The sequence below is a fragment of the Rhinoderma darwinii genome, chromosome 10, assembly GCF_050947455.1.
Source record: "Rhinoderma darwinii isolate aRhiDar2 chromosome 10, aRhiDar2.hap1, whole genome shotgun sequence".
NCBI lineage: Eukaryota > Metazoa > Chordata > Amphibia > Anura > Rhinodermatidae > Rhinoderma > Rhinoderma darwinii.
Window position 1 is genome coordinate 35,226,124 of NC_134696.1, and position 72,089 is coordinate 35,298,212.

The following is a 72,089-nucleotide window of genomic DNA, read 5'->3' on the forward strand; positions in this document are numbered from 1 at the left end:
GAAAGCCATTTTCCTTTTTGAGACGTTTTCTTAAGTTTTGGAAAAAGTGACTAGTGTGTTTAATAAATATGGCACTTATAGTGATTACCAGTCTTTGCAAAGCAATTACACCTGAAAGCTGGCGTGATTACACTGACACATGTACCCCAATATACTTAGAAAACATTGACCTCTCCCAGGAAATGGGGTCCTCCCATTTTTAAAATATATGAAAGGTACAATTAATTGTATGCAAATTGATAAAACAATGGGCTAGGTGCACTGATAAGGCCCCTGTAATCCACAGTTTGGCTTTTGAAACACAAACTATCTTTACAATGTTTTCTTTCCTGAGGGTTCCTGACTGTCATCTCTTATATAACTAAATGAGGGTAAGAGATAGAGGGAATGCTCCAGATGAACACCATTCGTAATGCAAGTTCCCAAATCTAGTGACAGTAATTTCATTTACAGATGGTCATCAGTTGGTTGAGTTTTATTTGGCTTACAGAACCACGTGGGAACAATGGAGCCCCTTCATCAGATTCAGCAAAGATATATGCATACAAGTGACACCATCACTGTATAGGAGTATAAAACACAGCAACGAGGTTGACCTAGCCTGGAGCCAGGGTCACTACCTGTCATATAGCTATGACTAAGAACCACTACTAGGTTTAAAACGTGTAAGTGGAGCTATTTTTGGACGTGCTCTCCATCTTTTCTTTTAAGATGTTGAAATACATTTCTTTGCTTCATAATTAGAATATGCCTCTTTTGCAGCAAGAGTGCAATGGTGCAGGAAATACTATATTTCCATGCCATTGCCAGACAAATTTGTCAGTGGGGTTATAATTAGTGTTGACCGGTTTTCCCGAAATTCCTTTCAGGTCCAATTTGATGGAATCGGCCGCCTGATTCAGTCTGAATAAATTTGGCACGAATCGCAAGTGCCCTGAAATCTCGTGTCTGACTCTCTGATGTCTTCTAGAACTGTATCCAAAGCCTACCAAGCTATTTAACGCCAAGCCAGTATTAATAATGTCATCCACCTCTACCCCTCATTATTGGCTGCTCTAAAAGTGCGTTTTGAGAAGGCTCTGTTCAAGGCATTATATGGAAGCCCACCCAAGGTCATGGGATCCTTTTTCTAATCTGTAAAATGGCAGCCGGTGCTCGATGGTAGCCACCATTTCGCCACGATTTGTGTGCCCCAAAACCCAAAAGTTTGGGATTTCGATAAAATCCTAAACTCTAGGGAGATTTAGAACTAATTTGATTTGTGTAGAATCAATTTGCTCATCTCTAGTGGTATTAACAAGGATTTGATATGTTCAGTCCTTTTTTTTTTATAGCAGACTTCAGGGATTATGTTCAGTTTGTAAACAAGAAAAAGTCAATTTATATAAACTAATATGAAATGCAGCTTGGCTTCTTTTTATAAAATGGCACAATCAAAATATTGTATTTGGGAGTCAGACGGATGGTGCAATTATTACGGTGGACTAATTTTAACTAACAAAGACTCTTAAATTGAAAGTATATTGTGGTGGACAGGATGAGCTTTGTAAGTGGCCAAAGTTAAAGAGGTTATCTCAGAACGTGAAACCCCATCAATATTTCGCATTAGGACATATGGACATCATAGAGAGGGATTCTCAGCTTGGTACTCCCTCCAAATTCTGAATTAAAAGATGGTGGTTCCCTGTTCAGGATCCTTATCTCTTGGTCTGAGAGCAGTTACAAATACAGTCTCTCACTCTGGAGGACCTGTGCTGTATTACACAGGCAACACGTTGATTTAAATGTGCACTGTAATGCTTTGATTCCCCTGTGGTGGCGCTGCAGGGAAATTTAACATTTACTACCAGTTGATCACTGGGCAGACACTCTGTGATCTTATTGTGTAGGGACTTTTCCAGAAAATAGGGATTGTCCATAGCGGAAAACCTCTTATAAGCCCGTTGAAACTTTAGTATTAATTCTTAACATTTGAGTTTTGTGTGTGTTCTATTAATACATCTTGCAATGTTAAATCACAGAATAAGGTGCATGTTGTTACTGATGAACAACAATTTTTTTCTTGTCTAATATTTTCTCATGTTTCTGTAGGTGACATTAACCTCTTTCCCTTGCAGCCCCCACAGACTACCCTTACATCCAGGCTAATGAGATGTAATCTGAGTAATAATCCATGGCCCACCCCAGGTTCCAGAAGCATTATCTAATCCATTTCACTTAGACATATTGTTCTAGCTGTAAAATGTCACTGTAATAGTCTTAAATCTTCGTGGCTGCTAAAAGCTGTATGTTTATGGATGCTGTTTTGTGAACAGGTACGGAAATGGGGAAGTGATTTGCCATTAGTTGGCTGCTTTGAAGTTGATATATATGTGACACTAGAATTGATTGGATAGGTGGCTGTGATTTATTATAGAGATCCAAACACAGAGGTCAACTCCAGACTGAGTAAGCTTGTTGCAGAGAATTTATGAGATACTCTAAAAGAGGTTAATCAAGAAGAGATCCTGTTTTTTTTTAATGAGATATGTACGATTACATCACCCTCTTTTCACCTTCCCTGTGGGTCACCTTTTCAACAGCACTAATAGAAATGAAAACTCAAGACATACTGCCGGCAACCGAGCTACATATGAGAACACTAAAATACAACAATTTGGAAGTAGTCAGGACAAAAATAGTGAAAACTTACATACATAAATTTCTGACACGTAACATACAAACTTGGTAGAACTATGCACATATAAGTGAATAGTGAAAATATTAGAATTACCTCTTTAAAAGAGTGAGAGATCCATTAATTTATTTATTTCCTGTTTATATGGCGCCAACCTATTTTGAAGCGCATAGATTGTCATCACTCATATTAGTTCCTGTCCCAATGGGGCTCACAATCTAAGTTTCCTACCTCAGACACACACTAGGGCCAATTAACCTATCAGTGTGGGAGAAAACCAAAGTCCATGGAGAAAACACCCAAAACATGGGGAGAACATACAAACTCCATACAGGTGTTGTCCTTAGTTGGATATGAACTCAGGACCCCTGTGCTGCAAAAGAACAGTGCTAACCATATAGTAGATGTGACAAGCCTCTCCACCTGTTAGAAGGAACTGTTCTATGGCAAACCAGCTCTAAAGTGAGAATATTGGGGCAGATTTATTAATACTGTATTTTATTTAGACAGCTTAGAACTAGACTAGATGCCCCAAATGTATAACAGTAGCTCATTCTATATGATGTGGCTCACTTTTAGACACTTTTGTCTAACTTTATTCCACCTCTTGGTTGGCTTACTTTTTACCAACTGTTTTCCACCAAAATTCTGCTAGGACATACCCCTTTTTATCTAAGCCATGCCCCCTTGTCGAGCGAGATACAAAAAGTGTCTGAAACAGTTATTAAATGTGGTGCACGGCATGTGAGACAAAATTCTGGCACATTTTCAATAATTAATCTGCCTTATCTTCTTTCACTTTCCTATTGAAGAATATTGCCCGCTCCTCTTTTGAGAATTTAGGTTTTTGTGCATGAATTGTACCGTAAGAAATTTGGTTGAGAAGGCTAAGGCTCATTATCATCTTGCTTAGGTTTTCATAATTTGGATCTGTTGTACTTTCGGAGCCTGGCAATGCCCAAGTCTCACTGCAGAGGTCGATGTAAAGCACCTTGCGCATTGCTTCTCCCAACGCATGTGGCCTGCTGCTCTGCTGCCAGATGATACGGGAACTTAAAATGTTGTTTCTTTTCTTATGATCCAGTGTGCGCTATTTGGATTGTCTTCCATTAGTACTTCTAATTTAGGAAATTATCATTTTCACCAATGTGCAAGGACTTCTCTGACCTTCACCTTCCACCGCAGTGAGGTTGACACCAGTCGTTGTATCTTCACTGCAACAGACCCAAGGACATAATCAATTTATTATATTATAAATACATAAATGCTTAGACAGATTAACTTGGCTGCTCTATGGGTGTATAAATAGTTTCGGCCACATAAAAAAAAATACTTAGAAAGTAATCTCTGGCCACTTATGTGCAAAATTGCTCTACAAGGAACAAAACCACAGTCTAAATCTGCAAGAAAAATGCACATATGGTTGCTTGAAGATTTACAATCATAATCTTGCCCTGCAGTGAATAATGGGCATATAGAGAGATGGGTCACAGCTCAAACTGACCCTAGTGCCTTTAGGCAAGGACAAGGTTAACCTGTTCTGTGCCTCTCCTCTGTAATATTTGCAATTCAAGTAGGAACCTGTCCAGGGGTCATACCACCATTTATTCTAAAAAGACTAGAACGTTTTGGGAAAAAAGGGTCAAGCCTTCCTGTCCCAGGATATGGTGGTGGTGGGATGTCCTAGAATAAATCAACACCACGGAGGGCTATGATTTTTGGAATGGGGCTCCTTTCCATTTACGACTCTTTTTTTCATTGTATTGAGTCTTGTTTAGTCAAATGTATTAACAGGCTTCCCATAATAATAATAATAATAATAATAATAAGGTTAATTATACCTCATCTTTTCCATATAGGATATCTTTAAGTACTTGAGTATATGGCTACTTTCAGGGTTTGCAGTGACTGTATTTTCTTGGCGCGGCTGTTGTCCGCAATGCTGAAAGAGATGTTAGCAATGATTCGCATGTTTTATTGCCTATGTGAAGTAGAGTGAGTTGAAAACAGGTGTAAGGTCACTGCGCTGGCATGGATTCAGGCTGTAAATTAGTGAGTACATCTCATCCAAAGTGGTCTGTGGTTTGTGTTGTAGTTCTCTCCACTGAAGGGAATCTGGAAAGGCGTGTCAAATTCTAATAAGGTAAATGAAGCATTATGTGTATGCAGAAAGGTACTTTCCATCTGTTTTATATACAAGTCCTTGTGAATTCTACCCTTGAAAATAAGTGTCTGGCTTCAAATTAGCCCACAAAAAGAATCTACTAGTAATAAGGATGATGCATGAATAAGAGAATGGATGGAATGATATGAGGAATTTTGGAATCATTAAACAGTAGGGTCTTTATTGTTATTGGTCGAAGTTCATCAACCTATAAACACATTGGCGGCCATGGTTTCATGCTACCATTTGTAAAATACATGAATATTAGTTTCTAGTCAAAATGAATTGAGATCTTTGTCTAAAAATTGTGTCTATCTAGTCGATTCTCTGTTAAACTGGGGCGGAAAAAATAAATAAAAATTAATTGGTAAATATGGGTTTTCAACATTCTCCTGAACATTTGGCTATCATTAAATATGCCCCATTGTTTGTGGAATTCCTCTTAGATTGCAGGTTCTTTTGAATATCTTGCAGTGAATTACAATGAGATGTAATACTAGACATGGCCACAGATAAAAGTGGGACTGTTTCTGGAGAAAACATGATGCCTGATTGGATGAATGGATAGATTGAAAAATGTGCGGAAAAGGAGTTTGTCAACCTCTAAAAAACACTGAGGGTCATGTAATTTGTACGACTTTTAATTTATTGTTCAAAATAAAGTCACATCTATGTCACAAATAAACACTACTGTACCTACTCAAGAAATACATTGGCAAAGGAAATATTAATTTTAAATACCATACTTTCCAACACACTCTTAACATTTTACTATTATTATATCAGCCTCATGGAACAATATTTTCCATGCTACATAACACAACACATAACAGCAATAGAAATATAGGCACACACAGTATTGGGACGAGAAATGGCGACCCACAGCAATTATTTCTGTTACATGGACAATTATTTAATAAACCATCTTAATAAAATTCCAATATCTAAGACTAAGAAACCATAAATACAAAAAAATCAACTACTTAAGCATACAGTTGTAATGTCCGTGGCTGCGGGCTGTCAGCTCCAATCCCCTCCTGACAGCCGCAGCCACGAGTCGGCAAGCGCTGGCCCCAGCCTCCTCCTCAGGAGACGCCAGCGCCTGCTTCCACTCATCTCAGCCGGATCCCGGCTCTTAAAGGGGCGAAGCGCGCGTAACGGACTTTTGATGAACTTTGACCCGTGAGTACCCTGGACTATAAGAGGGGTCCAGCCCCCTGCTTCTATGCCTGAGCGTTGTTTATGTTTCCTAGTTTGTCTATGTGATGGCCTCCTAGTGTGTTTCATGTTTCCTGTTCCTGTACCTGTTCCAGTTCCTGTTCCTGTTCCTTGCATGCTCCATGCATACCATCCTGGTCGAGCACTGTGCTGTGCCAAAGTCGTGTCATGCTGTATTCCACGTCCGACCTGCTTCACCTCGCCTGACGTCTACCTGCTGCCAAGTCCTAGCCGAGCCTGCTCTGCTGCTGTCTGAGCTGCCACAGGTACCTATACGAACTATAGACATTCACCTGTGCCCTGTTGGCCGGCTGCCTTACCGCCAAGGCGGTATGGCCCAGTGGGTCCACAGACCCTTCGTGACAGTACGCTCAGGCCATGGACCCCGCTGGTCGATTCAAGACTATGACGATGTCTCAAGAGATACGAGCGTATATGCTAGACCTCCGGCCTCGACAGGACCAACTCCTCCAGGCCTTGAACATTCTTGCACGTCGGCAGGAGGCACAAGCTGCTGTTCCTCCTACTACACCTCCTGGCAATGTTAATCCTCAGACTACACCTCTTGGCAGTGTTGACCTGCATGTTTCTTTGCCACTTCCTGACCGCTTTAATGGAAAAGCAAGTACCTGTCGTGGATTTCTGAATCAGTGCCAGATCCACTTCAGCCTGTATGCTAGGACATGTTCGTCTGATGGCGCAAGGGTCACTTTTATCATCTCTCTCGTCACTGGCAAGGCTCTTGCATGGGCGAACCCTATCTGGGAGAGACAAGGACCAGAGACCCGTGACTTCCCAGCCTTCCTCCAGACTTTTCACATGGTGTTTGAGGAGCCTGGACAGGTCTCATCTGCAGCGGCCTCTTTGATTAACCTACGCCAAGGAGACACCTCCGTGAGCGAGTACGCCATCCACTTCCGCACCCTGGCGGGAGAGCTGTCATTGAACACTGAGGTTCTGGTGGTTGCATTCTGGCATAGACTGGCTTCTAGAACTAAGGACGAACTTGCCGCTCGGGATCTGCCGTCTACCCTGGATGACCTTATCCTTCTGTCTGCCTGGATTTATATACGGATCCGAGAACGCCTCCAAGAGGTTCGATGGGAGGGAGTCCTTCCCAGTCTGGCTCCTACTTTGCAGAAACCCCTGCTGTCCTCAGATGTCGATCCTCCCAAGAAGTCGGTAATAATGGACCAGTGTAAGTTATCCACCCAGGAGAGACAACGCAGACGCACGTCTGGACTCTGTCTTTATTGCGACCTCGGTGGCCATCTTGTGCGCCTGTGTCCCCAAAGATCCCAAAACCTCGGGTTGCTAGGAGTGCCAACCTTGGGTAAAAATGGACTTCCATCAAGGTTGTCCATACCTGTGACCATAGTGTCCGGTGAGAGAACGCATCAGGTCTCTGCATATCTGGACTCTGGATCCGCTGCTAATTTCATCCGTAGAGACCTGGTGGACCTTCTGCAATTACCCACCACCCCTCTGGAGAGCCTGTTGACAGTTGCTTCAGTAAATGGACCCAGTTATAGCTGTGACCAAGCCACTGAGGCTCCAAGTGGGAGCCCTTCACTCCAAACTTCTGTCTTTCTATGTGCTATCCAAAGCTGTTAACCCTGTGTTGCTGGGCCTGCCTTGGCTCCGACTGCATGCCCAGTCCTGGACTGGAATTCTGGAGAGGTTCTTCAGTGGGGCCCTGAGTGTCAAGGCCATTGCCTGGTGCAGATTCGTTCAGCTTAGCCTTCGCTGCCTTTGTCATTGGCAGGATTGCCGAGTCATTATGCTGCATTTTCGTACGTCTTCAGCAAGAGGGAGGCGGAGACATTGCCTCCACATCGGGTGTATGACTGCCGTTTCGAGCTGATCCTGGTGCATCCCTTCCCCGTGGTAGGCTATATCCTCTTTCCTTGCCAGAGACTATGTCCATGTCCGCCTATGTGAAAGAGAACTTGGAGAGGGTCTTTATATGAAAGTCTTCCTCCCCAGCAGGAGCCAGGTTCATCTTTGTCAAAAAGAAAGATGGCTCTCTTCGTCCTTGTATCGACTACCGAGGTCTCAACCATATCACGGTGAAGAATAAATATCCGTTGCCAGTGATCTCTGAACTGTTTGATCGTATACATGGTGCCAATATTTTTTCTAAACTTGGCCATGTGTGGGGCTTACAACCTAGTCCAGATTCGCCAGGGTGATGAATGAAAGACTGCATTTAACACCTGTGATGGACACTATGAGTATCTAGTAGCCTGTGTGACGCTCCCGCGGTCTTCCAGGAGTTTGTGAATGGCATTTTCCATGACCTCCTCTATGTTTGTGTAGTAGTCTACCTTGATGACATGATTTTTTCTCCAGATCCTATGACGCACCAGCGACATGTCCGTCAAGTTCTGCTACGGTTAAGGGAGAATCGTCTGAACGCCAAGTTGGAGAAGTGCGTGTTTGACAGAGATGCTCTACCCTTCCTGGGCTACATCGCCTCGAATCGAGGTCTCGAGATGGATCTTGAGAAGGTAAAGTCTGTTCTGGAATGGCCACGTGCTCAAGGCTTGAGGGCCATACAGCTCTTTTTGCGATTCGCTAATTTTTACAGGCAGTTTAATCCAAACTTCTCCTTACTGACTTCTCCCATCTCTAACCTCACTAAGAAGGGTATGAACGCCAAGGAGTCCGCATTCAATAGCCTATATCCTTCATCATCCGGATGTCTCTCTGCAGTTCTCGTTGGAGGTGGACGCATCCTCTGTCGGTGCTGTTCCAGAGAGGTCCCAAGGGCAAGTCAAGGGTATGTGGATATTTTTCTAAGCTCTTCTCTTTCGCAGAACGCAATTAGGGATCGGGTGTTACTGGCCATCAAATTGGCCCTGGAAGAGTGGAGACATCTACTAGAGGGCACAGCTCATCTGATCCTCATTTTTACAGACCACAAGAATCTGACCTACCTCCAGACGGCCCAACAGCTGAACCCTCGTCAGGCCAGGTGGTCACTGTTCTTTACAAGGTTCCAGTTTGAGCTCCATTATCGCCCGGCTGACAAGAATGTGAGGGCTGATGCCTTATCCAGGTCTTTCGAGACGGAAGACACCTTGGAGAGTCCACAGAATATTATTGATCCATCTTGCATTATCTCTGTCAATCCCCTGCAAGTTGGGGACATTCCTCCAGGGATTACTTTTTTGCGCCTGGAAGAATCCTCCACTGGGGACACTCCTCTAGACTGGCAGGTCACGCGGTGGTCCGTAAGACCCGGGATCTGATTGCTCATCATTTCTGGTGGCCCACGCTGCTCAAGGACATTATGGACTTAGTTTCATCCTGTTCTGTAAGTGCAGCCAACAAGGCCGCTCACTCCAGACCAGCTGGTCTGCTCCAGCCATTGCCTCTGCCCAATGCTCCCTGGCAGCATATAGCTATGGACTTTATTACGGACCAGCTTCACTCTGCTGGATGCAGTGCTGTCTGGGTGGTGGTGGATCGATTTTCGAAGATGGCCCACTTCGTTCCTCTGACCGGTCTTCCTTCTGCTCCTCAGCTGGCCAAGCTGTTTATCCAACACATCTTTCGTCTGCACGGCTTGCGCAGCATATTGTGTCTGATCGGGGGGTTCAGTTTACCTCAAAGTTCTGGAGATCCTTCTGCGGACTCCTCGGTGGGAAGTTGGACTTTTCATCAGCCTACCATCCTCAGTCCAATGGTCAGGTCGAGAGGATCAACTACCTACGCCACTTCATTTCCAAGCAGCATGATGACTAGGTGCAGTTGCTCCCATGGGCTGAATTCTCCTACAATAATCACACCAGCGAGTCCACAAGGAATACACCGTTCTTCATTGTTTACGGCCAGCACCCACGAATTCCACTCCCGGTGCCTGATAATTCCGAGGTTCCAGCGGCTGAGTCCGCTTTTAGAGACTTCCTACAGATCTGGCAGCAGACTCGATCCTCCATCCTAATGACAGTCGACCGAATGAAACGGAAGGCTGACACAAGGAGAAGAGAACCTCCTCAGTTTCTTCCTGGCACAAGGGTCTGGCTGTCTTCCAGGAATATCCGACTAAGGGTGCCATCATGCAAATTTGCTCCCAGGTTCCTCGGACCCTTCGAGATCCTACAGCAGATAAACCCTGTCGCCTATAAGCGTCGGCTGCCTCCTACCCTCAAGATTCCCAACTCCTTCCATGTTTACCTTCTTAAGCCAGTGGTTCAGAACCGCTACACCAAGTCTCCTAGCCCTGTGGTTGCCTCCAGCTTCAGACACCTTTAAGGTTCAGGAGATCCTGGACACCAAAAAAGTGAGAGGAAAGACCTTTTATGTGGTGGATTGGAGGGGGTTTGGTCCTGAAGAAAGGTCTTGGGAGCCAGAGGAGAACCTCAATGCTCCTACTCTTCTGAAGAAGTTTCTCTCTCACTCTGGTCCCAAGAAGAGGGGGCGTATGCTCGCTCTTAAAGGGGCAGCGCACATACCGGACTTTTGATTAACTTTGACCCGTGAGTACCCTGGACTATAAGAGGGGTCCAGCCCCCTGCTTCTATGCTTGAGCATTGTTGATGTTTCCTTGTTTGTCTATGTGATGGCCTCCTAGTGTGTTTCCTGTTTCCTGTTCCTGTACCTGGTCCAGTTCCTGTTCCTGTTCCTTGCATTCCATAGCATCTTGGTCAAGCACTGTGCTGTGCCAAAGTCGTGTCGTGCTGAATTCCACGTCGGACCTGCTTCACCTTGCCTGACGTCTACCTGCTGCCTAGTCCTAGCTGAGCCTGCCCTGCTGTTGTCTGAGCTGCCACAGGTACCAATACGAACTATAGACATTCACCTGTGCCCTGTTGGCCAGCTGCCTTACCGCCAATGCGGTACGGCCCAGTGGGTTCACAGATCCTTCTTGACAACAGTTGAAAACCGAATTATTAACAGAACCCGTCACCTCTCCAGACATGTCTATTTTAGTAAGTACTTGTATTCCCCATGAAATAACTGTTATGGAACATATTTCTGCATTGTGCCATTCCTCTGTTATTCCTCCTGGAAAAGGACGAATAAATTGACAACTTGATGTTCTCATTCCCCTTGTAAAAAGGGGCGTGTCCCTACACAGTCTCACTCTCTTAGCACTGATTCGACATTGTCAATCTGTGTAAGGGCACACCTCGGACACCCAGTTGTCAATTTATGTTGTGAATTTCTAGGATGAATAACAGAGGAACGGTGCAACATAGAGTTCTAAGAAAAGATGCTCCAAAAATTATATTTTATGGGGAATACCAGTATTTACTAAAACAGACGTGTCCTCTTTAACATTATGCCAACAAATCCCTCAGATAAGCACCTTGACATAAAGGCAGGGAGGGTTATGAGCTGCTCCAATACTTGCTCTCCGGAAAGGCCATAAGAATGATGAGTAGAGGGGTTTACATTTTTTCTCACTTCCCGCAATTACCAGGATCCAAAAATCAGCTGAGACCACCGCTGTGTGTACAGGTGACTAGAAGTTTCCAAGAGATGAACACCTATACCTGTAATTACTAGAAAAAGGAACCAAACAAACAAGAGGTGGCAGGAAAATAACAAACCAATAAGCAAGTTAATGTAATACTGCTGCCCAGTAATCCATGTAGCCCCTGTTGTTCCATGTGGCTTCTATTGTGTGTAGAATTTTTCTTTTTTCAATGTGTAATTGACATGCTTTCAAGAGAATGGTACTGAGAGGCAATACCAAACATGGCCATGAACAAGAGTGGCGCTGTTTCTAGAGAAAAAAAATCTAATAAAAATTAAATAGACAATTTGCTCTGTTTTCTCTTACACCTCATATATTACAGTTATTCAGTTTAGTGCCAGAAATAAATTTCTTATATTATATAATAAATATACCTTTTGAATCAATGTGTTTTTTTGCTAAAATTTAATAGAAACCCACAAATCACCGATTTAATTAAAAATCACTTCTGAACATTTGAATCTGTAAAAGATTTCCTCTCGTCTCTTTTGCTAAATAGGATTTTTATCTGGAACTCCGAAGTCACAGATCATCAAAACATCTATCTGCTCGCCCATCTCTTCCAGCACGCCCTGTCAATGGTTGAAATGCTAATTTGATGCTGCAGTAAAGGAACTTTATGAAGATTCATCCAAGCAGAACTGTTCTGTGGAATCCACTGCCTGCTAACACATTATGGAGGCAAACATAAGAAATGGGGAAGACGAAAAAGAGAAAAAAAAAAACATTTCATTAGACTTGGATGTTTGGGTAGTATAATTACTTAGAATAAAAATGATTAGCCCTGTAATACACACAGAGTGAAAAAGAAGAATAATTGATGGTTTGCGGGATAGGATACAACGCATGTAAACTGCGCTTATAAATACACAGTGTGGCAAAGAAAAGCCATTCATTTTCATGATTCCTCCTACCATGCGACAGGAAAGTAATAGCTCAAACAGCGTCTGATGAAATCTAATGTTGTGGTATCATTTTTTCCTCATCGATTGCCTTACGAGCTATCTGCTTTGATTTATTATGGGACCAAGGAGGGAGATCAGAGGACAAATCTACAGGCAACAACAAGCTGTGGACGGCTGTAGGCCCGTTAGGAAGTCTGGATAACATGAGTCACTGATCCGGATTTATCTATTACTATCTTATATCACAAGTTCTTTGTGGTTGTAATTTTCTGACCAAAGACATTAGAGAAAATCGGTTTAGAAGAAAACATGCTCTTTGTATAAGTGTGGTGTATTATCCTTAAAGCGGGAAGCAAATATGGATGTCTGATCTTGTGGGAATTGAACACGATTCTTTTACAGGTTTAGAAAGACTAAATGAGATACTAAGGGTATGTGCACATGATAACTGCATTTACGTCTGAAATTACAGAGCTGTTTTCAGCAGAAAACAGCTCCGTAATTTCAGACGTAATTGCATGTACTCGCATTTTGCGAGGCGTCAATTACGGCCGTAATTTGGAACTGTTCTTCATTGGAATCAATGAAAAATGGCTCAAATTACGTCTCAAGAAAGTGTCCTGCACTTCTTTTGACAAGCCGTCTTTTTTACGCGTCGTCGTTTGACAGCGACACGTAAATGACAGGTCGTCGGCACAGTACGTCGGCAAACCCATTCAAATGAATGAGCAGATGTTTGCCGACGTATTGGAGCCGTATTTTCAGACGTAAATCGAGGCTTAAAACGCCTCATTTACGTCTGAAAATAGGTCATGTGAACCCAGCCTAAGATTCATGTGCGTTGACGTTAAAAGATATGTGCAACAATTGTTGAATTACTTAAAATGCATTTTAAATCCTGATTAATGTATCATTGCGCACACAGGACATAACATTAATAAAGTCTAATGGGATATTTGTGAATTAACCCACAAGAATTAGACCATGGGGGCAACTGGTTGTTTCCAAGGTCATCTCCAAATGGGGTTGTCTTCTGCTGGACCTTTGGGCTCTGTAGTATTAGCAGTCCAGTCCTGTGTCAGAGCCTGGGACTGCCAGGATCGTTTTGGGACCAGCAGAGTCCAAAGATCCTAAACAGAGTCGCTGCAAAGGGGGTTCTAAAAGTATATGTTCAATCCAGTTTGATTGTATCTTTCTATATTTCAGAATCAGGCAAGTTACAGATACAGAGCACTATAGAATATCTCTTAAACCTGCCTCTTGATATCATTGTATTGATTAAATGATTCAATAAACCTCAGATTTTCGAATATGTTCCTAAATTTACAAGGCTGGTAGACATGTACCTAAAAGGTTGTGCTTAGTGTGCATACATACTTTTTGCAGATGAATTAGCCATTGATGTAGAATTTATTTCTGTAATTGTGACTTCTACAGTCATATATATTACCGAAGACGTAAGGGAACATTTCTTTGAACATTGAGTGCACTGGAAATCCATTTCCCTTAAGCTTCACATAACTAAATACTACTTAATCCTTCTCCATTACTGTAAGGGATTCAGGGTAACAGTAAAGCATTCTATCTGTACATCTTAATTCCCTTTTTCCTTCTTCCTTTCCCTTGCGAATTTCTTTAATTCATATGATGTCCTCATAATGATACTAAGTTTTCAATAAGGCTTAGTTACCCCCTATAGAAAACAGAGAATGTGTTCCATAAATTGTTCTCTACTGATGTATAATGTTTTATATATAGAATCTGTTTAGATGATTATTGAAAACAAAGCAGGGTCGTATGGAAATAACCCATTATTTGATGAATTTGATGATTATTATTAATAATAATAATAATAATAATAACATGAAGAAATATTAATAAGGCTTCGTTCACATATCCGTTAGGGCTCTATTATGACGTTCCGTCAGAGCTTTCCGTCAGAATGGAGCCCTGACTGACACAAATGGAAACCATAGGTTTCCGTTTCCATCACCATTGATTTCAATGGTGGCGGATCCGGTGCCAATGGTTTCTGTTTGTGTCAGTCAGGGCTCCATTCCAACGGAAATCTCAGACGGAACATCGGAACAGAGCCCTGACGCAGATGTGAACGCAGCCTGACAAGTAAAATTTGTTTGAATATAAAATAATAGCACACTATATTTGCACTAAAATTTGTGACTTTTCTTGCCTCCGCAACTTTTCAAAGGTGGCGAGAAAAGTGGGCAGAGTTAACTGGGAGAGGGTAGGGCCACCATCAGCAGGCAGATTTATTTTTAATTACGACAACAATTGACAGATTTTGCGCAAGTTTATGCCTCATAGCAGGCGGAAATTTCAATTTCTGTTGCTAGAACAGCCCAAGATGCCACACATTTTTTAAGAGGCATGCACCATGGATTGCCTGTCTTAATAAATCCCCCCATAGATTTTCATAGCACGTCAATCATGCATTTCATATGATTTGCATCACTTGGGCTCCAGCACCTGACAGAGCACTCTGGAGCTTATTTTAGTAAAGGGGTTGCCACATATTTGTGTGTTTACCAACCTATTGACTCTATCTGTAAATTCCCCAACTGCAGAATCCCCACCTGTACAACACATTTTTTTATGTCACAGAGGTCTTTGAAAAAAAAAAAGATTTAGGGTTGTTTTTTTTGTACAATCCCTATCCATATGCCATATCAGATCATATTAGGTATTTCAGAATCAAGACCAATATCAACCCTATTGGCTATACCAGAGAATCACAACTCTCCAGGAGGACGTCTGGCATCCAAGCTGTAAATGGATCACTACTGACTTCAAAGGACACCACAAAATACTTAGTAATTCCTGCAGTGAACGTAGGCACTTGCCATGTGTTTCCTCTGCCCATCAATAATAGCTAGGGGTTACAGCTAGTCACCATGAGACCTGTTCAATAATGGTGGACAAACTTTTTAAAGTGCACAGCTTATTATCGTCATAAAAAGTCATATTCTAAAAAGTTTTCTCCTTATGTTTAAATCCCCTTCTAAACTTTTTGAATTGCCGGTGGGTATTTTAGACCAGCTGGCCAATATGATTTACAGATGCCAGAAACAAAAATGCTTCTTAATTGCAACTTTTATTAGTTTCCTACAGCAAATTTCACAGGTTTGAAGCATCAGTCCAGCCTCAGAGCTGTTATATTTTTCCCAGGCATATTTACAATGTTTCTTTATGTAAATTGCGTTCTGTTCGAATTTGCAAGTTCACATTTTCCCAGCATGGCTTTTTCATTCAATTTCAGCAAAACATTCCACTCTCTAGAGCTCCTGGAAATTGTTTTCTGGGCAGTTAATTTCACTCACTTGTTGGCCCATCAGGATAACCTTTTAAACATAATGGTGATAAGAAGCGATCTTTGAATTCAGGTTGGCTGTAAAAAAAAATACAGCCTCATTTAGATGATAAAAAAAATGTACAAATTGCCTTTCCATTCCCTTTCCACATTCAGAACACGCTGTTACAGTCTACAGCTATTTTCTGTTTTGGAAAAAAAAATATTGACAAGAGAATGTAATAGGGTTTTGGATGTACAATCCTGGCCAAAAGTTTTGAGACTGAAGCAGCAAACTTTGCGAAAAACAAAATTTGGGTCAGTTTTTATAGTGGCAATTTGCATTAACTCTAGATTGTTATGACGAGTGATGAGATAAATTGCAATTAATTGCAAAGCCATTTCTTGCCATGAAAATTAACTTATTCACAAAAAAAACATTTCCACTGCATTTCAGCCCTGCCACAAAATGACACATAATTTCAGTGATCTTTTTGTTAGCTCAGGAGAGAGTGTTAATGAGTACAAGGCAGCTGACATCACTCTGTTATGTTGACTGAACTATAAGAGCAGACTGGTTGCTTTAAAAGGGGGATGGTGCTTGAAATAATTTTCTTCTTCTGTTAACCATGGTTACCGCCAAGGAAACATGTGCAGTCATCATTGCTTTGCATTAAAAGGGCTTTACAGGCAAGGACATTGCTGCTTGTAAGACTGCCCCTAAATCCACCATTTATCGAATCATCAAGATCATCAAGAAGGAGAGATGTTCAATTAATGTGAAAAAGGCTTCAGGGTGCCCAAGAATGTCCAGCAAGGACCAGGACCATCTCCTAAAGAGGATTCAGCTACGGGATCGGTTCAACACCAGCGCAGAGCTTGCTCAGGAATGGCAGCAGGCAGGTGTAAGTGTATCTGCACGCTCAGTGAGGCGAAGGCTTTTTGAAACTGGCTTGGTGTCAAGAAGGGCAACAAAGAAGCCACTTCTCTCCAAGAAACACATCAAGGACACTGTAAAGGATCTGCCAGGCACAGCTTCTGTGTCAACGCCCACAGGTAATCAGTCTGCACCTGCTTCTATGTCTGTGAGACTGACTCCATCTTCCACCACTCAGGATGGCAGGCTTAGGAGTGGGAGAGCCTATCACAGCCTGGCCAGACAGAGCTAGCTTCCGCCCTCTGTCTATTTATACCTGCCTTTGCTGTTCCTCCTTGCTTGTGATTCTTCTCGTTTGGTTTCCTGGCCCTGCTGCAGCTACTTGAACTATTTGTCCCTGCTTCATATTGACCCTGACTTACTGACTACTCTCCTGCTCTGCGTTTGGTACCTCGTACACTCCTGGTTTGACTCGGCTTGTTCACTACTCTCCTGCTCTGCGTTTGGTACCTCGTACACTCCTGGTTTGACTCGGCTCGTTCACCACTCTTGTTGCTCACGGTGTTGCCGTGGGCAACTGCCCCATTTCCCTTAGCTTCTGTGTACCCTTGTCTATTTGTCTGTCGTGCACTTATTGAGCGTAGGGACCGTCGCCCAGTTGTACCCCGTCACCTAGGGCGGGTCGTTGCAAGTAGGCAGGGACTGAGTGGCGGGTAGATTAGGGCTCACCTGTCTGTTTCCCTATCCCCATCATTACAGACAGACTGACTTTCTGCAGGAAGTACAGGGATTGGACTGCAGAGGACTGAGGTTGAGGTACTTTCTCTGATGAAGCCTTCAGACTGTTTGGGACATCTGGAAGAATGATTGTCTGGAGAAGAAAATGTGAGCGCTACCATGAGTCCTGCGTCATACCAACAGTAAAGCATCCTGAGACTATTCATGTGTGGGGTTGCTTTTCATCCAAGGGACTGGGCTCACTCACAATTTTGCTTAAGAACACCTCCATGAATAAAGAATGGCATCTAAACATCCTCCAAGAGCAACTTCTTCCAACGATATAGGAGCAATTTGGTGATGAACAATGCTTTTTCCAGCATGATGGAACACAATGTCACAAGGCAAAAAAGAAAACTAGGTGGCTCGGTGAACAATACATTGAAATTTTGGGTCCATGGCCAGGAAACTCCCCAGATCTCAATCCCATTGAGAACCAGTGGTCAATCCTCATAAAGCGGATGGACAAACAAAAATACAGCAATTGTGATAAACTCCAAGAACTGATTAGACAAGAATGGGTTGCCATCAGTCAGAATTTGGCCCAGAAGCTGATATCCAGCATGCCAGGGGGAATTGCAGAAGTCTTATAAAAGTGTCAATACTGTAAATATTGAGTATTTGCATAAACTTGATGTATTTGTCAATAAAAGTTTAAAAACGTATGAAATGCTTATAATTGTACTTCAGTAACCATAGAAACATCTGACTAAAAGATCTAAAAACATTAAAGCAGAAAACGTTGAGAAAAGCAAAATTTGTGTCAATCTTCAAATTTTTGGCCAGGACTGTAGGATTAGGATTTTGGATTTATGCTAATGAACTATTTTAAATTCAGCCCTGCAAAAATATTTTGCCATTAAAATTAAAGCATATAAAAGCAGGTTAATGTGAGCATACAATTAATGAGGAGTTATTGTAGATACTATTGAACAATACCTATCAATTACATGGAGACAGGTGATCGCTACATTATGTTTGACGGATGTCTGAATGGTTTATATTTAAAGTGACTTTCTACAATCTGAAGAAGTCAAACTCTTTAAAGTGGTTGTCTAATTTATAAACCTTATTTTCATATACCCTATTAGAAAATTTTGAGATAATATAGGGCTGTCCTTTGTTCAGGAATCTTATCTCTTGGCCAGAGTGGTTGAGTCCCTATTACATCGGCCGATAATCGGCAAGTGCACGAGCGCCGATCAACGAGACATCATTGATCGGCGCTCGTTTGCTCCTGTTACAAGGAGCTATGTATGGGGACGTGCGGTCATTCCTCCGATCGCTCGTCCCCATACATTTACACAGGGAGATGTGCTGCCGACAACGATAATATTTTACTTTCTTAAAACGATACGATCAGCAGATGAATGAGCGTTGGCTCGTTCATTTGCTGATCACTGCCCTGTTTACACAGGGCAATTATCGGCAACGAGCGTTCTATGAATGCTCGTCTGCCCGATAATAACCCAGTGTAAAACCCCCTTTTCAAAGAGGGTCTCCCACTCTAGATAACCTGTCCTGTATTACACAGACAACCCATTGATATAAATGGCACAATGTAATACATAATTTCCCCTGTGGTGGCGCTGCAGAGAAACTGGACAATTACTCATAGTTTTCCATAGAGATTACAAATAATCGCTGGGAGTCACAACAGGTGGATGTTTTGTACTGAGTTTATTGTGAAAGGACCCTTCTAACATGTAGAGATTCTCGAAAAGCGAACCTTCCCTTCAAGATAACCTGCAAAACTACAGAAAATCCCCTGTTTTTGACTTGCAGTCCTGCAATCTGTCAGTGGGCTCCAGACTGTCATAAAACAGCCTGCATTCTGCTGATTTGTAGGGAAACCACAGTAATTGTAATCTATACTACAGTCTAGTTTAGTATTATGAGGATACATTTCAAATAGTTAATAATGGTACGGTAGAGAGTGGCCCCCTGTAGCTCACTGCAATGAATGTAGCAAAAACAAGTACATGCAGATTTTGATGCCGTCTTAACATAAATGAAAAAGTTCTAGAAAAATGTTCTGGTTGTTACATGACTTAACATTTTTCAGTTTCCCCATTAAGAGGTCAAGCGAAAAAAAATTCCACAAAACTGAAGAATGCTCAGAAAAAAACCCTGGTTTTCAATAGCACTGTGTGAATTGGATTTGATAAAATTCCATTCACTACTGTTCAACATCTGGTCTTACAGAAGCACAAAAACGCAGTGTGCAGTGTGTGAATACAGCCTGCTATAGAAAGTAACACTTTAGGGAATTTCTAATGATTCTGTTCCATATATATACGTTAAAAGGAATACTCTGGGCAAAATTGATGCAGTGTGTTTTGCTCAGTTTGGGGCTTGAAGGGGCAGTGCATGACACGTGGACTCAAAGAACACTAAAGGGAGAATCCCTAAATCATGCACCATACCCCCAGGCCCTGCACATTCCAGAATAACACAGAGTAGCCATTTTGCCCAAGGACTCCTTCAGTGCTGCTCCAGAGAAGGAGATTTACTCCATTCCACAAGACAATACAAATTGAAAACAATACCAAAAATACTTATTCATCAAAACTCCATCCATATAAAACCAAACTGCAGCCAGTTTATAGCATATAAAAGTCTGATAACATATGTTTTGTAAACCATATAGCAGGACATCAACAGAACAAAGCAATAGGAGGATTCAGGTATGCAAAACAATTGGAAGGCCTTTACTCCCAATTCGAAATCCAAAACAGTAGTAGAGGCAGCACCATCCAATTCGGTAGTCAAAAATATATTGCTTCCAAGTAGTCACGCAGAAGAAAAAAACATAACGTTTCAACCTGTAGTAGGAATTGGGTCTTTCTCAAGCTTGAAAAAGACCCGTTCGCTACTATGGGTTGAAATGTTCCTGTTCTTTCTTCTGTATGACTATTTAGGCACAATACATTTTTGACTACCGAATTGGATGGTGCTGCCTCTACTACTGTTTTTAAATATATATTTTGTAGTTATCAGTAGTGAGAGACTAGACATGGACCGCACATCTACAATATATACTTTGATTTATAGCTGGCAGGCAAAATTAATAAACATGAACAAGAGGTTCTTTGTTAACATTTTTATCAAATTGTATGTAAGCCCACTTGCCACTTCACAGTGACCTCCTTAAAGTGGGTCGCTTCTCTATTCAGTTGCAGCACCAAATGGCAGCCACTGCCACTGCAGCATCGCTACTGCAAAGGGAGCAACCCCGAGGCCCAAAAGCACCCGCGCTGTCAGGCCATGCTAAGCCTCCTTGGCTCTGGGCCTCTCCCCTCCCCCACACAAGTACAGCACTACAGCAACAGACACCACCCCACAGTACCACAAAATGTAATATAGTCTATCCCCCTCATTTTTGTTTTTGTTTTACTTTGTACCAGCACTCCACACATTTAGCCCAGGTGATTTTAATTAAGGAATGACCTCATAAGTGTTTCTGCTCTTGCTTATGCTCTCAGTTGACCACTAGGAGCGAATGAGCTTATTCAATCTGTTCACATATTGTGGTATTATCTGTTGGTGTAGTGCGCTTGTGGGAGGATGCGGCCCAGAGCCAAGGAGGCTTGGCGTGGCCTCATAGCATGGGTGCTTTTGGGCATCTGGGTTGCTCCCTCTGCAAGAGCAATGTGGCAGTGGCCGCCATATGGTGCTGCAACCGGGACCAACTTTAAAGAGGTCACCGCAAAGTAACAAGTGGGCTTAAATACAATTTGATCAAAATGTTAATATGTTCATGTTTTTAAATTTTGCCTAGTAGCTATAGATCAAAGTATATATTGTGGATGTGCTGCGGTCCATGCCTAGTCTCATAATAGTGATATGTTTTGTAGTTACCAAGCCTAGACTTGCAATGTTGGCCTAGACTAGTAACATTCTTGTATCTGTTAGAAAAACAAATTAGCTTAACAAGATTTCAGCAAAATAAATTCCTATCAAAAGTAATAAAAAGACAAAATAACCTAAAATGAAATTCAATATTTGGAGCTGCTTATGGAATATTTTAGAGAATTGCAGTAGTTTGTGTCTGCTGAGAGACCTGCCAGGCAATGTCTGAGAAATTTAAATTGCCTGGACAACCCTGCAGGTTATTAGTTGAACCATCATACGGCTTTAGGCTGGTTTATATGGGCAGATTTCTGAGCATAACAAGTGCCGATTGATAATATAACAAGTCGAGTGGCGCTCGTTAACAGACCCTTTTAGGCCAGAGCTACACCTAGACTTTTTGTAGCGCTACGGATTGATTTTAACTATTGAGATGCAGCTGCAGTTCAAATAAATGCATCGAGTTGCATGCAATCTTGTGGACTGCAGCAGTTACTCAGGAGTAAAAATCAATCAGTAGCGTTACAAAAAGTTTATGTGTAGCCAGGGGCGTAACTAGGAAAGACTGGACCCCATAGCAAACTTTTGACTGGGGCCACCCTCCGCTGGGTATCACACAACCCCCCCTTGTATATAGTGCCTCCCTATAGATTCCACCATACAGCACCCCCCTGTAGATAGCGCCATACACAGCCCCCTGTAGATAGACCCATACACAGCCCCCTGTAGATAACGCCTTACAGCCCCCTGTAGATAACACCATACAGCCCCTTGTAGATAATGCCATACAGCCCCCTGTAGATAACGCCATACAGCCCCCCTGTAGATAACGCCATACAGCCCCAAACCTCCCCTGTAGATAACACCATACAGCCCCCTGTAGATAACGCCATACAGCCCCCCTGTAGGTAACGCCATACAGACCCCTGTAGATAACGCCATACAGCCCCCCCGTAGATAACGTCTTACAGCCCCAAATCCCCCTTGTAGATAAAGCCATACAGCCCCCTGTAGATAACGCCATACAGACCCCCTGTAGATAACGCCATACAGACCCCCCTGTAGATAACGCCATACAGACCACCCCTGTAGATAATGGCATACAGACCCCCCTGTAGCTAACGCCATACAGAGTCCCCCCTGTAGATAATGCCATACAGAGTCACCCCTGTAGATAACGCCATACAGACTCCCCCAGTAGATAACGCCATACAGACCCCCCTGTAGATAACGCCATACAGACCCCCCCTGTAGATAACGCCATATAGCCCCCCCCCCCCAAAAAAAAAATGGCCTATAGTTTGTCCTACAAAAGAGATGTATCCCCTATCCACAGGATAGGGGATGCATGTGTGATCGCTGGCAGCGATAAGGAGAACTGGGGGACCAAAAGTCCCCCGAAGTTCTCCATGACAAACCTCGGACTTCCGGCGTCTGCGCAGTTCAATAAAGATGAAAGGAGCGCTGGTCACGCATGCGCACAAGCGCGACCGTTGCACTTCTATGCATTTCTATGGAGCTGCAGACAGACCCCGGAAGTCCGAGGTTTGTAATGGAGAACCCCCTTTCTCCTTATCGCTGGGCGTCCCAGCGATCACACATGTATCCCCTATCCTGTGGACAGGGGATGCATGTCTTTTGTATGAACAACCCCTTCAGTGGCGTCGTGCTGTAGCAGCCATAGCAGCTGCTAGCAAAGCCTCCGGCCATTGGGGAGGGCCCGTGCCACCCCCCTCAAGCTGCGGGCCCCGTAGCAGCCGCTACGGCTGCTATAGCGGTAGTTACGCCACTGGGTGTAGCCCTGGCCTTACAGGGGCCAATGCTAAACTGTATGGGGATGAACGATTGTTAATACGATCGTTCAGGACCCATCAGTTTGCATCATTGTTGGCCCACTTCGTCTGTATACACTGAGAGATGTGGGGTCGACAACAATGATTTTATAGTCTGCAGAAACTATATGATCACACGACAAATGAGGGTTAGCTGTCCAGTTTACAATAATAGTCCGAACAAACATTCTTATGTAAACGGGCCTTAAATGTAGCATTTCCAATTATATTTCCTAGGGAATACTAAAGTATAGTGTACAGTGATTTCCTCTGCCAGGTAATGTGACCCACGGGCTACAGTGATATTTATCTCAGCCTGCCTACACCTTCCTCAAATTTATATAAATTTTGTTTGAATGGGATCTGTTAGCATTTGCATGCAGCAACAATATGTGTTTGTATGTTAGGACGTTGGTTATAAAAGAGATATACATCAATCTTATCTCAACTACCAGCGTGCTGCCTTAATATGTATTATTAAATCGTCTTTCAACGCAAAAGTGAAAAGACATATCCATAATTTAAGGGATTAAAAGCGAAGTACTGAACGTTATGTGATATTGAAAGGGAAAAGGGAATGGGAGGAAACCTCCAGCTCACCAGTCTGATGCTCCTGTGTTGAGGATCGCTCGGACCATCCGTGACGGCACACGGCAGGCAATAGCAGAAAAAACAGAGGGATCCAGCGATTCGTGGTATAACAAGGAAACACTCGGTTTCCACTTTATTGGAAATGAGCAAACAAAAGTATTGAAAGAAACACTAGGAGAGAAAACAAGGTGGTGGTATGTGGCAAATAATTTAGCCTACGCGTTTCAAGCACTGGCTGTGCTCTTAATCATGGCTAGGTCAAGACTTGACCTAGCCATGATTAAGAGCACAGCCAGTGCTTGAAACGCGTAGGCTAAATTATTTGCCACATACCACCACCTTGTTTTCTCTCCTAGTGTTTCTTTCAATACTTTTGTTTGCTCATTTCCAATATAGTGGAAACCGAGTGTTTCCTTGTTATACCACGAATCGCTGGATCCCTCTGTTTTTTCTACTGAACGTTATGCTTGTATTTAACTCTTGCATTGCTCTGCAGGTTTGCGTTTTTCTAATCCAATTCATGTATTTTATGTGATTAGCAACTTTGGACCATTAAAGGTTTTTTTTCCGTAACTGTAATGCAGTGGCGGACACTGACAGGGCCCCTGTGCAAGAACAGTATATGTGCCCCCTGATCTGTAATATGTTATGGTGATCTTATAGATCACCACCTTATGTCTCTCTAACAATCCATCAGTAATTGACAGCCATAAAATTCATTTCCTCAGGCATTTACATGAAATCTATTAGAGATAAGAAGGTTTCTATAAGGTGACAATGCGCCCCTTTACCTACTGGGCCCATGTGCAGCTGCACAGATTGCACCAATAGTATCTCCGCCGCTGCTGTAATGTCATATACTAGAATATACCGTTATCATCTGATTGTTAAGGGTGCGACCTCTGGGTCCCTCACTAATCCTTAAAATGAAGGGGCCACACTGGTAGTTAAAAATCTGCTAAGCATGGGTGGACATATTATATGTGCAACCTGTCTTCGCAGGGAGTCCACCGCTACCTAAAAACAGCTTTCCACTCTCGATTATGTTGCATATAAGGGACTGAGCTTATAAATGTCATGAGTCCTAATTGCTTATGGATTGTTTGAGCAACATAAGGTGTGCTCTATGATAAGACATTCTTGCACAGGGGCCATCTGCTATCTGTGTCCGCCCCTACTGCGGCTGCTTTATCCTCAATATTGTTGGGGTCCGTCAAACAATGACATTGTCTAGACATATATCTGGGAGTAACCCCTTTAATGACCATTGATATATCTTTTTCAATGGCCATGAGAGGGTCTTATTCTAAGTCTCAGCTTTTTTTGGTGCCTAAGAAATGTGGCTTCAGAAAGAATCATTCAGCTGCAGGTAAGTGGACCGGATGTTGGTAACAATCAGAGGAACCAGAGAAACAGCTGAAGAGGTTCTTACATCTTCCACCATCTCATTAGTGATATACACAGCTGTGGTAATTTCCCTTTAAAGAGGACCTGTCACTAGGTCATATAAGTTAAACTGGGTTGCTGGCATGAATAGCGCTGCCTCCCTGATCCCAGCACTGTTTTTTTTATTTTCCTGAACCACCTCTCTGCTCAAGAGATATGACCCATGAACCCCCTCTTTGCTCCAGAGATATGACCCACTGTTGTGCTGGCTCCCTCTAAGCTAATTTGCAGTAGTTAGCCAACAGGGCATGAACTACTCTCAAGCTGCCTCATGCTGAATGGTCAGAATCAGAGGTAGGGAAGCGAGCTCCACCCTTTTGGCTAACTAAAGCAAATTAGCAGAGAGGGAGCCAACACAACAGTGGGCCATTACTCTGGAACCAGGGAGACAGCACTATTCAGCTCAATCAAACAGATCAACTTACATGACCCAGTAACAGGTTCTCTTTAAAGAGACTCTGTCACCACATTATAAGTGTCCTATCTCCTACATAAGGAGATCAGCGCTATAATGTAGGTGACAGCAGTATTTTTTATTTAAAAAAAACGATCTATTTTCACAACGTTAGGAGCGATTTTGGTTTATGCTAATGAGTTGCTTAATGCCCAAGTGGGCGCATTTTTACTTTCGACCAAGTGGGCGTTGTACAGAGGAGTGTATGACGCTGACCAATCGGCATCATGCACTCCTCTCCATTCATTTATACAGCAGAATCGCGTTCTTACTAGAACATGATCTGCAGCCACATACACAGCGATTCTGCTTGATTAACGTTAATCAAGTGTCCTGATAATGAATACACATGACCATCCAGCCTGGACATCATGTTTATTCAGAATCCTGACATGTCTGACTCTTTTCTTTGAGATTTCCAGCACCGGAAACGAAATCTCGCGAGATTACGGAGAACTTACAGTTGTATATGGTCCTGACAATGCGACATGGGCTGAAATGGTGACTTAAATTTACTGATGGCAGCTTATCATTTTTAGGACATTGGAGCTGTTTTGTGGGCAGGTTGACATGTTTCTCTGAAACTGGCAATGCATAGTAGGAAGCTTTTAAGAAACTGAAATTTGGGGTTAGATTTTCTGTTCATGGGCATTCTGTTTTTGTACATGAAACTCTTGGAGCGTTGATGAGGTAATTATGATTTTAAAAAAATGACACTAGATATGTGTTTACAGAAGTTGAGAAAACTTTATAAAATAAAAAGATAATTGCAGGGATACTTTACTTTTTGACTTCCACTCATAAGAACAAACCCAATTTTGCAAGTCAGCTCTGCTAACCAGTAAGTTGCTATACCACTTGTAACTACATTTTCTTGCTGCATGGTTTCTTAAGCTGCCTTTTGATTGTTTCTGTTACCTGACTAAGGGAGGCCTAAAGCATGCCCATACAAATAGGGCGAGTCTATTTTATAGCAGATTGAGCTCCCTTTGCACACTTCTGTATATGAAGCACTAAATAATAAAATACAATTTGCACATAAACTTTATACAATACACAATTAATTATGCAAATACTTTGCTTTACTTATACGAGTCTTCATTTACATTTATTTAGAGTAGAATTTTTATCTTACTTTGCTGTCATTTTTAAGGACACCACAGTATGGGGACAGATGTGCTGCACTATTAGCCTAAACGGCACAAAACAATATTGTGCTAATTGGCTAATAGAGCCTAACTAGGAATACAATGGACTCATAGTTATGAGTCCACTGAATTGATGAGGGGAGCCCCCCCCCCCCCCCAACCAGCTTCTGTTGCCTACACCTTTGACTTATGAGTTGCGGTGTATTTACATGTATACATGGAAGCTATCAGTCACTGCTGAGAGGGGGCAGGAGGAGGCGCGGAGAGGCAGCAGATCCACTTCAAACTTCCATAGTTATCCAGAGCTGCATTTGTAATGCTATTGGCTTTTGAGGCTCAAATCTACCAGTCAAGTGAATGAGGCTGAGTTGCAATACCAAACACAGACTATGTTTAAGAGAGGTGCTGTTTCTGGAAAATAGCAACCATACTTTTCTAATGTCATACAACCCCTTTTACTACTGTATAATAGTAGATATCACGAAAAAACTAGATACAGTGTCAATATCATAATTTATAGAAATGTAATCAGTTTTTTGTGAATGGATGGTGGCAAAATGTTGCATCGTTCCATCAAGAAACATCACCTGCTGAATTGGTCATTATATTAATACCTTAAGCATTGGCAAACATCTTTCCCACACATGATGCTGACATGTTCAATTTAAAGTACATATCCAAAAATACCACTTTTCAGGTTTTTATTAAAATAAGTGTCACAAATTTCATATTTATGTGACAATTTTTATTTTTCTAAATCACTTGCTGAAGATTAATGGCTGTTTTTTTTAACACATTACCACACGAACATTATATTTTATTTAAGCCTTATTTACACGACCGTATTACAGCTCTGTTTGTACAGGGCAGCAGTAGGGCTGACAGAATAAAAATCCTGGCATGCTCCATAGTATGCCGTATTAAAGGGTTTGTCCAGTCCATAAAAATTGATGGTCTATTCTCACGACAGGCCATCATAACTGATCAGTCCGGGTCTGACTCTCGGCACCCCCGCGGATCAGCTGCTTTGAAGATACTGTGGTGCTCGTACAAGAGCTGCTTACCCTTCATTCCTATCTGTGCGTACTGTGAATCGGCGACACACTTGTAGTGGCGGTTCACAGTATTACAGCCTTCTCCCATTCACTTCAGTAGACAAGAAATGAAGGGGAAGCAGGGCTTGTATGATCGAAGTGGCCCATTCAAAACTGTTGATCGACAATGGTCCTGGGAGTTGGAGCCCGATAAATCAGATATAGATGGCCTATCCCGAGGATAGGCCATCGATTTTTAGGGACTGGATAACCCCTTTAAAGGAGTTTTACTTTGCATGCTACATGGGGAGAATAGCATAATAAGGCACCTGATGTAGCATTATCCGTACAGGACTCCATGTGTCACTGTACACGCTCTATGTCACGTTCATGAGACTTTACATGGATTTAAGACATGACCTTTTAACATCCGTCTTCAGGCGTAGAAAAGTTGCAAAAGTGCCCAAAAGTCATCTTTTGCAATGCGAATGGTGAATTTCTGCTTTTTTACGCCACTTTTGAGAAAAAGGGTGCGGCTCCCCAAAAGGAAGCAGGGTTACAGCGGCCTGACAGATTTAATATAATTTACGCCAGAAAACTGGCGTAAATTATAGTGAAAATGTATGTCAGCTCATAACTGCCATAGATTTCACTCTGTGGAGTAAAGCAAGATAGATGCTCGTGCATCGCATCCTACTCCAACTAGTAAACAGCAAGTGTCCTAGAAAAAAGGGGTGAGATAGTCTATTTTAGCGCACAAGCATAACCTGGAAAATTTGCCACCAAAAGTATGTCAGCCATAATGCCTTGATAAGTGCCAACCTCAGTTTCCCCAGAAAGCCCCCATGACTCTCATAATACACAAATTAGACACATAATACAAATAAATACATAATACAGATAAATACACAGATAGACACTTTCCATCATGACACTTCTAAACACAGTGCACCTTAAAAGTCAAAGTGTCACCAAAAGATTGTCAGTGTCAGTTCCCCCATGACAGTGCTTGCCAGCTAGCCTCTCTAAAAGTGCCAGCCAGAGGGCAGCTTTAACAGTGCCAGCCACAGTGCCCCATACCTGCCTCAGACACAGTGCAGTCATGAGTAGCAGGCGCAGCTACAGTATTTACTTACTAGCACAATGTGATGTGTCAACAGCCAGAGACAGTTACATATTTCGGTATGATTGCCATTAGCACGATGTGAGTAACGAGTAAATCAAATCTCTGGCTGGCATGGAAGTGTAGGGTTCATGAGGAAAAGTCATGCAACAAGAACAAGAATTCAAACAGGGTCAAATTGCCCCCTATATGGAAAAACTGAGGTTGTGCAATTGTTGTGATATCAAAAGCCCTAGCCTTGGTGTACACTTGTATGTAATGGTGTCACTGGTTGGTGGAGAGGAACTTTAATTACGTCAATATTGTATGGGTGTGTGGCTGAGCCCGCTCCATAGAACTTCAATGTAACGAGTGGGATCCGCTCGATTAACCACTCAGATGCCATGGTCAATAGTGACCGTGGCATCTAAGTTGTCAGAAGCAGGGGGCGGCCCCCTGTAATGTTTCAACGCTCCCCCCAGGGCTTTACAGGAGACTGTCAGTATAATGATAAACTGCAATACATCATGCAAGTGATCCAATGATCGCTGCTTCAAGTTCTCTAGGGGGACTAGTAACAATAGTTAAATACAGTAGATGGAAAGAAAAAGTTATGGCTCTCAGAATATGGCGACAAAACTAAACTTTTATTTTTACTTGAAAAAGTAGTAAAACATAAAAGAAACTCTATAAATTTGGTATTGCCGTAATTGTATTGACCCGCGGAATAAAGTTAACATGCTGTTTTTACCACATGGTGAACGCCGTAAAACCGAAAGATTGAGGAATCACCGTTTTTTCATATTCCTAAGAATTTTTTTCCAGTCTCCCACTACATTATATGGTACAATAAATGGTGCCGTGAAAATGTAAAAATTGTCCCACAAAAAACAAGCCCTCATGCGGCTATATTGATGGATAAATAAAAAAAGTTATGGCTTTTGGAAGGTGGGGAAAAAAACAAGTGAAAATCGAAAAATGGCTGCGGCGGGAAAGGGTTAATGCATGAACAATAGACATAAGTGTTACGGCCGCGATCACAGATCACGACCTCCACTTACCTGCCTCCCGCAGATCTTCCTCTTCCTGAAAGTGTCTTCCTGCCCGGAGACGCCGGAACATGCGTCCCCTCTGTCCCGTAGTGCTCACTAGAGGGTGTGCTTGCTGGTTCCCGGCCTTAAAGGGCCAGCGCGCATATGTTAATAAATAATTAATTATTCCCAGTTCACCCTGGACTATAAAAGGGGCCATGCCCTTCTGATCCTTGCCTGAGCATTGTTAGTAATTCCCATGTTAGTCTTTGAAAATGGTCTCTTAGTGTTTACTCTTTTCCCAGTGTTCCCATGCCCTGCTACCTGTATCTCGTGCTGTGTTATTGTTCCTGAGCCTGTTAGTGATTGGAGTCATGTCCTGCTGCTCCTGTTGTCGTCCGCCACGTCTGGCGCAACCTACTGCACCTGTTTTCGTCCGCCACATCTGGCGCATCCTGCTGCACCCACCTCCATCCGTGCTAAAGCCTCTGCCACTGTCTGGACTATTAAGGTACCCTTGTGCTGGACTTTGTATTGCTTGGGTGCTCTGTTGTTTGGCCAGCTGCCTCCCCGCTATGGTGGTGCAGCCTTGTGGGTCCACATACCCACAGACCGTGTCAATAAATCTTTGATTTTCCTGGTCACTACATGCTTCTGTGCTCTTTCACTAGAAACAAAAGAAATTAACAAGATGGATGTTCTTTAGATTACATTTTTTATGTGATTTGTGTGTTGAATCTTTCTTATAACCACTAAGAATATGTGAAAATAAAAGAGCTGATAGAAAAGTTGTATGATCCTTTTATAAATTCGTATAGAGACAGTTGGGTTGGTTTTAGTGTCACATCACATCTTTTAATCCTAGCTGTGCCTTATTGCACTATAAAGGCGTGGGCAGAGTAACTGCAGAACACCCAGCATGGGACACTCAATTCTTGTTTAATTTAGTGAGGCTTCTGTCTTGCTGCACATGAATTATACAAGTAACTTACAATGTATAAATCTATATAACAGAAATAGTTCTTCAAGTGATCCTCCTGTTGCTTAAAATCAATCTCTGTTTTAACATTATAGAACACGTTAAATATACAAGTAACTTTGAGTGACTATTTGGTGGGTTGTAGGGTATTCATACAGCTGAATTTAGAAACAGCTCAGGAGTTTAGCCCTGGAGCAGCAAGTCAGTAAGCTGGAGGAGGTGTGACTGTGAACTGAGGAGGAGCTGCCTCGACTTAGGTTTTTAATGGTAGATTTTATGGGGGTGTAGGTGTCTGTGAAACCTTTGGGCTGAGAGACTTTTTGTTCTTTCTACAAATTTTTGGTCACAGCATAGGGCCAAAATTGTCCAGTATGGTATTGTACTTTTAAAAAGTGGTCAACCGGGTGACATGGTTGTCACTAGAATTGAGCTTCTCTAAGAGGGAAATCCTGGTTATGTGGTAACTAACAGGTGTTGACCTTGAGGGTGTTATTGGTTAGTAAACCCACCAAGTTGTTTTAAAAGGGAGGCTGGGGCATAAAATGGAGGGTATATAGCAGTATGACGACTACGAAGGAAAGAACATTGTTAAAGACCCTTGTGCTATGATGAAATGTGGGTCCATATGCCGTGTGGGTTCAACAAAGATATCAGCATCATTTACAGAACATACTGTTACTTTTTGGCTTATTTAGTTTGACAGGTTTTCCCGACCAATCAGCACATGCTTTGTGTTTTTAAAATTAAATTGGTGTTTGTGTGTATTTTTGTGCTTTTGTTTCACTCTCATAGAAACTTTGCACAGATTTCAATGCATTGTAAAGGGTGAAATCCTCTGCAAAATTCCATGACAGATACACTACCGTTTAAGTTTAGGGTCACTTAGAAATTTCCTTATTTTTGCAAGAAAAGCACAGTTTTTTTCAATGAAGATAACATTAAATTAATCAGAAATACACTCTATACATTGTTAATGTGCTAAATGACTATTCTAGCTACAAACGTCTGGTTTTTAATGCAATATCTACATAGGTGTATAGAGGTCCATTTCCAGGTACCATCACTCCAGTGTTCTAATGGTACATTGTGTTTGCTAACTGTGTTAGAAGGCTAATGGATGATTAGAAAACACTTGAAAACCCTTGTGCAATTATGTTAGCACCGCTGTAAACAGTTTTGCTGTTTAGAGGAGCTATAAAACTGACCTTCCTTTGAGCTAGTTGAGAATCTGGAGCATTACATTTGTGGGTTCGATTAAACTCTCCAAATGGCTAGAAAAGGAGAGCTTTCATGTGAAACGACAGTCTATTCTTGTTCTTAGAAATGAAGGCTATTCCATGCGAGAAATTGCCAAGAAACTGAAGATTTCCTACAACGGTGTGTACTACTCCCTTCAGAGGACAGCACAAACAGGCTCTAACCAGAGTGGAAAGAGAAGTGGGAGGCCCCGCTGCACAACTGAGCAACAAGACAAGTACATTAGAGTCTCTAGTTTAAGAAATAGACGCCTCACAGGTCCTCAACTGGCAGCTTCATTAAATAGTACCCGCAAAACGCCAGTGTCAACGTCTACAGTGAAGAGGCGACTCCGGGATGCTGGCCTTCAGGGCAGAGTGGCAAAGAAAAAGCCATAACTGAGACTGGCTAATAAAAGGAAAAGATTAATATGGGCAAAAGCACACAGACATTGGACAGAGGAAGATTGGAAAAAAGTGTTATGGACAGACGAATCGAAGTTTGAGGTGTTTGGATCACACAGAAGAACATTTGTGAGACGCAGAACAACTGAAAAGATGCTGGAAGAGTGCCTGACGCCATCTGTCAAGCATGGTGGAGGTAATGTGATGGTCTGGGGTTGCTTTGGTGCTGGTAAAGTGGGAGATTTTTACAAGGTAAAAGGGATTTTGAATAAGGAAGGCTATCACTCCATTTTGCAACGCCATGCCATACCCTGTGGACAGCGCTTGATTGGAGCCAATTTCATCCTACAACAGGAGAATCTGGATCACGTCCAAATTATGCAAGAACTATTTAGGGAAGAAGCAGGCAGCTGGTATCCTATCTGTAATGGAGTGGCCAGCGCAGTCACCAGATCTCAACCCCATAGAGCTGTTGTGGGAGCAGCTTGACCGTATGGTACGCAAGAAGTGGCCATCAAGCCAACCCAACTTGTGGGAGGGGCTTCTGGAAGCATGGGGTGAAATTTCTCCCAATTACCTCAGCAAATTAACAGCTAAAATGCCAAAGGTCTGCAATGCTGTAATTGCTGCAAATGGAGCATTCTTTGACGAAAGCAAAGTTTGAAGGAGAAAATTATTATTTCAAATAAAAATCATTATTTCTAACCTTGTCAATGTCTTGACTATATTTTCTAGTCATTTTGCAACTCATTTGATAAATATAAGTGTGAGTTTTCATGGAAAAAACAAAATTGTCTGGGTGACCCCAAACTTTTGAACGGTAGTGTAGGGCATGCTTAAAATGTGCTGCAGATGTTTTTACACTGCTTGTGAATAGGATCTGTTAAACCCCATTATCCTGTGTTGCATTATATTTCGTTGCATAATTGTTTGTGCATTCTGCAACAGAAAATTCGATACCTACAGTAGGTGTGAACTATATGTTGCATATAGAGGTTCATGGTTTTGACAACATCATTTTATCTTTTCACCTGAGCACCCCAGCAACCAGCTATTATCTGCTGGGAAGCCGTTGTGTGTTTGTTTCCCTGCAATGCCACATTATAGACCTCCCATTAAAACCAATGGACATCTATGGAATCCATTGTTTTCACCGGATACTGAGAAATTCTTCTGAGTAAAATCCACACTGTTGTGTTCTTTGCTTTAAATCAGTGTTCTCCAACCTGTGGCACTCAGCTGTGATGAAACTACAACCCTAGCATACCCTGACATCCTATGGTGGGAGTTGTAGTTTTACGAAAGCTGGAGAGCCACAGGTTGGTGACCACTACTCTAGATAATAAATAGATGAGGGTCCAGACCTGAAGGACTATTAGTTCAATGTGCCTTAAAAGGGCATTTGCCAAGGAGTTATCTAGAATAGACCAATTCTTCAAGTTGCCCAGTGTGAGTGTACAGTAGCCTAAGATTTAGTGTTTTCCAAATAACAATTTATTTGCTTTGTTTTTTTTACACAGCCTGCAGAATAATACATTTGTCCCGTTTTTTTTTAACAGCATTAGGAAATCTCCCTATATACAGTATAATATTTAATGCAGTATGTGTTTTGATCAGATCTGATAAGAGCTGCACATCTATATTACATACATTTTGTTCATTTATCCAAGGCCTCGAGTTAAACCTCTCCAGCATTTTGTGCCTCAGCAAGGCTTCATACATCACAATGACAGTATCTGAAAAACATAAGCGTTTATAGAGGTATAATGGTGGAACGTAAGCAATGACAAAATTGGAATTTGTACCAGAATCGTTTTTAAGGTAATATCTTCAGATTTTTTATTGGAAGATAAACAAATATATATTTTTTCACCCGAGGATACCAATTCTAATGTCAATACTGGATATGTATGCAACAAAATCTCACTGGGCCTTATTAAGATTGGGCAAATGTCAGCATGTCCAGTAAAATCTCAATTTGTTCAAGTTTATCTCACTTTTTATGAGAAAGATTGACATTTACAATTCCGCAATAAAAATGTAACAGGTACCTTATTAGCCTAGTAGTCTGGATGCATTCGATTTAGGCCTATATAAGACTACTGTAAATAGCACAGTCATCTGTACTGTTTTAAGAAAATCTTCAGCAGAGAAATACATAGCCCCTGCCAGTCTATGCCTCTCTCTCTCCTATGAAAATGCAATACAATCCTATTCCATTTGTTTCCAATTAGGGCATTTTGACAAAATAGTGGGGGTTTCCCTGCTTGGGACACCCCCTCTACTAACAACAGCAAGGAACACCTTTCGCTCTAGCAAGCCCACCCATGTATTCCATGGAAGGCAATTCATACGAATGGCGACAATGTAAAACAACTGCTGCAATATTACTACAGCAGTTAGAACGGCCCGTTGAGATGACCATATTGGAGATACACACTTTCTTCTTGTATTATCTGTATAGACAGTGTTGCACGATGTATGTGCTTTATGGCAGCTGCAATGAAGAAAAACATGGAGTACAGTCTCTTTCCCAGACAAGGGTAAGGCAGAGGAGCTGCATACAGAGCCTTATCTGTGTTTATAGTGTATAGCGTTAGTATCCTACTTTATCTAGTCCTTCAGCAGTGCATTAGCGCTGTCAATAAATCACCTACCCTCTATTGGTAACGAGATGACTCTGCAAATGGTGTCCAAGTCTATAAAGCGAAGCTGACAAGTATACTACAGAAATCATCAGTGTATTGTTTTGCTTTAGTGGCCAATATGAAAGCTGGATTATGTCAGAATGTTTTTTATATGGATACAGAATAATAAAAAATAATATTTATTTTGCGAAGAGAGGAAACAGTTAGCGATCCCCTAATTTATAGGAGTCTGTTTTGGCAACATATTTCCTTTAGTCTAGTTCTTTAGCTCGGTTAAATGTCCTAAGATCAAAATGATTAGTCAAGAATGTAAAAGAATTTCTGACCAAGAAAAGGCTACAGAAGTCATTATACTCACTTGGCCTTCAATATTGACAGCACATTTCTTGAATGCTGGATCCTATTTTGTCATTAACTGACCTGAGTAGATAAAAGCTACCTCTACTATGTCTTCAATTTCATCTTCAAAGTTAACGGTATCATAGCCATTGCTTTTTATAACTAACTGGAATTATTGCTGCTGTTATTATTATTATTATTATTATTATTATTATTATTATTATTATTATTATTATTATTATTATTATTATTATTTTTATTTGTATATCACTTGAATATTATATTTCAAAAGTGAGTAACTAATCCAAATGTTTATGTATTTCTCTTTATATTGTTTCATATCATATTTTCCCCTAAAGGAAAGAAATATAATTACAGCTAAACATTTCCCTGCAACTAAATATTCAGGACCATAAGGACAGTGTATGTACTTTCTAAGCTCTCCATGAAATAATATAGAAAAAAATTGTAAATCAGACTTCCAGCGTACCTGTAAAATGTACCTTGGACATAAACAAGATTAAAGAATTTATCTAGTGTGAGCCGCCAAGTTTCACATTGTAGTTTCCCAGGCAAAAGCTAATCAAGTGGTTCTTCCTAATGGGACGACTAAGAATGACAGAGCACCCAGTTAGATCAATAGATATCAATTACATTTAGTGAGTATCACTACGATGAGTAGAAAAGACCATTTAAATTACAGATAGCCCCATCAAAAGCTGATCATGAGGATCTTTCCGCCTTGACTACTATGAATTATTTTTCCATGGAAAACCAGGGCTGCCATCTGAGCAGTACAGGTGTTACTGTAATGAGTTTTAAGAAAAAAGGGCCCACTCTTACCCATCAGCTGCCCTCTGATACTCATTAGTCACTGCATGAGGCTTACATTGTCTTACTTATACTAAATGAAGAAGCCTAATAAATAAAACATGTGGCCTTAGTCTTCTGTCCCTCTCCCAATAGACCTACCAAATGTATGGTGTGGATCTAAAAAGGTGCTTCAAGATGATGTTAATCCTTCTGCCATTCCTCCTAAAGAAGCCTACATATTTTACAACTGTGCTTTGGAAGTAGGATAACACAATCTTTATGCTTCATAAGTTCAAGTGAACCCCCTTCCCAAAACATGCTCCCTCATTTGCCCACCTTATAATAATAATGGCTTACCAAATAAAGGATGGGAGACATAGGAGGTAGCCCAGCGTTCCTTACCTTTTGTATGAAGCGCAGATAGTTCAAATGGTGGCCCTGTGGATTACTATTGTTTTCAATAAGTATCACAATGGTCCACCAGCACAAGTTGTTTGGAATCAATTGGTTGAAGGCAGACCACCCCTTTACGCAAAGAAGAATGACAGCAGTTTGCTAAAATCACCAACTTAGCCCCCAATTAGAAAACCCCATCAAACTTAGGGTTCACTTCTAAAATCCTGAGAAAATAAACTTCCCATCATAAAACCATTCATTAAGTTCCATGTCCAATTCATTGCTTTCCGGACTGAATTATTCACATACAAGTAAATGACTTGTTCACTTGTTTCCCCTTGCATATCTTTATATAGCATACCTACTCACATAAATCATCACTCACTTAACACCTCTCCATTTCTACACATAAAAATGTGTGGGAGTTGATGTGGTTTGTCCCTGTACTTTATATGAAGGCCTTTAACCTCCATAGCCGTCATGGGCTTTAAATTTCAATTTACAGAAGTATTTTGTAAATCTTTGGAGTTATTATTCAGGAATAATTAGTAGTTTTATTATCCGGCTCAGAAGAATGAAAAGCAATGAAGACCTCATGCGGGAAATATGACCTTCAAAGCACATAGATGCAACATACAACACAATCACAAATCACTCATTGTAAATCTGTGGTTTTTTTTGTTTACAAAGTCCTTGTGCTGACAAAAAAATACTTAATAATATGTTCCTGGTATATACTGTTTGTAATTTTGTACGTTTTTGGAGCTGTTTTTCTATTAACACAATTAAAAATAGCTGTAAAATGGCCCAAGAAGTGACATCTTTTTACAGGGTGTTTTTTTACGTGCTTTTTTTTTAAAACGGCGCCGTAGAAAATATCGTGTCTGAACGAAATGCAGTTTTTCCCATTGAATTCGATGGGCAGATGTTTCTAGCCTCTTAGTTAGCGTTTTTCCTTGCATATTTTGAGGCGTTTACGCCCTGAAATGCGCCTGAAAACACACCGTTTGAACATACCTTAACAGCATGCTTAAAGGAGGAGGGAAAGATTCCAGAAGAGAGAAATTACATTTTTTAGTTAGGTGACTAGTGACAGCCAGGGAGAGAAACTGGACGAGGTGCAAGGGAATAGGATCACTAATGCAGGTAGTAGGACGAGAAAAAGAAAGGAGATGACTTCTACTGTTATTGGGTCAAATGCTGAGAGTGAACAAGAGGAAGTGTTGGAGGGACAGAGATCAATACTACTTGGGGACTGGGAGATAATATCATGCCGGATGTTGTCAATTTTAACTTAGAAATAAGTGGCCAGGTCTTCAGAACTGATATATGTAAGAGGCGTCTGCATTTTAGGACTAAGGAGGGAGGTAAAAGTATCAAATAGTTGTTTTGGATTATTACATAGTGTGGAGATGAGAGACGTGAAATAGGCTTGTTTGGCGCGGTGAAGGGCAGAGTTGTAAGTTTTGAACATGAATTTGTAATAGAGAAAATGTGCTAACTTGTGCGATTTTCTCCTGAGACCTTCCACACACACAGAGCACCGCAAAAAAAACGAGTCTGAGGCATGTCCCAAGGTTGCCGTTGTCTTGTCGGGAGGTCCATCCAGGGCACTTTTCCGCAGACAATCCGCTGCGGAAAATCCGCACCATTTCATGCATTTTTTACTGCGGGTAAATTTCTGGACTTAATATTTCCGCAGCGTGTGGAAGACATTTGTTAAATCACACCCACTTTGCTGCTACTTTATTCCGCTGCGTATTATCCATCTGCAATTTTGGACAAAAAATAAGCAGCATTTCTGTTACTTGTGGACAAGTCCTTAGTGTACTGAAACTGTAAAGGATCTGCCAGGCACTGCGGGGTTAACTCCCAGAACTTATCAGTCAGCACCTGAGAATACATCCCTGAGACTGACTCCTGCTTCCACCATTCAGGCTGGCAGGCTTAGGAGTGGGAGAGCCTATCGTAACCTGGCCAGACTCAGCTAGCTCCCGCCCTCGGTCTATTTAAAGAGGCTCTGTCACCAGATTTTGCAGCCCCTATCTGCTATTGCAGCAGATAGGCGCTGCAATGTAGATTACAGTAACGTTTTTATTTTTAAAAAACGAGCATTTTTGGCCAAGTTATGACCATTTTCGTATTTATGCAAATTAGGCTTGCAAAAGTACAACTGGGCGTGTTGAAAAGTAAAAGTCCAAGTGGGCGTGTATTATGTGCGTACATCGGGGCGTGTTTACTACTTTTACTAGCTGGGCTTTCTGAAGAGAAGTATCATCCACTTCTCTTCACAACGCCCAGCTTCTGGCAGTGCAGATCTGTGACGTCACTCACAGGTCCTGCATCGTGTCGGCACCAGAGGCTACACTTGATTCTGCAGCAGCATCAGCATTTGCAGGTAAGTAGCTACATCGACTTACCTGCAAACGCCGATGCTGCTGCAGAATCATCTGTAGCCTCTGGTGCCGACACGATGCAGGACCTGTGAGTGACGTCACAGGCTGCACTGCCAGAAGCTGGGCGTTGTGAAGAGAAATGGATGACACTTCTATACACAACGCCCAGCTAGTAAAAGTAGTAAACACGCCCCGATGTACGCACATAATACACGCCCAGTTGTACTTTTACTTTTCAACACGCCCAGTTGTACTTTTGCAAGCCTCATTTGCATAAATACGAAAATGGTCATAACTTGGCCAAAAATGCTCGTTTTTAAAAAATAAAAACGTTACTGTAATCTACATTGCAGCGCCTATCTGCTGCAATAGCAGATAGGGGCTGCAAAATCTGGTGACAGAGCCTCTTTAAGCCTGCACTTCCTGTCCCTCGGTGCTTGTTATTGCTTTGGTTTCCTTCCTTGTGGTTCCTGGCCCAGCTACAGCTCCTGCTATTTTTGATCCTGCTCCATACCGACCCTGGCTTACCGACTACTCTTCTGCTTTTCGTTTTGTACCTCGCACACTCCTGGCTTGACTCGGCTCGTTCACCACTCTGGTTGCTCACGGTGTTGCCGTGGGCAACGGCCCCTTTTCCTTGCTTGTGTTCCTTGTATGTTTGTCGTGTTTGTCGTGCACTTACTGAGCGCAGGGACCGCCGCCCAGTTGTACCCCGTCGCCTAGGGCGGGTCGTTGCAAGTAGGCAGGGACAGAGTGGCGGGTAGATTAGGGCTCACTTGTCCGTCTCCTTACCCCCTGCCGTTACATAATAACAAGCCTATACCTAGTCTACCCCTGGTCCCTGACACCACTATGGATCCCCGTGAGACCCTGGCTCAGCAAATGCAGGGTCTCTCCCTACAGGTCCAGGCCCTGGCTCAGAGGGTCAACCAGCCTGATGCTACCCTGGTAGTTCCCCGCACCGCACCTCTTGAACCCCACCTCAAGTTGCCCGACCGGTTCTCAGGGGACCGGAGGACTTTTCTCTCCTTTCGGGAGAGTTGTAGGCTTTACTTTCATTTAAAGCCTCATTCCTCAGGTTCTGAGAGCCAGCGGGTGGGTATAATTATGTCCCGGCTCCAGGAAGGGCCCCAAGAGTGGGCCTTCTCCTTGGCTCCTGACGCCCCTGAACTTTCCTCCGTTGATTGTTTCTTTTCTGCTCTCGGACTTATTTATGACGAGACTGACAGGACTGCCTTTGCCGAGAGTCAGCTGGTGACCTTAAGTCAGGGTAAGAGACCTGTTGAGGAGTATTGCTCTGACTTTCGGAAGTGGTGCGTAGCTTCTCGGTGGAATGACCCTGCCTTAAGGTGCCAGTTTAGGTTGGGTCTGTCGAATGCCCTGAAAGACCTGCTAGTTAGCTATCCCCCTTGTGACTCCCTAGACCAGGTTATGGCTTTAGCGATACGACTTGACCGACGTCTCAGGGAACGACAACGTGAACGTTTATGTGTTTTCTCCTCCGACTCCCCCATGATGCCTCCCGAAGCTCCGTTGCTTCGTTCCTCCCCGAAAGATTCAGAGATACCTATGCAACTCGGGGCCTCCGTGTCCCCCCAACAACGTAGAGAATTCCGCAGGAAGAATGGTCTCTGCTTCTACTGTGGGGACGACAAGCATCAAGTGAACAACTGTCCTAAGCGTAAGGTTGCAGCCAGAGAACTTCCGCGTCTAAGTGATCATCGGGGAGGTCACTTGGGCGCACAGGTATTTCCCGTAAATATGAAACGTACTAAGATCTTGCTTCCCTTTCAGGTCTCTTTTGGTGGTAGGTCTGCTACCGGCAGTGCTTTTGTGGATTCAGGGTCCTCTACTAATATCATGTCTGTGGAATTTGCTATGTCCCTTGCTATGCCTCTTATTGATTTGCCTAAACCTGTCCCGGTAGTGGGTATCGACGCCACTCCTCTTGCTAATGGTTATTTTACACAGCATACCCCTGTTTTTGAACTCCTTGTTGGCTCCATGCATTTGGAGCAATGCTCTGTACTGTTGATGCAGGGATTATCGTACGATTTGGTGCTAGGTCTTCCCTGGTTGCAGTTGCATAATCCTACGTTTGACTGGAATACTGGGGAGCTAACCAAATGGGGTAATGAATGTTGTACGTCATGTTTTTCTGTTAATTCTATTTCTCCCCCTAAGGAGGCGAATACGCTACCCGAGTTTGTTCAGGACTTCGCTGATGTTTTCTCTAGGGAGGCCTCCGAAGTGTTACCTCCTCATAGAGAATACGATTGCGCTATCGAATTGGTACCAGGAGCTAAGCTTCCTAAGGGTAGGATATTTAATCTTTCTTGTCCCGAACGTGAAGCTATGAGAGTGTATATCCAGGAATCCCTGGCCAAGGGTTACATTCGTCCCTCTTCTTCTCCGGTAGGTGCTGGCTTCTTCTTCGTGGGGAAGAAGGATGGTGGTCTTAGGCCATGCATTGACTACCGTAGCCTGAATAAGGTCACGGTAAGGAACCAGTATCCCCTTCCTTTGATTCCTGATCTCTTTAATCAGGTTCAGGGGGCCCAATGGTTTTCTAAATTGGATCTACGGGGGGCGTATAACCTTATTCGCATCAAAGAGGGGGATGAGTGGAAGACTGCGTTTAACACGCCCGAAGGCCATTTCGAATACCTCGTCATGCCATTTGGGTTGTGTAATGCCCCTGCGGTCTTCCAGAATTTCATAAATGAGATTTTGAGAAATTACCTGGGGATTTTTCTGGTAGTGTACCTTGATGACATACTGGTGTTTTCCAAGGACTGGTCCTCCCACGTGGAGCATGTCAGGAAGGTGCTCCAGGTCCTTCGGGAAAATAAACTGTTTGCCAAAACCGAAAAATGTGTGTTTGGGGTACAGGAGATTCCATTTTTGGGTCAAATCCTCACTCCTCATGAATTCCGCATGGACCCCGCCAAGGTTCAGGCTGTGGCGGAATGGGTCCAACCTGCCTCCCTGAAGGCGTTACAGTGTTTTTTGGGATTTGCTAATTATTACAGGAGATTTATTGCTAACTTCTCGGTCATCGCTAAGCCCCTTACGGACCTCACTCGCAAAGGTGCTGACCTCCTCCACTGGCCTCCTGAGGCTGTCCAGGCTTTTGAGGTCCTTAAGAAGTGCTTTGTCTCGGCCCCGGTGCTGGTTCAGTCCAACCAAATGGAGCCATTTATCGTGGAAGTTGACGCATCTGAGGTGGGAGTGGGGGCTGTCTTGTCCCAGGGTACCAGGTCCCTCACCCATCTCCGCCCCTGTGCCTACTTCTCCAGGAAGTTTTCGCCAACTGAAAGTAACTATGATATTGGCAACCGCGAACTCTTAGCCATTAAATGGGCATTTGAAGAGTGGCGCCACTTCCTGGAGGGGGCTAGGCACCAGGTAACGGTCCTTACCGACCACAAGAATCTGGTGTTCCTAGAATCTGCCCGGAGGCTAAACCCGAGACAAGCTCGATGGGCGTTATTTTTTACCAGATTCAATTTTTTGGTTACCTATAGGGCTGGGTCTAAAAATATTAAGGCTGATGCACTGTCGCGTAGCTTCATGGCCAGCCCTCCTTCGGAGGAAGATCCTGCTTGTATTTTGCCTCCAGGTATAATCATTTCCTCGATCGATTCTGATTTAGTCTCTGAAATTGCTGCTGATCAAGGTGCAGCTCCCGGGAACCTTCCTGAGAACAAGCTGTTTGTTCCTCTGCAATTCCGGCTAAGGGTACTTAGGGAAAATCATGACTCCGCACTATCTGGCCATCCAGGCATCCTGGGTACCAAACACCTCATTACCAGAAATTATTGGTGGCCTGGGTTGCCTAAAGACGTTAAGGCCTACGTCGCCGCTTGTGAGGTTTGTGCTAGGTCCAAGACTCCCAGGTCCCGACCAGCGGGCTTACTGCGTTCGTTGCCCATTCCCCAGAGACCTTGGACACATATCTCCATGGATTTTATCACCGATTTGCCTCCATCCCAAGGCAAGTCGGTGGTGTGGGTGGTGGTGGACCGCTTCAGTAAGATGTGCCACTTTGTGCCCCTCAAGAAACTACCCAACGCCAAAACGTTGGCTACCTTGTTTGTCAAACACATCCTGCGTCTCCATGGGGTCCCTGTCAATATTGTTTCGGACAGAGGGGTACAATTTGTTTCATTGTTTTGGAGAGCCTTCTGTATGAAGTTGGGGATTGATCTGTCCTTCTCCTCTGCCTTCCATCCTGAAACCAATGGCCAAACGGAGAGGACTAATCAGTCCCTAGAACAATACTTAAGGTGTTTTGTCTCTGACTGTCAATTTGATTGGGTCTCTTTCATTCCCCTCGCCGAATTTTCCCTTAATAACCGGGTCAGTAACTCGTCTGGGGTCTCTCCTTTTTTTTGTAATTTTGGGTTTAATCCACGGTTCTCCTCCGTTTCACCTGGTAGTTCCAACAATCCCGAGGTAGAGGTCGTTCATCGGGAACTGTGCACAGTCTGGGCCCAGGTTCAGAAAAACCTAGAGGTGTCCCAGAGCGTACAAAAAACTCAGGCTGATAAAAAACGTTCTGCTAACCCCCTGTTTATGGTCGGGGATCTGGTGTGGTTGTCGTCTAGGAACTTGCGTCTCAAGGTTCCGTCCAAGAAGTTTGCTCCCCGGTTTATTGGGCCGTATAAGGTCATTGAGGTCCTCAATCCTGTCTCCTTCCGGCTGGAGTTACCCCCGTCTTTTCGGATACACAACGTGTTTCATGCCTCCCTCCTCAAACGCTGCTCCCCGTCCTTGGCTCCCTCGAGGAGACCTCCTGTTCCCATCCTCACCCCGGAGGGGGTGGAATTCGAGGTGGCCAGGATTGTGGACAGCAAGATGGTCCAAGGCTCCCTCCAGTACCTGGTCCATTGGAGAGGATACGGGCCCGAGGAGAGGACTTGGGTACCCGCCCGGGATGTTCACGCTGGGGTATTGGTCAGGAGGTTCCACCTGCGTTTCCCCAGTAAGCCAGGTCCACTTAGAAAGGGTCCGGTGGCCCCTCATAAAAGGGGGGGTACTGTAAAGGATCTGCCAGGCACTGCGGGGTTAACTCCCAGAACTTATCAGTCAGCACCTGAGAATACATCCCTGAGACTGACTCCTGCTTCCACCATTCAGGCTGGCAGGCTTAGGAGTGGGAGAGCCTATCGTAACCTGGCCAGACTCAGCTAGCTCCCGCCCTCGGTCTATTTAAGCCTGCACTTCCTGTCCCTCGGTGCTTGTTATTGCTTTGGTTTCCTTCCTTGTGGTTCCTGGCCCAGCTACAGCTCCTGCTATTTTTGATCCTGCTCCATACCGACCCTGGCTTACCGACTACTCTTCTGCTTTTCGTTTTGTACCTCGCACACTCCTGGCTTGACTCGGCTCGTTCACCACTCTGGTTGCTCACGGTGTTGCCGTGGGCAACGGCCCCTTTTCCTTGCTTGTGTTCCTTGTATGTTTGTCGTGTTTGTCGTGCACTTACTGAGCGCAGGGACCGCCGCCCAGTTGTACCCCGTCGCCTAGGGCGGGTCGTTGCAAGTAGGCAGGGACAGAGTGGCGGGTAGATTAGGGCTCACTTGTCCGTCTCCTTACCCCCTGCCGTTACAGAAACAAAGCAAAAAAGGACATGGCGCCAAATGTGCGGATCAATGCGTAATAAATGAGCAAAAATTTACATAAATGTAGTCCTTAGTGTGGGCAATGTGAACGTCCATTAACCCCTTCAGGACCCAGCCATTTTTCTAATTTTCGTTTTCATTTTTTTCTCCCCACATTCCAAAAGCCATACCTATTTTATTTTTCCGTCGATATAGGCATATGAGGGCTTGTTTTTTGCGGAACGAGTTGTAGGTTTTTACGGTATCATTTATTGTACCATATAATGTATTGGGAAACTGGGAAAAAATTCTCTGTTGGAATAGGAAAAAAACAGTGATGCCTCAATCTTTTGTGGGATTTCGTTTTTACGGCTTTCACCATACGGTAAAAATAGCATATTAGCTTTATTCTACCAGTCAATATGATTAAGACGATACCAAATTTATATTGTTTTTTTTATGCTTTACTACTGTTACAAGGAAGAAACGAATTGTTAAAAATAAAATTTAGGTTTTGTCGCCACATTCTGAGAGACATAACTTCTTTATTTTTCCATCGATGGAGCGGTGTGAGGGCTTATATTTTGCAGGGTGAACTGTAGTTTCTACTGGTATTATTTTGGGCTACATGAGACTTTTCGATCAGTTTTTATTTAATTTTTTGTGGGATATGAAGTGACTTAAAAACAGCGATTCTGGCGTTTTATATATTTTTTTATTTTTACAGTGTTCACCGTGCGCATGAAATAATTCTATAGTGTCATAGTTCGGACTTTTATGGACCCAGTGATACCAATTTTGTATTTTTTTTTTATTTTTTACATTACTTCAGAGGAAAAATGGGAAGGGGGGGTTTAACTTTTAATCTATTATTTTTTACACTACTAAAATCTGTATTCAAATTTTTTTTACATAATGGTACAATACACTGCAATACTAATGTATTGCAGTATATTGTCATTTTTACAGGCTCCTGTTAAGCCGTGCCAGAAACACGGCTTAACAGAAGATAAAGAAAGGCAGCCCTGGGGGCCTTCAATAGGCCCCTGTGCTGCCACGGCAACAATTGGCGCTCCCCGATCACTTTGCGGAGGCGGTGATGAGCTGTCAGAAGGGGGCACCCACCTGTTTGTAACATCTTAGATGCTGCGATCGAGCTTGATCGCAGCATCTAAAGGGTTAAACAAGCAGGAACAGCGTGATCACTGGTCCTGGCCGTTAGTTCCGGGTGTCAGCTGTAAAACATAGCTGACACCTGCTGCGTTCATCACCTCCCCCACCACGACGCAATAGTACGTCATGGCGCGGGAAGAGGTTAAGGGGAAAGAAGTATGCTACTCGTACACGCTGCCTGTTCTGAGGTCTGGGAAAACTGTAAACCACCATAAGATAGAGCAGCAGGGGAAGAGGTGTCAGACAGGTGAAGCCATGTTTCTGGAAGAGCCAGGAGGTTGAGAGAGATAAAAAGGAATGTCATGAATAAAGGTGAGTTTGTCCATGTTTAGATGATTTCTGTGCTATTATTTCTATTGATCTTTCACACATTGAACCATAAGCGTTCGTCCCTCTTTAACCATGCAAGCGGGTCAGATTTGCTCCGGATTATTTCCGCAGCAAATCTGCAGAAATCTGCAGTGCAAATCTGCACCGAATTGAGTTGCCTTTTTCGACTTCTATTGTCCACGGGTACCTTCCCGTTTGCGTACGGGAAGGTGCCCGTCCGTTGAAAAATATAAAACATGTCCTATTTCAGGCCGTAATTACGGCACGGGCAGTCCCATAGAAGTCTATGGGGCTCTTGTAATTATGGGTGGCTACGTGTGTGCACCCGTAATTACGGGAGAGTTGCTAGGCGACGTCAGGGGATTTCAATTTTTGAATAAAGGGAAAATGGCGTCTGAGCGATCATGTGACCCTTTTAAGGGGTTTGAACATGATTGTGACATCATTTTCAGCCCCCTTTTTTTACGGGGTCCGTAAATACGGGTGGAATACAGATGACAAGGGACCCGTATTTACGGGCACGGGTCCGTAAATACAGGTTAAATACGGGTTAAAAACATGTGACAAAGGACCGTATTTACGGGTGGGAAAAAATATGGTCGTGTGCATGGGGCCTAAGCCCTTTATTTTGGAAAAAAGTGAAAAAAAAATAAAATATGCATACTATACATTAACGAAAAACTAAAATCGGTGTATGATCGGCTTTAGCAAGGGTGCAAACAACGCCTAGCAGGGTACAACATCACAAAAATGCTACATACAGGGTGATTCAAAAAGGATGGTGCAAAAGTAAAGGCCTGTAGTTAAAATAAAATCAGTGGTAAATGGCCAGTGACTGAAAAGCAAAACTGGCTTAGTTGCCCATACCAACCAATCACAGCACAACTTTTACTTTCTGGAGCCAAATTTGAAATGTGGTTACATACGGTGACATAAGATGGCGACATCAAAACAAGAAAAAGATTTTTGCGGCTTGGAATTTGCAAGAACGGGGACCGTTGTTACAGTACAGCGAAACGCTCCACATAGAAACTGCATTTCACGTTGGGTGAAGCAATTCGATACCTGAATGAAACGCCACCGGAACGTTGGATTGGCCGCGCCGGAACCAACAATTCACCTTTGTTGCGCTGGCCTCCATGATCGCCAGATCTAACACCCTGCGACCTCTTTTTGTGGGGCTACATCAAGGACTCAGTGTATCTGTCCCCCCAGACCTGAGATAACGCATTACTGAAGCAGTGGAGTCCATATCCAAGGATATGCTGGACGCGTCTGGATAGAACTGGACTACCGCCGAGACATCTGCCCTGTCACTGAGTGTATAGATAAAACTTGGATAGATAATGTGTCTTTTCATGTTAATAAATTTGTGTTATGTTATCTCAGTTATGAATACCAAGGCTATAATTTTGCACCATCCTATTTGAATCACCCTGTATGTAATGAACGATAAAATAACAATGGTTTTCCAGTCACATAGCTTTACTGTTATTGGTATTTTTTTATCTGTCAACATGCAGTACGAGTATCCTTGACCTACACGGTCACTGAACATAAATGGTCTAAACTAAAACAACATTTTTATTGAAATACTCTGAAATTATAATCAGACAGTATCCAGCAGTGCCGGAAATAACTCCAAAAGGACAAGATACACATAAAAATATATACACCAAATTCACCTGAATTCTTGCATAAAATCTCATCAATGGTATCAAGGGTTATGTTATTGAGAGCCTCAGCAGAATAAACTGGCCTGTAAATATACGGTGGCCCTGGGCTTTAAAGCAGCGCTATTGTAAACATATGGCTTGAGTAGTAGCAGGACTGGTGCCTATCTGTCGGAGGCAGCCAGAGAACACTAAAGCGGCTTATTGCCATTTGTGTCAAGTCTTTTCTATCACACTCATCACTTAATGCTGTGTATAGAATGTGAGCAGATGCAATCACGATACCTAGGAAGCCCCTGCATATCAAGGTTGTTGGGTCTTGGCGGACATAGATCAGTCCTGTTTTCTCCTGCAACGAAGGCTTCTATGGATATCTGAGTTGGGCTCAGTTCACACTGAGTTTTTTGGCGCTGATTTTGACGCAGAAACCGTGTCGGAATCAGCGCCAAAAACTGTCAAGCTGACTCCCATTGATTTCAATGGGAGACGGAGGCATTTTTTTCCACGGCGGCTTTTAGCCGTTAGCAGTGAAAAAAAGTGGCATGCTCTTTCTTACCGCGGTTCTGTCTCTGACCCCTCTTTCAATTTAATGGGAGGCAGACAAAGCATTTTTCGCAGCAGGAAAGTGAAGTGAATTCCTGAAGGAATTTTGAGGCAGGTATTTTCTGACTGCAAATTCTTCCATGTGAACTAGGCCTTAGGGCATGACCACACGTGGCGGAATTGCTCTGGAATTCCGCTGCGGACAGTCCGCAGCGGAAATCCGCAGCGTACACGTTTCTCCATTGCCTTCCACAGCTTTGTGGTTGGGTTCGTTTACACGTTGCGGACAATTCCACTGCGTAGCATAGGCTGCGGTGCGGAATTTGGTGTCCGCAGCATACAATGGTTGTTGCGGACGTGTAGCGGACTTGTTGCGGACTCATTGCGGAATTTCTCCATTGACTTCAATGGAAAGTCAAAATTCCACAATGAAGTCCGCAGATGTTATGTGTGCTGCGGAGCGTATTGGTTTTACTAACATGACATTTCTTCATTCTGGCTGGACCTATGTATTTCTAGGTCTACAGCCAGACTGAGGAAGTCAATTGGGCTCCCGTAATTACGGGTGACTACGTGTGTGCACCCGTAATTACGGGAGTGTTGCTAGGCGACGTCAGTAAATAGTCACTGTCCAGGGTGCTGAAAGAGTTAAGCGATCGGCAGTAACTGTTTCTGCACCCTGGATAGTGACTTCCGATCACAATATACATCAACCTGTAAAAAAAATAGAAGTTCATACTTACCGAGAACGCCCTGCTTCTTCCTCCAGTCCGGCCTCCAGGGATGACGTTTCAGTCCAAGTGATGGCTGCAGCCAATCACAGGCTGCAGCGGTCACATGGGCTGCCGCGTCATACAGGGAGGTCGGGCTGGATGGCGAAAGAGGGACGCGTCACCAAGACAACGGCCGGGTAAGTATGAATTTCTTTTTACTTTTACTAGGGAAAGGGCTGTCTCTTCTCTCTATCCTGCACTGATAGAGAGTGATAGAGAGAAGGGAAGCCCTCTTCCCCTCAATACGCAACGGCTAGTCCGCATCAATTTAATGCCCATTTTAGGCAAAGCCGCAACAGAATCTCCAACGCAGATTCTGTGCGGCATTGATTCGGACAGTGGCGGAAGAACTCCGCCACGTCTGGGCATGCCCTTACAGTAAAAAACTACATAGTGGAAAAAAATTGTTAAGCAATTCAAGACTTTTATGACATCTTGAGGGTAAAATTTTGTAAAAGAAGCAAAAATAAAATAAAAGCAGAAATAAAGTAAAAGAAAAAAAATTACCCAAACCATCTCCATGCTTATACAAGTCAAATATCAACTGACCAAAACATTTTTTTTATTCTCTTTTGGGCTGACTGCTTTTATATTTATGTGTGTAAAGGTTCAGATAGCACCAGATACGTGGAAGGGTGAGGTTTTGCACGGATAGGGGCCCAACCCAAACATAAATATAAAAGAGTATCCGGCACACCAATATAGAAAAAAAGGTATTTTTTATTTTGTTTCTAATGCCAGTGGCAGAGTGCGACGTTTCGGTCTAGGTGACCTTCATCAGGCACTGTATCATGGCGCCATGATACAGCGGCCAGCCGCTATCAGCACCACTAGCGCTCGTCAATTCAGTTGCCCAGCACGGCTCAGTGCCTGATGAAGGTCACCTAGACCGAAACGTCGCACTCTGCCACTGGCATTAGAAACAAAATAAAAAATACCTTTTTTTCTATATTGGTGTGCCGGATACTCTTTTATATTTGCTTTTATATTTAGATTGAATTTTTTTCTAAAACATAATAAACTAAAATACATAAAAACTAATTTCGACATAGACAGTGATATACAGGGTTCATGTACAATCTTAAACCCATGTGTAAATGTGAACTTTCATCTATTAAAACTCTTAAATGTCAGTCCTAGGAAACTGACATTTATAAAACCTGACAGGTATCTTCAAGTGGAATCAATTTATCCTTGCTACTTTTCCACCTCTGGACTCTGTAGAACATTGGGAATATGTGGCTGTATTTTCAAGTTGATTCATTTACATTCAGTGCCTTCTTATTGTACGCGAACGGGCCTCATACATATGCATAGGTTCGAAGCTGGGAGGCCGATCTGTTTAAGTTCCTCAGACCAGAGTTGGACACCTGTCCTGACCATAAATGTTCATTGTCAGATAATGAATAAACACTACATTCTCCAGAAGTCAAGTCTGCACCGGGTAGCCAAAAAAGCAGTAACATGTAAACAAGAGGCCAATAAATGACAGATCTGATACATAACCCTGATGTATAACAATGTCTCGATACATATTAAATCCACCAGATACTTGTTATTTTTGCTTAATAAAATAAGAATCATCCAGAGATAATAAAGAATTGTCACCGATTTATTTAATGGCCCAAGTAGTGGCAGCCAGGTGGTCCCGGTACCTGAGGATGTCCACATGCCCCAATACCACATAAGAAAACATGGATATTATTAACGGCACACAGTAATTGGGGGAACCTCTTAAAGATTTTGCATTGGGACCTAGGAGCTACAAGTTCATGAGCAGGCAATATATTTTAATAAGGATGAGGCTTCTGGAAAGTCTTTATAACACTAAGGGTCAGAGTTAAGCTTGGCTTTTTGATCCATTTTGAAAAATATATTAGGACGTCATGAATAATATAATTTTGCCAAAGTGTTGTTATTATTACCAGAGTTGCTCCCTCAAACGGAGTCGGTCAACACTGATGAAATTTAGAAATAACATTTTATATATATGCTCTTCCTAAAGGGTCTGTATGGTGACTCCTTTTAAGATTTTGGACCGCAGGGCTGTGGGGAATTTCAAATTCTCTGCCATTGCTCCGTGTATCTGCCAGTGGAAATAGACTGTAGTTTGTCAATTAAAATGGCTGACATAAAATCGACAGTCTAGTACGGAAATTCTTCAAAGTAGTGCAATGGTATTATTAGAACCCTCTTGCAGCCAAAGGTAGTGTTCATGCTATTTCATAATATATTATTTATAGTATCTCCTTAACTCCACTAAGATAGATAGCCCTTAGTGTTAGGGCATGCCCAGACGTGGCGTATTTCTTCCGCAACTGTCCGCATCAATGCCGCACAGAATCTGCGTTGCAGATTCTGTTGCGGCTTTTGCCTAAAATGGGCATTAAATTGATGCGGACTGGCCATTGCGTATTGAGGTGTACTTCCCTTCTCTCTATCAGTGCAGGATAGAGAGAAGGGACAGCACTTTCCCTAGTGAAAGTAAAAGAATTTCATACTTACCCGGCCGTTGTCTTGGTGACGCGTCCCTCTTTCGGCATCCAGCCCGACCTCCCTGGATGACGTGGCAGTCCATGTGACCGCTGCAGCCTGTGATTGGCAGCAGCCGTCACTTAGACTGAAACGTCATCCTGGGAAGCTGGACTGGAGGAAGAAGCAGGGAGTTATCGGTAAGTATGAACTTATATTTTTTTTACAGGTATATTGTGATCGGTAGTCACTGTCCAGGGTGCAGAAACAGTAACTGACGATCGCTTAACTCTTTCAGCACCCTGGACAGTGACTATTTACTGACGTCACCTAGCAACGCTCCCGTAATTACGGGTGCACACACATAGTCACCCGTAATTACGGGAGCCCCATTGACTTCCTCAGTCTGGCTGTAGACCTAGAAATACACAGGTCCAGCCAGAATGAAGAAATGTCATGTTAGTAAAACCAATACGCTCCGCAGCACACATAACATCTACATAACATCTGCAGACTTCATTGCGGAATTTTGACTCTCCATTGAAGTCAATGGAGAAATTCCGCAATCAGTCCGCAACAAGTCCGCTACACGTCCGCAACAACCATTGTATGCTGCGGACACCAAATTCCGCTCCGCAGCCTATGCTACGCAGCGGAATTGTCGCAACGTGTAAACGAACCCAACCACAAAGCTGTGGAAGGCAATGGAAAAACGTGTATGCTGCGGATTTCCACTGCGGACTGTCCGCAGCGGAATTCCAGAGCAATTCCGCTACGTGTGGTCATGCCCTTAGGCTGGATTCACACGAGCAGGTTCGGTCTGTAAAGGATGGAGCGTATTTCGGCCGCAAGTCCCGGACTGAACATACTGCAGGGAGCCGGGCTATCGTCATAGTTATGTACGACGCTTGGTGTCCCGGCGTCACCGTGGAACTACTTTCCCGTACTGAAAGCATGATTACAGTACGGGACAGTTGTCCCGCAGCGAGGCAGGGACTCCTAGCGTCGTACATAACTAGGATGCTAGGAGCCCGGCTCCCTGCAGTGTGTCCGGTCCTGGACTTGCGCTCGAAATATGTTCCGTCCATTACGGACCAAACATGCTCATGTGAATCCAGTCTTATATTACCATTTTTCCCTGTTGGGCTCCTACACACTCACCAATTTAGATGCCAGAGCAACTTATTCTTATACATATTAGTATCTCTGGGCATCAAGATCAATAATCCATGTAAGCACTCTGATAATGGTCGAAGCTATCAAATGTATTTAGTAATAATAGGCATGGTCCACCATTGCAACATTTTTTTAATTGCTTTAACCCCTTCAGGCCTATTTTGGCCTTGTGGACGCAGCCAATTTTTTTCAAATCTGACGTGTCACTTTATGTGGTAATAACGTGGAAATGTTTTTACCTATCCAAGCGATTCTGAGATTGTTTTCTCGTGACATATTGTACTGTTAATGTGGTTTTGTTCAGACAGCACCAGTTTTCCTCAGGTGCTCGAAATAGGGTCCCAACCCAGTTATAGTTCAAAAGAATTGTATTCGGCACACTTTAGTAGTATTAAACATAGATTTATCTCTTTTTTCAGTATATGCCAGAGGCTACATGTGCAACGTTTTGGTCATAAGAGCTTCGTCGGGCACTGAGCCGTACTGGGGACTGGTTTGGCGATTATGCTGGCGCTGCTACTATGGAATATGGTGGCTCAACACTCTCTATTGGCGCCAATATAACGTTGCACATGTAGCCTCTGGCATATTCTGAAAAAAAGAAATAAATCTACGTTTAATACTACTAAAGTGTGTCAAATACAATTCTTTTGACATATTGTACTGTATGTTAGTGGAAAAATGTGATCAATAAATTCAGTATTTGTGAAAATCACCAAACTTTAGGGAAAATTTGCATTTTTCTAAATTTAACTGTGTCTGCTTGTAAGACAGATAGTAATACCACACACAATAGTTAATAATTAACATCCCCATATGTCTACTTTATGTTGGCAGCGTCTTTTGCACATCCTTTTATTTTTCTAGGACGTTACAAGGCTTAGAACTTTAGCAGCAATTTCGCACATTTTCAAGAAAATTTCCAAAACCTATTTTTATAGGTACCAGTTCAGTTCTGAAGTGGCTTTGAGGGCCTTATATATTAGAAACCCCCATAAGTCATCCAATTTTAAAAACTGCACCCCTCAAAGTATTCAATACAGCAATTAGAAAGTTTCTTAACCCTTTAGGTGTGTCACAGGAATTAAAGCAAAATTTACAAATTAATTTTTTTGGTCGGAAAATCCATTTTGATCCATTTTTTTCTGTAACACAAAAGGTTTTACCAGAGAAACGCAACTCAATATTTATTTCCCAGATTCTGCAATTTTTAGAAATATCCCACATGTGGCCCTAGTGGGGTAATGGACTGAAGCACCGGCCTCCGAAGTAAAGGAGCACCTAGAGGATTTTGGGGCCTCCATTTTATTAGAATATATTTTAGGCACCATGTCAGGTTTGAAGAGGTCTTGTGGTACCAAAACAGTGGAAATCCCCCAAAAAGACACCATTTGGCAAACTACACCCCTCAAGGAATTTATCAAGGGGTATAGTGAGCATTTTAACCCCACAGGTTTTTTGCTGAATTTAGTGGAATTAGTCCGTAAAAATGAAAATCTAAATTTCTTCCAATAAAACTTAGAAATGATTAATTTTTACAAGGAATAAAGAAGAGAAAGCAATTTCTCCTGATTACGGCAATACCCCATATGTGGTAATAAACGGCTGTTTGGACACACGGTAGAGCTCAGAAGGGAAGGAGCGCTATTTGGCTTTTGGAGCTCAAGTTTACTCAATTGGTTTTCGGGTGTCATGTCGCATTTGCAAAGCCCCTGAGGGACCAAAACAGTGGACACCCCGCAGAAGTGACCCCCGTTTGGGAAACTACAGCCCTATAGTGAGCATTTTGATCCCATAGGTATTTTGCTGAATTTAGTGTAATAAGGCCGTCAAAACTTCTATTGTTTTTATTCTTTTTTTTTTACGGCGTTCACTGTGCATATTTAATATATTCTGCGGGTCGATGCGATTACGACAATACCAGATGTATATAGGTTTTTTAGGTTTTATGGTGTTTGCACGATAAATTCCCGGTTTTAAAAAAATTATTTTGTTTTTGTGTCGCCATTTTCTAAGAGCCACAACTTTTTTATTTTTCTATCAAGAAAGCTGTGTGTGGGCTTGTTTTTTGCGGAACAAACTGTAGTTTTTATTGGTACAATTTTTGGGTACATGCGACTTTTTGATCCCTATTTATGCAATTATTTGGGAGCTGAAGTGACTAAAAATAGCGATTCCGGTATCGTTTTTTTATTTTATTATGGCGGTCACCTTGCGGGATAAATTACATTATATTTTTATAGTTCAGGCCGTTACGGACGCGGCAATACCAATTATTCATAGTTTATTTATTTTTTTCATTTTTTTCTAATAATAAAGGACTTTATAAGGGAAAAAGGGTGATTTTTAAATTTTACTATTTTGACATTTTACATTTGTACATTTATTTTTTTAAACTTTTTTGTTTTTTTTTTAGTCCCACTAGCGACTTGAAGATCCAATTGTTGGATCGTTATTATAATACCCTGCAATACTTATGTATTGCAGGGTATTATACATGTCAGTTTCACACTGGCAGGAGGCATATTAGGTCCTGCCTCTGGCAGGACGTAATCGCCTTCAATAGATGGCAGACCAGAAGCCTTTGTAGGCTTCTGGTTGCCATAGTAATCGCCCCCCACAACAATCGGCCCCCGCAATCGCGTAGCGGGGTGCCAATATTGCTATAACAACTTAAATGCCGTGGTCGCTATTGACTGCCGCAATTAAGGGGTTAATATGTTCGGATCACCGCTGGGAGATGCCGGGCTGCGGGGACCACCTGGGTGCTCTGTTAGGAGCACACGTTGATTAACGGGCTCCAGGCACAAGGACCAGCTCTGCAGCCCGTTAATCTACGTGGGGTGATCGGGAAGGGGTTAATCTTAAAAAAAAATATAATCAACTTTTTAAATTGTCTTGAATAAAAATATCCTACACTTTTGTGTTTTCAGCTCCTTTGTAAAGCTATATATCTCCATGGTTACAGACTACAAACAAATGCTGTATAGTTTGATCCTACATAGAGAGTTATACAGCTACAATTTAAAAAATAAAATAAAAATAATAATCTACAACAGTGTATCAGAAAGCAGAAGCAGTTCTGTGCAGGTTCTCACCCACAATGGGCCCCATAGGTATCACGTGGTTTTCCTCAATGGAAGGAGCAACACAGTGCCCTACCTTTGGACCCGCTTCTATTAGCCAAAACAAACAGGCACTGCAAAGAATGGCTCTCGCTCTGACCATCTTGATTCAACCTTGTATCACATGGTCACCTCTTCATTTGAATTAGTGAAATGTAATACTACATTTTCCCTACAGCGGAAGCTGCATGGAAGATTGTGGCCACATGATTTAGTACAAAATCTGAAGACAGCTCTTGCGCGAATCACACAGTTCGCACGGAAGTGCTTCCGTGCAACCTGCGTGGTTTTCACGCACCCATTGACTTCAATGGGTGCGTGATGCGTGAAAAACGCAGAAATTTAGAACATGTCGTGAGTTTTTTTCAGCGCACTCACGCTGCGCAAAACTCACTGACTGTCTGCATGCCCCCATAGACTTGTATAGGTCCGTGCAACCCGCGTGAAAAGCACGCGCGTCGCACGGACGTATATCACGTTCGTGTAAATGAGGCCTTAGGGTGTACCTCAGTGTTCTAGTGTGTAATTATTATCTTCTAGATTATGCTGGAACGTGTGCCTCAGTGTGCATTTATTCATTTCTCAGTTATTCTGGGACCTGTAGTACCTCAGTGTTGCAGTGTGCATTTATTCATCTCTAGGTTATGCTCTGACTTGTAGTGCCTCAGTGTTCCAGTGTGTAATTTTTCTTTTCCAGGTTTATTTTTATAAAAAATTAATCACTCCTCACCTCTGCTACATACCTCCGCGGATCCTCTTTTTCCTCCCAACTTCCCAATTGAGTAGGTGGACAGACGATGAGGGACGTCGCCAAGTGTGCCAGCTCCCTTTTTCTTACACTATGCTGATGCCAAATAACAGATGACAGCATGGTGGACTCATTTTGTGTAACAAATGCGACTTTTCACTGCACACCTAGTTTTTTCCTGACATTTCTCTGTATGTATTTAAGCAATACAATATTACATCTATGATTAAAAGGTGTGTTAAGGTCAGAAAGCTCCTATCTCCCTTGTTACCAAGTTCCTATTTCCCCTGAAGGAGAGCACATGTTCTGTTTCACTGTAACAGCCCATAATTTTGTTATTGGGGTTATTTCAGAGAGCACAAAAATTTAGCACATTCAGGATAAATCATCACTTATTTGAAGTGAAAGGTCCAGCCAGGTTAACAATTTATAAAATAGCATCCAAAAGACTTAAAGGATGGAAAAGCAGCCAAATATCTTATAACAATGGCTGTAAGGCAGAATGTCATACAATGTGCAATTCATTTTTAAGCATGGTTTTGAATCCAGCGTTTCGTTGTCCAATATTTGCAAACAAATCAGAACAATATGTAATCAGAACCAATATTTAACAAACCGGTATTAGAGCATAGCCTCTAAGCGCTTAAAAAAAACCTTAGCCCCACATTGGGTGCAAATTGAAGCTCCTGAGCCCCAATGCAAAGTTTTTAACATGACCCCCATCTACCGTGTATCATTTATAATACTGGTGTCTCCAACGAGGCAGAGGGGTCTCGTGCCCGTTGCAATACCCTTCAGTATAGGGTACACTGCTAAAACACCAATTCATGTAATCAACTCTTTCCTTGTCTATTGCAACACTTTGACTGTGATACACAGTAAGGGCTTCAGGACTACCTCAAGCCCCCCCCCCCCCCCCCTCCCCAAATATATTTTCCACCATCACACTGATACAATAGGTTGATGTTTTTTCTCTTCCTGTAAAATGCATTTAACAGGATTTATTCAAATAAATGTATAAAATATAACTATAATAAATAATCTCGATAGAAATATGCAAACCTACCATGATATAACACAAGGGTCCCTGACAATGCCCCTTCCTTTGTAGTTGTCCAACTACAATAACCCTCATTTTACTTACAAGCTACCAGTCATACTTTAATACAGTTTAAGGCCTCATTTACACGAGCTTGTGCGTTTTGCGCGCGCAAAAGGCACTTGACAGCTCCGTGTGTCATCCGTGTATGATGCGCGGCTGCGTGATTTTCGCGCAGCCGCCATCATAGAGATGAGGCTAGTCGACGTCAGTCACTGTCCATGGTGCTGAAAGAGTTAACTGATCGGCAGTAACTCTTTCAGCACCCTCGACAGTGCATTCCGATCACCATATCGAGTAACCTGTTTAAAAAAAAGAGGTTCGTACTTACCGAGAACTTCCCGGCCGTTGCCTTGGTGACGCGTCCTTGGTGACGCGTCCTTGGTGACGCGCCTCTCTTGACATCTGGCCCCACCTCCCTGGATGACGCGGCAGTCCATGTGACCGCTGCAGCCTGTGCTTGGCTTGTGATTGGCTGCAGCTGTCACTTGGACTGAATTGTCATCTCCGGAGGTCAGACTGGAGGAAGAGGTCGGGAGTTATCGGTAAGTCAGAACTTTTTTTTTTTTTACACGTTCACGTATATTGGGATCGGAAGTCACTGTCTAGGGTGCTGAAACAGTTTAACTCTTTCAGCACCCTGGACAGTGACTGTCTCCTGCCGGGTTCGGTCAAAACGAGTTTGGCCGAAGCCGGTGAAGTTCGGTTCGCTCATCTCTAAGACACTCCATTCGGATGTTTGTAAACAGAAAAGCACGTGGTGCTTTTCTGTTTACATTCAGTTTGACAGCTCTTGCGCGAATCACGCAGTTCGCACGGAAGTGCTTCCGTGCGACCATCGTGGTTTTCACGAACCCATTGACTTCAATGGGTGCGTGATGCGCGAAAAACGCAGATTTTTAGAACATGTCGTGAGTTTTTTTCAGCGCACTCACGCTGAGCAAAACTCACGGACTGTCTGCATGCCCCCATAGACTTGTACAGGTCCGTGCGACCTGCGTGAAAAGCACGCGAGCCGCACGGACGTATATCACGTTCGTGTAAATGAGGCCTAAATGAGGCCTAATGGGAACATTAATCAATTACACCACCCAGGATGACATCCATCAGTCACCTGCTCCCAAAGGTCCTTAGGAAAGCCCAATTCTACCACCAGCTATAACATCTGGATGACCCTTTTCCAAAGTACGAAACTGTACACATGTTTTCATTATTTTTTTTGTTAAGGATTCTACCTCCATGCTGTGACAGATAGTTTGAATACAATATCTTCCATATCGAGGGCACACAGATCCCAGAATCCTAAAAATCTCCACTCCACTCCACTGCCCAAGACATGGGAACAACAGAAGTATCCACCAATAAAGATTTATGTCCAGGCAAAGTGGGATCGTAGATCATCGTCATGTCCCCTTAACCTCACTGATGTGCCGTGCCGGTGCCTGTTCAAGTTGGATCATCTTCAATACATCCTATTGGATCTGCACTTGCCATGCTCACCTCTGAAATGCCCCATTCATGCCCCCTTTTCTTCTAAGACTTTTGTTCTCCCTTTTGAAAAACTACATCTCAAGATTGCTCCTGTGCTGTACCTGGACTGTTTGCAATCAGACTAAAGCTAGTAATATCCATTAGAGAAATTTGATGAATCCTGCTGTCCTTCGATGTTCTGTCAATGTAAAACAAGGATCAGGCATATTGGTTTTCAATATGAGAATCGTAACTTGAAGCTCCTGGGCCCTAGTGCAAAAGCTGTAGCAGGGCCCACACCTTGGCTGTCACATGTTTAATTATGCATACAATGAATTCACAGTGGGACAAATTTATTAATACTGCCCTAAATATAGACACGATAAAAATGGAACAAACTACAAAATTTATCACAATGGCGCATACTGTATGATAAATTTGTTGCAACACACTTTCTTATACCACTTCTTGGCTGGCATACTTTAAACAAGTATTTTGTATAAAAAAAATATAGCAGACACTGTTAATATATCTTGCGTATTTTAGTATTTTGTAACTCTTCTTAGCTGCGCCACTTTTCTAAAGATTTTTAAAATTTCCGAGGAAGTTGCAAAAAGTGTCCAAAACACATAATAAATTTGGCACGTTCTAAACGCCATTTTTTTGGGCACAATTTATGCTAGAATTATAGTGCATTTTGCTTACACAGTGCGCTGAACCATGCCAAAATTTAGGTTTGACCGACTAACTAGATAATGTGTATGGGGTTGTCCCTACTCTCTCCCTACAGCAGATGTCGGAGGAGAGAAGGATCGGGCATGTTTGATTTCGACATGCATGACTCTTAGTTTCCACAGCAGATAAGCTACTGCCACAGGAGTCTGGCAGCATTTTATTCCCCTTTCCCCATTGAAAACGTGTATGGGGGAGTCGGGATGAATAGCTGTCTGCCGAAATAGCCGACAGCTATCTGAAGGATATGGATATGGCATATAGCTAGGCATCTGCATCTAGCATTCACTTCTTTAAGCGCGCAGGTACATTTTTTATTCCTTCTTACTACACCTTTTCCATGATCTTCACACCTTTTCTGCTGATCAACTGTATCATAACCTTCATTCCTCTTAGATTCCTCTCTCCTTGTGCCTACGTTGCTTAGCATTTGTACGTACTTTGTTCTCCAAAAGTGCTGCAGAATATGTTGGCACTATCTAAATAAATAATCATGTTAGGGAATTAGTGCAATATAATATTTGAAGTGTCTCCAAACAGGGCTGCACTTTATTTTCCGGCTATTTGCTCACATATAAAGCCTCTACTGACTTCACTGTTTATAACTTGCGCATACAGAAAATTCATGGGCTGTTACTTACTAGTTTATATTTCCACTATGCAGGATTTATATACTGCAGCATAGTAAAACTGATGAGCTGAGAACGAGAGAGAGAGGCTTCATTTCCTCTCTTCCCCATTTTGTCCTATATTATTGATATTACTCTGCTTTTAACAAGACTTTGGACATGTTATCTTATCTATAGTGCTTTAAGCTGAACTCTTAGACACCCATGTACAGTATATACAGCTTGGTCTATCTGAATAAATGCCTGGTGATTGCTTATGTATTGTAGTTATGCTACATTGCTAATTTTGGCATTTATCACCCAGTTGTCACTTTTGGTTGGGCTCCGACAAGGAAATTGTGTGGACTTGTTCTGATGTGTTATTTTATATCTAAAATTCTGCACCAGCAGATGTTATATGTAAAATAATGTGGAATTATGAATTTCCAATTAAACAGTGTGATAGCGTATTATACATTTGTGACGTTGGCATACATATACGAGCAAACAACAAAATGAGCTCCACATTATGGTGCTGAGTTTTGCCACCCAAGACATACAGTCTCGTTTTTGTTTCTCCCTCCGCACCCTTTTTATGACATTTGGGCCAGTTCCCTGCCCCTTGTTTGCTAACAGTGCGATTCCATTGGAAAGGTGGATCCTGCACAGGATAGGAGAGAGGATAGGACCAATCAGGGCTGCTCCTCTGCTCTAAAAGGGCCAAATAGTAGCTTCATGGTCTGTTTCTATGGTATGAACACCCTTGATTTGTGGGCCTCTGATTGATTTTTTAAACTACAGCAAGCCCATTTCTTCTAATTTCCCTAAAAATGGCTGTATTACGGCTCCGTACAATCAAGTTGTGCAGAACTCTAATAAGGCACCTATACACTACTATGGTGCCCTACTGTACCTCTATACGTCTTCCCCATGAGAAGGCACACAGAGTGACTATGGAGCCAAAGTGATGTTGTGTGCCTCAATACAGTCTCCTGCCGTGTGCTAGAGGCCTTGTTTCAACACAAAATGTACAACTTTAGCAATATAAAGGAAAATTATATCTTTAAAGGGGTTATCCGGGGACCAAAAATTGCATTGCAATAATATATTTATGTGAAACTAAGTAACTTACTAATATATTTTAATTAAAAATTCCTTACTAAATGGTGCAGTTCAAACCTCGTGAATTGTTCCCGGAAGTGCTGGAGCTTTTCTAATAATGATGACGCTCCGACACGGCTTGTTTCATGTGCTGTTTGTGAACATGACCACAAGGGACTGTCACATTGCCTATTGCTTGAGTCCCGATCAATGCTGCTGCCGACGTCACAGTCCATATATGGAAAAGCTCCAGCACTTCCGGGAACAATTTTATGAATTACTGCATCAATGCGGCGTGGCATGGGGACGATCAGCCTGTGGCACTGCTGAGGTGTTATCAATGCGGCGTGGCATGGGGGCGATCAGCCTGTGGCACTGCTGAGGTGTTATCAATGCGGCTTTGCATGGAGGCGATCAGCCTGTGGCACTGCTGAGGTGTTATCCATGCGACGTGGCATGGAGGGGATCAGCCTGTGGTACTGCTGAGGTGTTATCCATGCAACATGGCATGGAGGGGATCAGCCTGCGGCACTGCTGAGGTGTTATGGAAGCTCAGGTTGCTTTGATATCGGCCTTCAGCTCGTCTGCATTGTTGGGTCTGGTGTCTCCCATCTTCTCCTCTTGACAATACCCCATAGATTCTCTATGGGGTTTAGGTCAGGTGAGTTTGCTGGCCAATCAAGCACAGTGATACTTTGGTTATTAAACCAGGTATTGGTACTTTTGGCAGTGTGGGCAGGTGCCAAGTCCTGCTGGAAAATGAAATCAGCATCTCCATAAAGCTTGTCAGCAAAGGGAAGCATGAAGTGCTGGAAAATTTCCTGGTAGACGACTGCGCTGACTCTGGACTTGATATAACACAGTGGACCAGCACCAGCAGATGACACTGCCCCCCAAACTATCACTGACTGTGGATACTTCACACTGGACCGCAAGCAACTTGGATTGATGCCTCTCCACTCTTCCGCCATACTCTGGGACCTTGATTTCCAAATGAAATGCAAAATTTACTTTCATCTGAAAACAGGACTTTGGACCACTGAGCAACAGATCAGTCGTTTTTCTCCTTAGCCCATGTAAAACACTTCTGACATTGTCTCAAGCAAAGCGACAGTTGTAGCCCATGTCCTGGATACGTCTGGGTGTGGTGGCTCTTGAAGCACTGACTCCAGCCAGAGTCCAATCTTTGTGAATCTCCCTCAGATTCTTGAATGGCCTTTTCTTGACTTTCCTATCAAGGCTGCGGATATCCCTGTTGCTTGTGCACCTTTTTCTACCACACTTTTTCCTTCCTCTCAACTTTCCATTAATATGCTTGAATACAGCACTCTGTGAACAGCCAGCTTCTTTAGCAATATCCTTTTGTGGCTTACCCTCAATGACTGTCTTCTGGACAACTGTCAAGTTAGCAGTCTTCCCCTTGATTGTGTAACTTACTGAACCGACTGTTATACCATTTAAAGGCTTAGGAAACCTTCACAGGTGTTTTATGCTGATTAGCTGATTAGAGTGTGACACCATGAGTCTACAATCTTCAACTTTTACCCAATATTCCAGTTTTCTGAGAGACAAAATTTTGGGTTTTCATTAATTGATAGCCATAATCTTCAACATTAAAAGAAAAAGATGCTGGAAATAGATCACTTTGTGTGTAATGAATCTATATAATATATGAGTTTCACTTTTTGAATTGAATTACTTAAATAAATTGACTTTTTGATGAATTTCTAATTCATTGAGAAGGACTAGTATATAGTAGATCGATATGTCTGGCAAAACGCAGCACTGGCAAAAAGAAAAGGCTTCTGGAAGGGTAATCCCAACCAGGACCACGATCACAGGTTTAAGCAGATTATCAGTAGTACCAGTAGTTGCAGCTTTTTAAAAATTTGTGAAGAAAGAGCAAACTTTAATAACTTATAATACAGTGGCGTTTCAGAGCAATGCTTGAACAAAAGACCCACTGTGGTTAAAGGTGATTAAAGTTTATCCATTCTTCACAAATTTTCAGAATGCTGTGACTTCTTATAGTACTTATAATAACATAGATAGTGGCGTACTTGCATTGCATTTCCGCAATGTAAAAGCACGCTGTGGAAAAATACAATGTATGCCTATGGGAAAATATTCTGCAATGCAGGAACTAGAGAAATCTGTCTGCAAAATATTTTTCCTATAGGTATACATTCAGGTTTTCTGCAGCATATTTTTATGCTGCGGAAATACAATGCAAGTATGACACATGTGAACGCGACCATAGGCTGCTGTCACACATGGCAGAAATTTATGTAACTGAAAATCATTTCCATTCATTTGAATAAAACTTGCAGAAATCCATGCACTTGTTGAAATAACAACCCATTCAAAGGAATAGAACTAAATTTCAGTCTCAGAAATCTCTGCAACAAAATCTGCTGCGAGTGACGGCACCCTTTTGTTACTGGTCAGAAGTGCAGTGCCACATGTCAGTGAACTAAAAAGAAAGAGGTGAAGTCAGCCCCGAGAGAGTCTAAGTACTAATCTATAAACAGACGCTGCACTTGAGTTATCATGACCTATCCATCTGCCCTGGGTATCAGTAGTATTTATTGCTGTCACATCTATTTTACACTCTAATATTAACTGTCCATCCACGTCACAACCACAACCTCAATCAGCATTTCCATTAAAGGGTGTTGCAAATCGTTACACATCATAGTACAGCTACACCTGTATATAATAACACTGTAGTACAGCTACACCTGCATATAATAACATTGTAGTACAGCTACACCTGTATATAATAACATTGTAGTACAGCTACACCTGCATATAATAACATTGTAGTACAGCTACACCTGTATATAATAACATTGTGGTGCAGCTACACGTGTATATAATAACATTGTAGTACAGCTATACCTGTATATAATAACATTGTGGTACAGCTACACCTGTATATAATAACATTGTAGTACAGCTATACCTGTATATAATAACATTGTGGTACAGCTATACCTGTATATAATAACATTGTGGTACAGCTACACCTGCATATAATAACACTGTAGTACAGCTACACCTGTATATAATAACATTGTAGTACAGCTACACCTGTATATAATAACATTGTAGTACAGCTATACCTGTATATAATAACATTGTGGTACAGCTACACCTGCATATAATAACATTGTAGTACAGCTATACCTGTATATAATAACATTGTGGTACAGCTACACCTGCATATAATAACATTGTAGTACAGCTACACCTGTATATAATAACATTGTGGTACAGCTACACCTGTATATAATAACATTGTAGTACAGCTACACCTGTATATAATAACATTGTAGTACAGCTACACCAGTATATAATAACATTGTGGTACAGCTACACCTGCATATAATAACATTGTAGTACAGCTACACCTGTATATAATAACATTGTGGTACAGCTACACCTGTATATAATAACATTGTAGTCCAGCTACACCTGTATATAATAACATTGTAGTACAGCTACACCTGTATATAATAACATTGTGGTGCAGATACACCTGTATATAATAACATTGTGGTACAGCTACACCTGCATATAATAACATTGTAGTACAGCTATACCTGCATATAATAACATTGTGGTACAGCTACACCTGTATATAATAACATCATAGTACAGCTACACCTGTATATAGTAACATTGTAGTACAGCTACACCTGCATATAATAACATTGTAGTACAGCTACACCTGTATATAATAACATTGTGGTACAGCTACACCTGCATATAATAACATTGTGGTACAGCTACACCTGCATATAATAACATTGTAGTACAGCTATACCTGTATATAATAACATTGTAGTCCAGCTACACCTGTATATAATAACATTGTAGTACAGCTACACCTGTATATAATAACATTGTGGTGCAGATACACCTGTATATAATAACATTGTGGTACAGCTACACCTGCATATAATAACATTGTAGTACAGCTATACCTGTATATAATAACATTGTGGTACAGCTACACCTGCATATAATAACATTGTGGTACAGCTACACCTGTATATAATAACATTGTAGTACAGCTACACCTGTATATAATAACATTGTGGTACAGTTACACCTGTATATAATAACATTGTAGTACAGCTACACCTGTATATAATAACATTGTGGTACAGCTACACCTGTATATAGTAACATTGTAGTACAGCTACACCTGCATATAATAACATTGTGGTACAGTTACACCTGTATATAATAACATTGTAGTACAGCTACACCTGTATATAATAACATTGTGGTACAGCTACACCTGTATATAATAACACTGTAGTACAGCTACACCTGTATATAATTACATTGTGGTGCAGCTACACGTGTATATAATAACATTGTAGTACAGCTACACCTGTATATAATAACATTGTGGTACAGCTACACCTGTATATAATAACACTGTAGTACAGCTACACCTGTATATAATTACATTGTGGTGCAGCTACACGTGTATATAATAACATTGTAGTACAGCTACACCTGTATATAATAACATTGTAGTACAGCTACACCTGTATATAATAACATTGTAGTACAGCTACAGCTGTATATAATAACATTGTGGTACAGCTACACCTGTATATAATAACATTGCAGTCCAGCTACACCTGTATATAATAACATTGTAGTACAGCTACACCTGTATATAATAACATTGCAGTCCAGCTACACCTGTATATAATAACATTGTAGTACAGCTACACCTGTATATAATAACATTGTGGTGTAGCTACACCTGCATATAATAACATTGTAGTATAGCTACACCTGTATATAATGACATTGTAGTACAGCTACACCTGCATATAATAACATTGTAGTACAGCTATACCTGTATATAATAACATTGTGGTACAGCTACACCTGCATATAATAACATTGCAGTACAGCTACACCTGTATATAATAACATTGTGGTACAGCTACACCTGTATATAATAACATTGTAGTACAGCTACACCTGTATATAATAACATTGTAGTACAGCTACACCTGTATATAATAACATTGTAGTACAGCTACAGCTGTATATCATAACATTGTAGTACAGCTACACCTGTATATAGTAACATTTTAGTACAGCTACACCTGCATATAATAACATTGTAGTACAGCTACACCTGTATATCATAACATTGCAGTACAGCTACAGCTGTATATCATAACATTGTAGTACAGCTACACCTGTATATAGTAACATTGTAGTACAGCTACACCTGTATATCATAACATTGTAGTACAGCTACACCTGTATATAATAACATTGTAGTACAGCTACACCTGTATATAATAACATTGTGGTACAGCTACACCTGCATATAATAACATTGTAGTACAGCTACACCTGTATATAATAACATTGTAGTACAGCTACACCTGTATATAATAACATTGTAGTACAGCTACACCTGTATATAATAACATTGTAGTACAGCTACACCTGTATATAATAACATTGTAGTACAGCTACACCTGTATATAATAACATTGTAGTACAGCTACACCTGTATATAATAACATTGTGGTACAGCTACACCTGTATATAATAACATTGTAGTACAGCTACACCTGCATATAATAACATTGTGGTACAGCTACACGTGTATATAATAACATTGTGGTGCAGCTACACGTGTATATAATAACATTGTACTACAGCTACACCTGTATATAATAACATTATAGTACAGCTACACCTGCATATAATAACATTGTGGTACAGCTACACCTGTATATAATAACATTGTAGTACAGCTACACCTGTATATAATAACATTGTAGTACAGCTACACCTGTATATAATAACATTGTAGTACAGCTTCACCTGTATATAATAACATTGTAGTACAGCTACACCTGTTTATAATAACATTGTAGTACAGCTACACCTGTATATAATAACATCATAATACAGCTACACCTGCATATAATAACATTGTAGTACAGCTACACCTGTATATAATAACATTGTAGTACAGCTACACCTGCATATAATAACATTGTAGTACAGCTACACCTGTATATAATAACATTGTAGTACAGCTACACCTGCATATAATAACATTGTAGTACAGCTACACCTGTTTATAATAACATTGTAGTACAGCTACACCTGTATATAATAACATCATAGTACAGCTAAACCTGCATGTAATAACATTGTAGTACAGCTACACCTGTATATAATAACATTGTAGTACAGCTACACCTGTATATAATAACATCATAGTACAGCTACACCTGTATATAATAACATTGTAGTACAGCTACACCTGCATATAATAACATTGTAGTACAGCTACACCTGTATGTAATAATATTGTGGTACAGCTACACCTGTATATAATAACATTGTAATACAGCTACACCTGCACATAGTAACACTGTAGTACAGCTACTTCTATATATAATAACATTGTAATACAGCTACACCTGCATATAGTAACACTGTAGTACAGCTAAACCTGCATATAATAACATTGTAGTACAGCTACACCTGTATATAAAAACATTGTAGTACAGCTACACCTGCATATAATAACATTGTAGTACAGCTACACCTGTATATAATAACATTGTGGTGCAGATACACCTGTATATAAAAACATTGTAGTACAGCTACACCTGTATATAATAACATTGTAGTACAGCTACATCTGCATATAATAACATTGTAATACAGATACACCTGCCTATAATAACACTGTAGTACAGCTACACCTGCATATAATAACATTGTAATACAGCTACACCTGTATATAATAACATTGTAGTACAGCTACACCTCTATATAATAACATCATAGTACAGCTACACCTGTATATAATAACATTGTGGTGCAGCTACACGTGTATATAACAACATTGTAGTACAGCTACACCTGTATATAATAACATTGTAGTACAGCTATACCTGCATATAATAACATTGTAGTACAGCTGCACCTGTATATAATAACATTGTGGTGCAGCTACACGTGTATATAATAATATTGTAGTACAGCTACACCTGCATATAATAACATTGTAGTACAGCTACACCTGCATATAATAACATTGTGGTACAGCTACACCTGTATATAATAACATTGTTGTACAGCTACACCTGCATATAATAACATTGTAGTACAGCTACACCTGTATATAATAACACTGTGGTACAGCTACACCTGTATATAATAACATTGTAGTACAGCTACTCCTGTATATAATAACATTGTTGTACAGCTACACCTGCATATAATAACATTGTAGTACAGCTACACCTGTATATAATAACATTGTGGTACAGCTACACCTGCATATAATAACACTGTAATACAGCTACACCTGCATATAATAACATTGTGGTACAGCTGCACCTGTATATAATAACATTGTTGTACAGCTACACCTGCATATAATAACATTGTGGTGCAGATACACCTGCATATAATAACATTGTGGTACAGCTGCACCTGTATATAATAACATTGTAGTACAGCTACTCCTGTATATAATAACATTGTTGTACAGCTACACCTGCATATAATAACATTGTAGTACAGCTACACCTGCATATAATAACATTGTAGTACAGCTACACCTGTATATAATAACATTGTAGTACAGCTACACCTGCATATAATAACATTGTAGTACAGCTACACCTGCATATAATAACATTGTAGTACAGCTACACCTGTATATAATAACATTGTGGTACAGCTGCACCTGTATATAATAACATTGTAGTACAGCTACTCCTGTATATAATAACATTGTTGTACAGCTACACCTGCATATAATAACATTGTAATACAGCTACACCTGCATATAGTAATACTGTAGTACAGCTACACCTGCATATAATAACATTGTAATACAGCTACACATGCCTATAATAACACTGTAGTACAGCTACACCTGCATATAATAACACTGTAATACAGCTACACCTGCATATAGTAACACTGTAGTACAGCTACACCTGTATATAATAACATTGTTGTACAGCTACACCTGCATATAATAACATTGTAGTACAGCTACCCTGTATATAATAACACTGTGGTACAGCTACACCTGTATATAATAACATTGTGGTACAGCTACACCTGTATATAGTAACATTGTAGTACAGCTACACTGGTATATAATAACATTGTGGTACAGCTACACCTGTATATGATAACATTGTAATACAGATACACCTGCCTATAATAACACTGTAGTACAGCTACACCTGTATATAATAACATTGTAGTACAGCTACACCTGTATATAATAACATTGTGGTGCAGCTACACGTGTATATAATAACATTGTAGTACAGCTACACCTGTATATAATAACATTGTAGTACAGCTACACCTGTATATAATAACATTGTAGTACAGCTACACCTGCATATAATAACATTGTAGTACAGCTGCACCTGTATATAATAACATTGTGGTGCAGCTACACGTGTATATAATAATATTGTAGTACAGCTACACCTGCATATAATAACATTGTAGTACAGCTACACCTGCATATAATAACATTGTGGTACAGCTACACCTGTATATAATAACATTGTAGTACAGCTACTCCTGTATATAATAACATTTTTGTACAGCTACACCTGCATATAATAACATTGTAGTACAGCTACACCTGCATATAATAACACTGTAATACAGCTACACCTGCATATAGTAACACTGTAGTACAGCTACACCTGCATATAATAACATTGTAATACAGCTACACCTGCCTATAATAACACTGTAGTACAGCTACACCTGCATATAATAACACTGTAATACAGCTACACCTGCTTATAGTAACACTGTAGTACAGCTACACCTGTATATAATAACATTGTTGTACAGCTACACCTGCATATAATAACATTGTAGTACAGCTACCCCTGTATATAATAACACTGTGGTACAGCTACACCTGTATATAATAACATTGTGGTACAGCTACACCTGTATATAGTAACATTGTAGTACAGCTATACTGGTATATAATAACATTGTGGTACAGCTACACCTGTATATGATAACATTGTAGTACAGCTACACCTGCATATAATAACATTGTAGTACAGCTACACCTGCATATAATAACACTGTAATACAGCTACACCTGCATATAGTAACACTGTAGTACAGCTACACCTGCATATAATAACATTGTAATACAGCTACACCTGCCTATAATAACACTGTAGTACAGCTACACCTGCATATAATAACACTGTAATACAGCTACACCTGCATATAGTAACACTGTAGTACAGCTACACCTGTATATAATAACATTGTAGTACAGCTACCCCTGTATATAATAACACTGTGGTACAGCTACACCTGTATATAATAACATTGTGGTACAGCTACACCTGTATATAGTAACATTGTAGTACAGCTACACTGGTATATAATAACATTGTGGTACAGCTACACCTGTATATGATAACATTGTAGTACAGCTACACCTGTATATAATAACATTGTGGTACAGCTACACCTGTATATAGTAACATTGTAGTACAGCTACACCTGTATATAATAACATTGTGGTACAGCTACACCTGTATATAATAACATTGTAATACAGCTACACCTGCATATAATAACATTGTAATACAGCTACACCTGCCTATAATAACATTGTAGTACAGCTACACCTGTATATAATAACATTGTAGTACAGCTACACCTGCATATAATAACATTGTAGTACAGCTACACCTGCATATAATAACATTGTAGTACAGCTACACCTGTATATAATAACATTGTAGTACAGCTACACCTATATATAATAACAATGTGGTACAGCTACACCTGTATATAATAACATTGTAGTACAGCTACACCTGTATATAGTAACATTGTAGTACAGCTACACTGGTATATAATAACATTGTGGTACAGCTACACCTGTATATAATAACATTGTAATACAGCTACACCTGCATATAATAACATTGTAATACAGCTACACCTGCCTATAATAACATTGTAGTACAGCTACACCTGTATATAATAACATTGTGGTACAGCTACACCTGCATATAATAACATTGTAGTACAGCTACACCTGCATATAATAACATTGTGGTACAGCTACACCTGCATATAATAACATTGTAATACAGCTACACCTGCATATAATAACATTGTAATACAGCTACACCTGCCTATAATAACATTGTAGTACAGCTACACCTGTATATAATAACATTGTAGTACAGCTACACCTGCATATAATAACATTGTGGTACAGCTACACCTGTATATAATAACATTGTTGTACA